The sequence below is a fragment of the Sphaerodactylus townsendi genome, linkage group LG08 (assembly GCF_021028975.2).
Source record: "Sphaerodactylus townsendi isolate TG3544 linkage group LG08, MPM_Stown_v2.3, whole genome shotgun sequence".
In the NCBI taxonomy this organism is placed as follows: Eukaryota; Metazoa; Chordata; class Lepidosauria; order Squamata; family Sphaerodactylidae; genus Sphaerodactylus; species Sphaerodactylus townsendi.
In genome coordinates, this window is record NC_059432.1 from 25,612,971 (window position 1) to 25,673,918 (window position 60,948).

The 60,948-nt window shown below is 42.7% G+C and overlaps 2 protein-coding genes across 2 annotated transcripts in view; both read left to right on the forward strand.

The window, feature by feature from the left end:
• Positions 1-5,693, forward strand: part of COL13A1 (collagen type XIII alpha 1 chain) — a 248,821-nt gene extending 243,128 nt beyond the window's left edge. Inside the window, exon 41 of the mRNA XM_048505280.1 lies at positions 2,129-5,693. Coding sequence (XP_048361237.1) covers positions 2,129-2,131 — 3 coding nt within the window. The 3' untranslated portion in view covers positions 2,132-5,693. The remainder of the gene's footprint in view (positions 1-2,128) is intronic.
• Positions 5,694-36,280: 30,587 nt separating this feature from the next.
• On the forward strand, positions 36,281-58,798 carry LOC125437579 (core histone macro-H2A.2). The gene is made up of 9 exons (XM_048505285.1): positions 36,281-36,440; positions 38,988-39,224; positions 46,036-46,142; positions 47,325-47,525; positions 50,034-50,144; positions 52,149-52,248; positions 55,813-55,902; positions 57,110-57,284; positions 58,087-58,798. The coding sequence occupies exons 2-9, from the start codon at positions 39,053-39,055 to the stop codon at positions 58,250-58,252; spliced, it is 1,122 nt and encodes a 373-aa protein (XP_048361242.1). The 5' UTR covers positions 36,281-36,440; positions 38,988-39,052; the 3' UTR covers positions 58,253-58,798.
• Positions 58,799-60,948: the final 2,150 nt, after the last annotated feature.

The window sequence follows — 60,948 nt, forward strand, 5'->3', positions numbered from 1 at the left end:
GATCTCTCTGGGCCAGATTCCATCTGCTCTTAAGCCAGCTGTTGCCCCTTTCAGTAATGTGTGGCAGGGACCTTCTGAAAACTGAATAACCATGTTCCTTGGAAGTTCTCACCAAAGGCTTTAATGCACATGTTGTCTTTTTTGCCTTGAGTGTACATTCCTTTCGGGTTTGATTCTTGATTACACACATTTCCTCCTCTTCAGCAGTCACACCGCCTTCAGATCAGAGAATCTTCAGGTTTTCCAAAATTTTGAAAGTGCTACTTTTCCTTCCCCTTCTCAGGAAAAATGAAGGAGATCTGCATATGTTTAGCTTTCTCCAGGTTTTCTTGTTCTTCTCCATCTTCCTCCATCCACACCATTTTCTCCCACTCTCTGAGCCACCATTTCAGAAAGATCAGAAGGGATTAAAAAAAATTCAGGCTGAAAGTCTATCCTTGGAAAATAAACAAGAAATTGACATGCACCAGCAAACTAATGCTAGACCAAAGACTGCAAAACAAAACAGGCAGTAAGCAACCTTCCCAAATGGTGATTGCATGGAAACAGTACAGAAGTACTGGGCAGGTAAAATGGTTGATCGACTTGGGTGGATTCTGCACGGACCCCAGGAGCAGCAGGGCACCCGGTACATGACACCAGCACTGGCCTGGGGGCGTTTGCACACTCATGTGCTAGCGGCACCTCCGCATGGAGGCGTGCCGCTTTTTTCCTAACCTACCTACTCCTACCTGCGTAGCTCCGTCGGGACAAGGGGACATGCCCCCATGGCCCTGGCAACGGTTTAGGGGCAGAGGGCGTGTCCCCTCATCCCAACAGAGATATGCTGGGCAGAGGAGGTAAGTTTTTTAAAAGTGGCATGCTGGAAAACGGCACCTTGCACCCAGTGCCGTTTGCTCCGCTCAGGGTGAACGACGCTTTCCAAAAGACTCGCTAAACACCATTTGGAGGGGAAAAGAGCAGCACTGCCTCAATTTGGAGGCAGCAGCCGTGGGAAGACCCCTCCCCCTTCAAACAATGTTTTTACTGGGCTGACACTGGTGATTTTGGCCCGTGAGGAATCCGTCTTGGCTAGGGACTGTTGGCAAGAGGAGAATCACCTGTGCAAACAAAAAACCACCATTAAGCACACAACTGTGGGTTAAGTAACGCAACCATAAATGCCCCAAGATTCTGCTGATAATGTCTAGCCAGCAATAACATAACCCAGTGTTTTGGGAAGAATGCCCCTTTTTGGATCACCAAGAACAGAAACTCATGGAAAGTAATCATATTTTTCTTTCACCCATCATCTGGGTGGGACAGCCTTGAGCAGTTAAGAACTCAGGAGGAATATAGCAGATGCTTATTTGGTCAAAGTTTGTTTTAGAACCTTCCCACCAAATAAGAAAGTAGTGACAGGTACAGAAATGCACAGACTTTCGGGTTGATACCTGGCATGTCACCTCTAGCAATGGGAAGGCTCTATATGCTGCAGGAGATACTGCTTCTCTCAAAGAATGAGGTATAACCCCTGCGGGGGAGGGGATGTCCAAATTCATTACTCTTCTATAACAACTGCAAATGTGTCTGGAATTATGAGTGTCCCATACAGTGATTACTGATAGAAAAAGAACTCTTGGCTATGTCATCAATGTATTGAAGAGTAATGTGAAATTTACACTATAGTGTCTAAAGATGGTTTTGAAAATAAATAAATACTGGATCTTCTGACTTGTGAGCCTTCTGAGGCATTCCAGTAGTTTCATTGGGACCTGGCTTGGCAGTATTCCTTGCCATTTGAATTACTGCAGAACACAGTTCTTCAATGTAACATTAATAGGTGAAGAAACTAGAGTTTAATCACTGATCTTCAATTCCTGCTGACAACACAATAAGCACAGTTCAGCCAAAATCGCTTTTAAGTCACATTGATTTTAAGAGAATTAGACACATGTGTAAATCTCTCCCACAGAAATCAATTGGATTTAAAAGTGTTTCACCTTGGCTGGACTGTATCCAGTTTGAGTAGTACCATAGAATATTCTCACATGACAGTATAACTTCACAGCAATTTCTTGATATAGGAAATCCCATTCTAAAAGCTTTTTGTGTTATACTAACACTGGTTTGTATTTTTCTTTTGCAGTGAAGATTTTAACCATGGACTGTCCTGTGTGTATGTGTGTTTGTACATAGAATATTTATTTTTATACAGTGTCTTTGTCTGAAAGTGCCAAAAGATATGCATTTTACAATTTATGAAAAGCTGTGTATTTTTGTACAGAAAATACTAATTTTTGCCTTTTATCTGATTGTCAGTTGCTTGTATAATTGTATGTATATTGATACTATGCTTCCTGCATTGTGGAATACAGCTGCAATATTTGCATGATATTTGTGCATTCATAGTAAGTATTACAGCATAATAAATTATTGCATTTGAGGGTGCCAGAAGGAACCACCCTATGTAAATACAAAGAGCAAAACCATTTGATAGTGAATGCAAGAACAATTAAAAGTACTATGAAGGTTCATTATTAAAATTAAATACCAATTTTCTGTTTTAAAATTGACAAATTGATTAGGAGAGTTATCACAGGGTCTATAAATGTTTAATTACCAGTAGAGGGCACAAAATTTTAGTACCAAACAAACAGGGACATGCAGAAGACCTGTCTTCTAGAATTGGCTGAACTACTAGATTAGGATCTATTTAAGTACCTGAATGTATATCCTAGTAGGGAAAATAGCAGCCAGATTTTAAAAATGGTGCCAAAGGAGCATACCCCTAGGGTTGCCAACAGGTCTGGAGAAAAATTTATTTCAGTAGCGATTGTGTGATAGTGGACAACTGAAGGTTTTCATGGCTTAGAGGTAAATACCTAACATTCAATTAAGTATGTATTAAAAAGACAGAACACTTTTTCTCCTGGCAGCCCAACCTATCCCCCGCACCACAGGCTCAGCCTCAGGGCCTCCACATCATGACCCTCAACAAAGCATAACTAAAGAGTCCACTGGTGGAAACTGTAGGTTTATGATGCATACCTGGACCAAAATACTTCTAAATAGCAGAAAATGGAATCGTCAAACATTAATGCCTGGCTTTTTATCTCTCTTCTGTTGAGCTATACAGGACAGTTTATTTCGCTGCACGGACAACTTCTTCCAATGCACTGTTGCCCTCTAAATATTTAATTCAAAACGGTATCAAATGGTCTTGCTAGTGAAAAAGTTTGTTTGGCATGTCACTTCTAGCTCTCACAAGTCATACAGCTCTTCAATTACTTGACCTAATTATGTTTTCTTAATTTTAATGCTAATTAGCTCTTGTCCTCGCTGTAATGGACAAAATGAACACTTTCTTTCCTTTCCTCTGATACCTGAAGTGGTTACCATAACCTGAGTTTTATAATGGAAAAAAATTACTAGGATATGTTGATCATCAGTGTGAGAAAAGGGAAAGACAACTGTGTGCCCTGTCCACTGAAGATAGGGAAAAAACAAGACTCAAGAATTATTTGCAGGCAAATTATTAGCTCATAGTTCTGAAATATATCATTCAGATAATAAAACATCTACTATCCCTTACCTAACAATCCATGTTTTCTCAGTAAATCTCTGGTCACAGCTTTCAAAATCAAAATTGGCAATGAATGGGAAGAATTATAGATGCCATGATGTGCTCTAAATGGGTAGCTCTTACAGCAACACCCAAAACTCCCTCAAATTTAGATGCAGCCACATTAAAATGAATGGGTGTTTTGCTGCCATCATATTCAGAACAGGGATGGTGAATTTGCAAAAACAGCTAACTCAGGAGTGCTTCAATTGGCCAATGACGTATAGACAGAAGACAGAGTACTTGCTGCTGCTGTTAATTAAGAATATTAACGACGTTTAGAATAGATAGATGGGGTCATGTGTAAATATATACTACTATCATAAAGGTGAATTTAGATTGTTGAGATTTTGCATAAACTGAAGCAAATATGAGCAGCGCTTTAGTAGTCTTCTGAAAGGGCATTTCTATATGAAATCATTTATCTGTCACTTAAAGGGTCAAACACCTTGGCTGATAGCCAAAAAATGAAGCAAGTAAGAGGGTGGAGATTCTTGTGGAAGGCCTACAGTGGTGACAGAAGAACACCGTGCCTGAAGGTTTGCTGAAGATATTGAGTTATCTCCGAGGGGCACAGAAATATTCTTGAGTCATGAACGCCAGAGTTTTGCTCCTGAATAGTGGACCCGGTGCGGCTGCAGGAGATGGACATGCCAGTGTTTTTTGCTCTCCTCTTCCAGAGGCCAGAGCCACTGCTAATGGTGAAAGGAGACTGGCTTCTGTTTCATTCTTCCATTTTCATTCATTCTGTTATAATGATAGAAGCCTTCACATGAAGATCTTGGCATGTTGTCCATCAGCTAATGTGAAGAGCATTAAGACATAGACAAGAGTTCTATGCTTGGTTTTTGTAAGGTGAGATTTTCTCAGCCTTCTAAGAGAGACTTTTATATTTGTTTTGAAAAACAGCTCCATGAAGAGACATCAGTGTTTTTACCTTCTTTCCTGGTTACCAGATGATGAACATTAACTAATTCACATTTGATGATTCCATCGTTAACCCTTCCATAACTTCAGGAGCTTTTGTTGATTTTTCTGGGGAAAGGTTGTCTTTTTGTGTAACAGAAAATAATTTTCAGTTTGCCAAATGTTTGATTTTATAGGACAGCTTCTTTTGCATAGTTTTAATTTTATTTGTTTCATATTTCCTTTTTTATACTACAAGAACACCCCATGTTATGTGTGTCCTAAAATATTTTGCTGTCTGATAAACTCTTGAATAACTAAGCCGGTCTTTACCCCCCCCCCCCCTTCCCTTCAATGGAACAATCCCAGTGCTTAGCTTACAAATAAGGTGCTGCTTTAATTGCTAGGGAAACATGTGTAAGTTGGTTTCTTCCATTCATCCGTTATTCATTATTTTGATGACAAAACTAATTTTCGTTAATAGTTTTGTGATACCATCTGAATTCTTTAAAACATCTAAAATGAACTAGTGTAGTTCAAGTAACTTGCTATAGTTTGTCAACTAACTCTAAAACTTCTATTAATGCCCCTATTTCCTGTAATTCTTATATATTACCTCTAAAAATTATTTAGGCATAGGCATTCTGCAGTGTCTTTTGCTGGAGAGACAGGTGCCAGAGATTCTTTCCGTTTCGCCGCATGTTCCTTTACCTCTTCGCCATTTTCTGGCCTAAGATCTTCTATAGCAGAGAAACTCCAGTCTAGTAAGTCTGCACATGCAATGAATATATGGTGCTACTACTTAGATAAGGACTTCCCCATTTCCTTCAGTAGAAAAAACAACTCTGTGAGTATCTATTCTTGCACATACAGAGCTGCCTCAGGAAACCATATGCATTGAGATTACAGAAAATTAACATTTAAAATAAATGCATACATTTGTTATGTGGAAAGATTCTTTAAAAGTTCTTTGTGTACAACAAAGCTCTGATGTGAAAGTTTAAACTGGAAATAAAGCCTGCTGAATACAGTGGAATTTATTTCCATATATGGTGGCCTAGATCAGATAACGTAATGTGTAAGAGATTTAACCACTATGTTTTTCAGTCATTGAAAATTATCAAGTGCCTCTGAACATTTTTTAAAAAAATTATTAAAACAGAAAAGTATAATCACTTTAAAATATATTTGTTCTATTTTCTTCTGCACTGACTTGCAACATAAACCACATTTTATTTTTCAATGAGCTTAGATTTGAACTTCTTACTGAGGATTCACAATATAAATAGTAATGAATATTGGTCTGTCAGAATTACTTATGTGCAGCATACATCATTAGATCGGTTCCTAAACACTTTGGGTTGGATCTCACAAATCTCTAGTGCCAGAAGAAAGCTTGCTTTGCTGCTCCTCCTGAACTGCAGGAAAGCTGACAGAAAATCTGACCTAATCCTCCCTCTGCACTGCTGCCCCATCTACCACAGCATTTTGTCTATGAGACTCCCATATCCACAGCCTTGGCTTTTCAGACATCTTAAGGTAGCTGCTGGGAGAAGTCAAGGACAGTCCAATTGTTTGTAAGATCCAATCCACTGGTGACAGTATAGCACAAAGCACAAAGATGTACACATTTTAATGATGCTCAAACGAGGAGCACTCTATTGTGTATAACTGTGCCGGATTGCAAAGGATGTGTTAGTTCCAAAGGCTTTTCACTTAACCATACTGATCCTGGATTCCACAACTATTCTAAGCATACATAGAGCTCCCACTAAGTACACTGCAGTGGAGATGCACAGAGGATTATTCCACACACAGCAATGAAGGGGAAGGCTTTGTGTGCACTGCTGAGCTTCTGCACATGTAAATTTTTGAATTGGGCTAATGTGTGCAGGATTAAAGAGGCTGTGCATTCACAAAAGATGAACAAGAAGAAATGTTTTAATCTCCTTTATTGTTTAATACAAATTTAGATTATTCAGTGTAAGAAACACTGACACTGAATAATCTAAATAACCCGAATAATCTTAATTTGTAACTGGGTTTGAAGTATCAAGTTTGTTGCCAAGGAGGTGACCAGAACTGCCAGACAGCATGCCTGTTTTATTATGAGAAATCTATGCTCACTGATGTTAATTTAACTCAAATTTGTTTCATTCTTAGTTGACTATTACTGTTCCTTTTTTACACTGTTGCATTTTCTTTAGTTGAATTTTTAATGTTTTGGAAAGAAAGGAAATAGTTCCTTACTGCTTTGTTCTTAGTATCTAATTATATGTTACACATTACATGAGTTCATCATAAATGCTAGCAGCCATACTGTGAGAGTTCCCAGTGTCAAGTCCATTTAGAAGCTCTGCAGCGGCCCGATTTGGATCAGGACAATGATGTTGGGGGGAGAGGGGTCCTGCCACCCTTTTTAATGCTTTCCTACACCAAAATGTTCACAGGAGGTATCACTTGCCCTTTTGGTGGGATGCATGAGCAGCTCCCTGACAGGCAAATAATGCCCACAGTGTCAGCTTGTGGAGATCACTGGTGGAGGGACGGCTCCTCTCCTCCTGCACTTCTGTCCCAATCCAAATTGGGTCCCTTCTGTGCTTCAAAACTGAGTTGCCAGCAGAACTTTCAGCTGCAGTATGGTTGCTAGTGCCTGTGGATAACTTGTGTGATTTGTAACGTTTACTTTGGACCTTTGTGACATTTTTTTCTGAACTCCAGAATATCTCTCTCATGCTTTTCCCTCTCTTTTTTTTCTGCTGAGGGAATGATGTTCAGCTCACAACTTTTCTTTTTCCACATACCACCTTGAGGACCAAACAATAGCGAGTGCCCTCCCTAAATGCTGAGGTTCCAATCCAATCTTATTTAGGCGTATTTATGCATCACTACTAACATCACAATATGTATGGTAATAGGAATTTAGATACGTACTGAAAATAATGCAGTACAAATAAACTGCTGTAAGTGCATCAGGATAGACATCTGTATGAAGATGTTTATAGCCACATGGTATTACTTTCAGGAGCATACATATCTATTCCTGTCTTCACAATGCTAGTCCTACATACCTACACACAACCAGTACTGGACTCAGGCATCAAAATGGTTTCTCTAAATATAGTAGTAATTTAAAATAGTACCAATTTTTTAAAAGTTATATTTTAGGGACCAGAAAGGGGAGGGAAATGGTCTCCTTTGAAGACTGGTGGTCTATCTAAAATTAAGTGGGCCTGGACATTTATGTTCGTTTTGTTTTAAAATTGTGACTGTCTAATGGAAGTTGAAACTTTTGAAGCAATTGATGAAAGGAAGCAGATGTCCATGCTGCTAGTTTCTTTCTGATCCATCAAAACAGTTTAAATGATTAACCTTCAATGTGAAAATTACTCAAAGTAACAATTTCTTGTTCAGACACAACAAGAAGCAATAGCCATCATCTTCATGCCTTGCTTGTGGGCTTCCACAGACATCTGGCTGAACACTGTTAAAAAGAGCACGCAGACTTTTGTCTGTTGTAAGAATTCTCATGTTCTTATGAACTTGACAATTGCGTTGAAGTCCTGTCTCAGGTAGGAAGGCAGGATTTAAAATAAATAATTTTTAAAATAAAGGAGCCACCCACAACGTAAATCCATGATTTCCTCAAGGCTTTCAGACATGATTGTTAAAATTTTTCATAAGTTCCTAGTTCAGTGTTGTCGTACACGTGGGTTCTTCTGCGTATGCACAGGTCTACCACAGCAAGCTTTCTGAAGCTCAGCAAGGTCTCCCCCATGCAGCTTTCCCATCTTTCCCGTTGTCTCTCTGCCACTGCTGAGAGAGGTTCACTCTCATGAAGCTCATTTTGTTGAAGACCTTTCCAGTGAAGAACCCCACATTCCACCAAAAAAAATAGAACTTTAAAAAATCAGAATTGGTCAATATTTGAAGAAAAAATATTTTACAAAGCAAGGCCTCAAGAATATGGCCCATGACACTCTTTCCAGGCTTCTATGACCTGCAACTCAGAAACCTCTCACATTGAACTGGTTGATATTTGAAGACAAATTTTAGAAGATTTATATTATCATTAGTCAGCAAAAAAATATAGCCCAAGACACTCATCTCAAGATGTACATGCCCAGCGAGGCACAAATCCCACAAACTGGATTGGTCAGTATTTGAAAGGAAATCTTGAAAAAATTATACTATAAAGATAGGCCTTAGACAATGTGACCCAAATTGCTCTTTTCAAAAACTATGTTCTGTGTTGCAAAAAGTTACTCACATCAGTGATTACTGTGTATGTATACTATGCCCAGATGAAGGATATATTTCCAAATGCCTTCTGGGAAGCCAATTTATACCAAAGGCAAGGCATGATTGAACCTGACACTTCAAGTCTGCTTTATGGGAAAACTCTGGCACAGCTTTGGAAAACTGTCAGAGCACTACACTGTTTCATGTTCCAGAAAAAAAGATTCAAGCACTATTGATTCTGATGGTTCCTATCGCAGCTCTGAATGTGACCCAGCCTCCTACTCCAGCATTTTCCAGATGTACAGCCTCAAAACTGCTATCTGAAAAGGCTTGACACAAGCATAAAGATTCCAAGAAGTTGCCTCATCCAAAGTGCCCTTGGCTCTGACTTCTTCCCATGATAATGACTTGGTTCTGGAGTGCGTCCTCAAAGTGGTGCTGATTCTGAGAATATCTTCACTGGTAGGCCACTTTCCTATGTCAACGTGTTTAATGGTAGAAGGTGAGTTCATCCCTCTGATGCCTAGATCCATTATGTCAGTCAGATCTGACAGTATACTGTCATATATCCTTGTTGTGATGTCTGTATGATAATCTCTGTTATAGCTATTATGATCCAGAAATGGGATCAACAAGCTCTGTTCAGATCCAATCCAGCTGATGTCTTCCACTGTCCTTCATATGGCACAATCTCTAGAGACTAGCATCTCTTCTTCTCCCACCCAGAATCTTCCAATAATGGATGGCTTACTAGAGGCCCCAGTGAGACCCTGACTAAAACTTACCTAAATTCCTTTAGCCTGCAGATTATTTATGCCCCACTCCTATTAAAACATTAAATAAGCAGGTTTCAAACACTAGCACTGATGAGCACAATGCCATCGTATTTGGTGAAAGGTGCACCAGATGGAAAATAGTGCAAAAGTTCTAGTCGAAAACATAGGATGTCAATATACCAAAGCAACAAGTCCAAAAGAGCTAGCATGGCATTCAGAGTTGAGGTTCACGTGGAAAAGACAATCATGGTGGCAGCACAGCAGAGTCAGCAGGTGGCAAATACGATGGGTAGCAACTGCAGTGTAATCAGCAGGTCACAGATGCTTTGCTTCTACACCAGTCTGCCTCTCACCTGTTGCTTATATACCATTGTCAATCCTCAACCCATTCTGAGTCATTCTCAAGAAGGTACAGATAATTAAAGCAAATCAGAGTACATGACAAACAGCAATTTCACTAGCCGCAAATTCCTATGCGTACTCATCCTCACTAGCTGGAGCGGAATGCTGTAGAACTGCCAGCCAGCCGTTGTGAATTCCTTCTAGCGCCGCTTCTCCAGCATTCCACGAGCTGAGGTGACAACAGGGTGATTCTAATTGCTGTGGCTACTCCATTACAGGACCGGGGGCTGCAACAGTGATATGCTGGCCTTGGGGTGAAGATCTAATACCAATGGAGCCACTTCCTCCTGTGGGTCACCCATTGTTGGTTGTAAACTTGGGCCAGCCTCATCTGTCTGCTCTCAGAGGAGGCTTCTGCATGCCCCAGCTTCACAGATCCTGGGTAGCCCACAACAATTTATTTCATTTCATTTATTTGTACCCCATATTTCTCAATGGGGACCCAAATCAGTTTACATTGTTCTCCATTTTATCCTCACAACAGCCTTTTGAAGTTAGGTTGAGAGAGTGACTGACCCAAGATCACTCAGAGAGCTTTGATGGCATGATTCAAACACAGGTCTCCCATGTAGTAGTCTGCCGTTCTTAACCACTACACCACATTTGCTCAGAACAAAACATGAAGGATGCCTCCAAACTCTTTCAGCACCCTATAACAAATTTGACAATGCTGGACAATCTTGGGCAAGAAATAGGTTTCAAAGCTCTCTAAGCATCTGATTTTTACAATGTATATAGCTGATGGTGTGGCACAGGCTCACCACAGCATTTTCCACTACCGCTATTCCTGGCTATGCTCAACGGCACCACCAAATCAGATTTATGCCAAAACTGATGATCTCCCTTTTGAGGGCAGACTAGTTTAGTACTAAAACTTAAAATATAATGCCTATTAAAGGCATTATTATAAAACTGAAAAAGTCCTGAATAACATGAGGAAGGAGAAACTTACATGGGCACACAGCCTGAAAAACCCTCAACACCCAGTAGTGCCAAAGCTTTTGTTCCAGATATTTTCTAGTAAATAAGGGGTTGGGAGAGTAAGACTAATTCTTGATCTGAGATATCTTAATGGATTCCTGTAAAACAAAATGGCTTACAAACACAAAAAGTTTTCAAGCACGCCAACTGCTCTTCGCAAATTTGGGGCATTAGTTTGGCACACGCCTTGCGAGTGGCTGGAATGGAACCTTTGCCTAAGCAAAGCAGGCAATCTGTACAGCCATCATTTTTGACCATCTTACTGCCACATTTGGCACATTTTTTGACTAAAGAGGCTAATTTTTTCTCCATGACAAACTAGGCAGCTTCACAGCAGAGCTAAAACGTATCCAGTCCTTGCGACAGCAAAAAGAGAATTGAGGGAAGAGAGCTCCTCCGCTCCGAGCCATCATGTGAGCATTTGAGAAAGAAAACAGCCCCTCAACGCCATGGGTGGGGGGAGGGGTGCTCTTAGTAGCAAAGCTTACAGAGACTTGACAGAATTCTCAGCAGCTGGCTCTGCGCATGCACAGTCCCATGTATCCCTGCACAGAAGACCATATCAGCAGACTTAAAGCGGAGCTACTTAGAGTAGAGAAGAAGGTCTAGTAATCTTCCTGCACACACTGCAGCCTCCTATCACTTTAGGAAAAAGAAAACTGTCCATGCAAGATGTTCGTTCCAATAGGAAGGTTTTACTTAGCAGTTGCAATAATGGTAACATTAGTTCAGATTTCAGTTTAGGTACAGCTTTAGTGAACATATCAGCTTGATTGTTCACTTTCCACATAGGACAAAATAATAATTTTGTTCTGTACCATTTGTTTCACATTCTGGTGTCTAACACCAATGTATTTGGTTCTGGTTTTCAAGTTTTCTGTCTCTGCAAGACTAATACAAGTTTGTGACTCAACCTGAACAACTGTAGGTTCAATATATTTTACATTCAGATCTTTCAAGAGTTGTTTTATCCATTGTTTTATCCAAGTAGGGGTGGGTAGCGTGGTGGCCAAGTTTGCAGATGATACCAAATTATGTAGCGTGGTGAGAACCACAAAGGATTGCGAAGAGCTCCAAGCGGACCTTGATAAATTAGGTGAGTGGGCCCAGAAATGGCAAATGCAGTTCAATGTAGCAAAAATGTAAAGTGATGCACAAAGGGGCAAAAAATCCAAACTTCACATACACGCTACAGGGGTCAGTGCTATCAGTCACAGACCAGGAAGCGATTTTAGGTGTCTTAGTTGATAGTTCCATGGGAATGTCAACTCAATGCCATGGCAGCTGTAAAAAAAGGCAAACTCTATGCTGGGGATCATTAAAAAAGGAATTGATAATAAAACTGCAAGGATTGTCATGCCCTTATATAAAGCAGTGAGATGCTGACGCGCTGGAGGTACTGTGTCCAGTTCTGGTGCGCGCGCATCTCAAAAAAGGATATTGAGGAGATAGAAAAAAGGTGCAGAGAAGGGCAACAAAGGATGATTGAGGGACTGGAGCACCTTCCTATGAGGGAGAGGGCTGCAGCGTTCGGGACTCTTTAGTTTGGAGAGGAGGCGGCTGAGGGGGGATATGATTGAAGTCTACAAAATTATGCATGGGGTAGAAAATGTTGACAGAGAGAAATTTTTCTCTCTTTCTCACAATACTAGAACCAGAGGGGCATTCATTTGAAAATGCTGGGGGGAAGAATTAGGACTAATAAAAGGAAACACTTCTTCACGCAACGTGTGATTGGTGTTTGGAATATGCTGCCACAGGAGGTGGTGATGGCCACTAACCTGGATAGCTTTAAAAGGGGCTTGGGCAGATTTATGGAGGAGAAGTCAATTTATGGCTACCAATCTTGATCCTCCTTGATCTGAGATTGCAAATGCCTTAACAGACCAGGTGATCGGGAGCAACAGCCGAAGAAGGCCATTGCGTTCACATCCTACATGTGAGCTCCCAAAGGCACCTGGTGGGCCACTGCGAGTAGCAGAGAGCTGGACGAGATGGACTTTGGTCTGATCCAGCTGGCTTGTTCTTATGTTCTTAATTCTGTACAAGTTTCACTCAGAGCACTATATTCTGCTTCTGAAGTTGATAAGGCAATATTTGTCTGCTTTCTTGATCTCCATACAATCAGTGTATTAGCATACTTCACAATATACCCGGTACAGGATTTTCTATCAGCATCATTTGCAAAAGAACTATCTGCTGTTGCTTTCAGCACATTTGTTTTGTCAGGTGCAATCACTAGACAATGTTGCTGTGTACCTTTGAGATATCTTATGATTCTCTTTACACCTTGCCAAGCATGTTGCGTTGGTTTAGACACTTTTCTACTTAGATAACTTACAGCATACATGATATCTGCTCGTGTCCAATTGGCTATGTGTAATAAACTTCCAATGATAGAGCAATATAGGTCTGGCTTTTCAAATAGTTTCTCATCAGAATTGTTGTCATTTTTGGTAAACTCTGTAACCATTGGAGTTTTAGCAATTTTGGCATTCTCTAGACCAGTTCTATGAATCAGGTCTTTTATTTTCTCTTTCTGACTTAACAGGAGGTTTCCTTCTGATGTTCTGGATATCTCTATTCCTAGATATGTTTTAATGTAACCCAAATCTTTCACCTGAAATGTTTTACTTAGTTTCTCAAAAACATCAGTGATTTGTCTATCTCAGGGGTAGGGAACCTTTAACACTCAAAGAGCCATTTGGACCCGTTTTCCACGGGAAAAGAAAACACTTGGAGCCGCAAATAATTTTTGACATTTAAAATAAAGATAACACTGTATATATTGGGGTTTTTTAACCTTTTATTCCACTCATTCTGAGAAGTGCATGGTTGCGCCCGCCCTTTGCCTGCAGTGCGGGCAAGGTTGGGGCCAGTGGCTCGGCCTGGTCTATGCATACTTTACTTCACTCATTTTGAGAAGCGCATGGATGCGCCCGCCCTGCTGCCTGCAGGGCGGGCAAGGATGGGGCCAGCGGCTCGGCCTCGCCGGCCACCGGGAAAGCGCCCGCCCCGCTCCAACGGGGCAGGCGAGAGGGGAAGCCTGCTGCGCGGCCCAGCTGTCCACGGGCAATTGGTGTGCCCGCCCTGCGGCCTGCAGGGCGGGCAAGGATGAAGCTGGCGGTTTGGCCTCGCCGCCCGCCGGGAAAGCGTCTGCCCCGTCCCAACAGGGCGGGCGAGAGGGGAAACCTGCGGCGTGGCCCAGCTGTCCGTGGGCAGTTGGTGCGCCCGCCCTGCTGCCTGCAGGGCAGGCAAGGATGAAGCCGGCAGCTCGGCTCGTGGAGCCGAAGTGCAAGGGCAAAAGAGCCGCATGCGGCTCTTGAGCCGCAGGTTCCCTACCCCTGGTCTATCTGTAAGAGCTGTCACTCACATGTCATCTACACATAGATAATGAAAATCACTACCTCTTTACCTGTTCCTTTTGTGTATACACAAGAATCTGCAATATTTCTTTTGAATCCTAATTTTCACAGGCCATCATGTAAACAATTATTCCAGTTCTGAGCTGCTTATCTAAGACCATAGAAAGACTTGTTCAGCTTATAAACCTTGCCTGTTTTTACAGCATAACCTGGTGCAGGTTTCATATAAACATTTTCAGTTAAAGGGGCATGCAGATAAGCACATTGAAAATCAAAATGTTTCGTTTTCCACCCTTTCTGTACAGCTAGTGTCATGATTAGTCTCATGGACTCAACCTTAGCTGTAGGTGAATATGTTTGATCAAAGTTTTCCAGATATTGTTGTCCAAAGCCTTGTGCTACCAATCTGGCTTTGTATTTGAACTTTCCATCAGGTAGAGTTTTCTTTCTATATACACCAATCACTTTTTGATTGTCTGGCTGATCTACCACCTCAAACACATTTTGCTGCATCAGAGATTCAAACTCTGCATCCATGGCAGCATTCCAATGCTTTTCTTCAACAGGATTTCTCTGTAGCATCTCCTGAAAACTTTGTGGTCCTACCCAGGTCTGACAAACTCTGACCACATGTGTAGACCCATACCTTTCTGGAGGTATACCTTTATTTTCCCTGTTTGAAATTCTGGGAAAATCCACACTATATTGTTTCTCTTCCTCTTCTTTCAGTATCTGAACTGCTCTCTCCCTCTTTTTCAGTATCTGAACTACTCTCTCCCTCCATCTCTTTAGGAATGTTAGAGTGACCTTGATCTGGGGAAGTTGGAGTGTTCTGATCACTAACTTCAGCGCCGGCTGACTGCTCAGTTAAAGAAGGTAGAAATACTTCTGAGTTGTCATGGGCATGTTCCCATCCTGAATGCCGCTCAAAATTGGCACTTCTTGAGATCACCACATTTCCATAACCCAAAGTAAATCTGTAACCTTTACAATTTTCAGCATAGCCAACAAATTTCATTTTTTGCCATTTCTGTTTCCCCTTCAGCCTTTGTGCACTGGGAATTAACACATTTGCAAAGCTCCCAAGCTTTCTCAGATGTTTTAGGGATGGTTTCTTCCCAAACAGCATGAAGTGTGGAGTCTCATTTATGCTTGAGCTCCATAAGCCATTGATTACGTGTGTTGTAGCACAGACAGCTTCCCCCCAGTAATGAAAAGGAAGTTTAGCATCCTGAAGTATACAACACCTCGTCACCTGTAGAATCCCTTTCTCTCAGAGATTCCATTCTCCTGAGGAGTGTATGGATTGGTTTGTCAGTGCACAATCCCCTTGGTTTCCAACCAAGACTGACATTTATTACTCATGAAATCCCCTCCACAGTCAGCCTGTAGACTTGCCACCTTATAGAGAAATTTTCTTTCTATCATGGTAACCCAGTTTTTAAATTTTTCACATGCCTCTAACTTTTATTTAAGCAGTAAACAATATGAGTACCTGCTGTAATCATCAACTATTAAGAATATATTGAGCATTTCCTTGACTAGGTGTGAAAGGACCTGCCAAGTCTGCATGTACCAAGGCAAATAGCCTTTCTGGCTGTCTGTTGCTCACTTTTGGTACAGGGTAGGTCAGACTTCACCTTACATTCACTGCACACAGAGCATTCTAGTTAGTGTTTACAGTGTTTTACATCAATATCACAGACCTTTGCTAGCTGCTTAATTGTGGACCACCCTGCATGTCCAAGTACATGGTGCAGTTCATGAACACAGTTATCATGGCATGGCTTGTTGGTCAAACTAGACAGTTGTTTTACACTCCCACTGCCCTTGGGAATCATATGATGCAACATATTTTCTTTCAGTTGCCCTTTTGCACAATTAACATTTTGCTTATTCACATAGCACATGTCATTTTTAAATTCAACTCTATACCCTCTTGAGTTAAACATCCCACACTCAGTAGGCAAAAGTCAAGTTGTGGAACAAATAGGACATTAGTTACGTTTTTGCCAAGGGAAGGCACATATACAGCCCCTTGCACTTTTACCTCGCTAGTTGAGTCATCTGTAAGACTCATATGGGAAACATTAGTTGCAGTCTCATCACGAACTAGACGTCTTTTGTTGACACCGTGTGCTGTGCAAGCACTGTCCATTAACCAGGAATTCTGTTGCTCTTCAGAAGCCTTGGTCACCAGCAAAGCAGATTCATACCGGTCATTCTTCTTGTAGTTTGTAGATCTCCCCTTCTGCCCCTTCTGGCCTTGTATCGTCTGCTTTCTTCTGGCATCTGGAAAATTCCAGGCTAGGTGATCTATGGATCCACAGGTGAAATACCTTCTCACTGCATAGATCTTGACAGGCATTGTTGCAGGAGGTTTCACATCAGGGTGATGTCTGTTACCAGGATTGGCTTCCATTGGTTTCCTTTCTGTGGCTCGACTTTCCTTTTGATAAATTCTCTTGAGTGCTTCCCAGGACTCCTTTACACTGCCAGAGTCCCAAATATACTGGAGCTGAGAATTCTCCACAGCCAGGACTATTGAGGCTCGGGCTTTCTCATCTGCTCGCTTACCAGCTGCATCATCAGCTGCTGGAGTTGCCTCCGCCACAGTCCATAAGTCTTCTCTGATTAGGTAGTTCTGCATCTTACAAGCCCAGGACATGCAGTTGCTTGCATTGAGTTGCTCAAAGGGCATACATGCTGCTGCAAACACCATCTTCAGCTCTGTTCCAAACTGCTGCACTACAACTCATTATTTGAACTAGGTCTTCTGTCTTACTCCCAAGTAGACCTGGCGTCTGGGCCCAGAATCTATCAGCAAACTTAAAGCAGGGCTACTTAGAGTAGAGAAGGTCTAGTAGTCTTCCTGCACACACTGCAGCCTCCTGTCACTTTAGGAAAAGAAAACTGTCCACGCAAGATGTTCTTTCCGACTGTTTTACTTAGCAGTTGCAAGGTTACACAAGACTATACTAGTTAAGTCTACAATGCTATACAGAACACTTCAGCAATACTATAACACTAAGCTAGAGCAGTCTAGAAGACTAGAATAGAAGAGAATACTGCATATATACAATGCACAGCTTTATATATTCAAGCTAGGTACTTTTCCTGGCAACAGTCTCCCATTGGACCAGAGTCACAGTTGAATGCACCAATCACATTAAAGGTCAACTAGCTGGTTGCCCCCAGACTTCCCAGCTCCTGGCCCTTGTTGCTGGGCAAACCTTTTGCTGCCTAGAAAATGACTTCGTGAACCTTTGTTTTATTTATCATGACAGACCACTCAATGAACAACACTTACAGGTAAGTGCAACGCTGTTCTTCACAATGTTTTCTATCCGATGTCCTACATCTGTTTCTTCCAAACATCTTTATCATGATTCTGGACATACTGGATGATTACTTCCATGTTAAAACCACCTACTTTTCAGGCCAACAACAGCTCCTAGACCTAGAGTATTCACCAAAGTAACGACCATTGTTGTGATCTCCATACGCAGGCTTGGGTGCAAGATTTACCTGTACTTCAACAACTGGTTAATTGTGCCAGACAACAAACCAAAATTGCAATCCGATGTCCACCTTACCTTGAACTTGCAAGTGAAGGTAAAACCATACAAAAGGCAATTTTCATAGGAGCTTTTATATACTCTCCCCCAGACTCCTAGTCATCCAGCTAACAAGACTTGATTGTCAGCTGCTCCTACTCCAGCCAGACATCTTTATTCAGAGGATTCTGGGTGTAATGGTCTTCCTTGTATGACAAGCTATTCATGCACTCACTACAGCTTTGGTTCTTCAGATCTTCCAGTGCCTGTCATAATTACCCATTGAAAAGATTTAATTTTATAGGACAGGCTCTTCAGTCACCACATTGGTGGACAATATGTTGGGGTACCGTTCAACACTCCATTTCTGGAGATCATTCTTGCTACAGAAACACCCCTCTCCCATCAGAGTGCCCATTTAAGTACCATCTCAGCCACTGGTGTCCATCATCTCATATGAATTTTCTTAAATTCAAGGCTCTTTAACTAAGGTTGCTTTCCCTTCACTCTTATGGGACAGGGAAAAATGTCCAAGTGGAAACCAGCATTTTTACAGTCAGGTTTCATATAAACAAACAGGCATAGCCTAACTGACTGTCACTGAGCTACACAAATAGGGAAATCACTGATTAACGAGGCCACTATCCAGACTGCTCACACAATAGGCACCAACAGCAAATTTGTGTTTTTCAACTGCATATATCCATGTGAATGGGAGTTGAATTGGAATTATCTTGCCCCAATGTTCCACATGGAGGGATTAATCTTCAACACGTTTGTTTGCCACCAACACAAACAAAAAATGCACACAATTTGCTCCCAAGTAGTTTGGGATCAGTGCAGGGGGAGGGGTGCCTCCAAGCATCTCAGATGGAAGTTCACTAGCCCTCCATTCACCCAAGTGCTTCCAGCGTCTGTTTGACTGTGGCTCATTCACTCTCAGGTAAACTCCTGTGTAAAATTAGTAAATCAGGTCATACGCAATGCCAGAAAACCATTGGCCTGGCATTCCCATTCTCCCGAATTGAAAGTGCTGCTCAGTCTGGGGTAATAAAACAGACTCCAGGCTCCAGTTCAACAGTGAATCCTATTCCTTGTACTAACAAAATAGATTGACAACCTGTCTGAGCCAATGGGTACCTGCCCCTTCCACTTTCTAACCATGAAGACCATTTTCTTGTTTCAGTGACATCAGCCAAAATGGTCAACAACACTGAGGTCTCAGATGCAAGTCTTCTTTCCTAATCATTTTTTTCTCCAAAGCAGTCCTACACAGTCTCTTGAATTCCTCTCTAAAGCAGTTTCTATGTTCCATCTGAACCAAGACATCACTTTGCCAGTTCGGCTTCTACAACCATGACGTGACGTAGTATGATGTTGAAGGCTTTCATGGCCAGATTCAACGGGTTGTTGTGGGTTTTCCGGGCTGTGTGGCCATGGTCTAGTAGATCTTGTTTCACCTGCATCTGTGGCTGGCATCTTCAGAGGTGAATCACAGAGAGAAGTCTGTTACACATTGGGTACAGCGAGAAGGGAATGTTTAGTGGGGTATATATTGTCCATGTCCCAGGGTGGGGAACCAATCAGTGTTTGGGTGGAACTTGCTATGCAAAGGTGTGGTTGACTGCATTGTATTGCGAGTGGGGGTTTTCAGTCCAGGGAGTGATTCACATTTGAATTCCCTGCAGCAGCAACAGTCTTAGTGAATGCAAACCCTGTGTCTGGGTGGAGTTCATTGTCCGTGAACCTAGCATGCCCTTGGCCTTTGATTCTGGTGTTTTTAATTACTGGCAGCCAAGTTTTATTAATTCTCAGAGTCTCTTCCTTCTTGTTGAAGTTTTCTTGGTGTTTGTGGATTTCAATGGTCTCCCTGTGTAGTCTGACATAGTAACCTTCCGAGTTGTCAGAATTTCAGTGTTTTCAAATAAAATGTTATGTCCAAACATAGAATGAGTTTTCCATACTTCTGAATCTGCCAAGCTCTGCTGTTGTGCCACCCTTCAAGCCACAAACCTGCTCTTTTCCTGTTGTTGATCCAGAGCAGACTATAAGCTTTGTGTTCATTTAATCCCTTGATGAACAGCATGCTGTATTTGCTTATGACATGAACTTGCATGAGCTGACTGTCCTTTACCACACTTGAGCTCAATCAGCTTCTGCTGTAAGCTACCACAGACTCTCCAGAGATGCAAAATACTACCCCGTGGATGTTGATGCCATGAAAGTTGTGGAAGTTGGACAGCAATGTTCCAGTCATTGTTCAACATAGACCTTATGCCCATCATCCACAACTTAGTAAGTCAGCTTGCTATTCTCCCATGTTGGGCTGCACAAGTACCACAATGGTGAAAACTTTGCCTGTAATTGCTGTTCATCCTGCGGTCACCTGTGCAGTCACACATCCTTCCCTCCTGCCCCACCATTAACTCTAATAAATATAAGCAAGACTGGCTCTCTCCAATGGCAGGGGCAGTAGCAACAAGAAACTGAGGGAAGGCTATGCCTCCACCTCTGAATCATGCTGGGAGAAGGAATGCCCTCTGGCATTTTTGTTTCAAAAACCTCCTTGTGATACACCTATGCATATGCAGAACCCATGTAGAACTACAGAGGTGATCATTTGATAAACAACAGCTACAGGCCATTTCACTAAAGTGTAGATAAGAAAAGAATAGGGATGTGCATTATTGGGGGGGGGGTAAAATTTGGATTTGAGTATATTGGACCAGAAATTTTTCAGAATTCCTGAAAAATTCCAAATCTCCATACCAGTATTTCTAGGAATTGAAACATTTTCAGTCCATTATATCTTATGGGAAACATTCTGGGGGGCTGTTTTTCAACACAGAGGTACCATATTTTAAGTGTAGCAGTTGCTGATTCTCCTCAGAAGAATCTGAAGAGATTGGGTCAGGGTCCAAATTTTATGGGCCCCCAGAATGGGAATCCCTATCCATCCTCCACTGTTTCCAATGGAGGAACAATGGAGGTCCATAAAATTGGACCCCCTGACCCAATCTTTACCAAACTTGGGCATTCTTGTAAGGACAGTCACCAGCAGCTATGCTGAAAATTTGGTGCCTCTACCTTAAAAAACACAGAGAGAGAGAGAGAGAGAGAGAGAAAGAGCCCTAGAAAGATTTCCCATAATAGAGCGGGGGGGGGGGGATCTAAAGGCTCCCATTGAGACCTATGGGGAATCTCATAGTGTGGCTTTGAATTCAGCTTTTTCAGCTACTGTTTAAAGGAGCGGTTTGATTCAGCAAAGCCGAATGCACATTCTATTAAAGACCATCTCAGGTTTTAGGACTTTAAAATGGATGAAGAATTATAGCTTTTACCATACACTTTTATGAATCACAGCCAAGTCTTGGTAAGGTTCAACAATTCAAAAGCTGTAAGAATGTTGGATCAGTGCTTGGGGAGTTTAGATCCCCACTCTGCCATGAAACTCACTAGGTGACTTCAGGCTGGCTGCTCAGTGTCAATGTAACCAACACCATTTGGTTAAAACTGAAGAGGGAAGAAATATGTAATCTACCCCAAACTCTTTCAGGGTAGATGAGATAACAAATAAAAGATAAGCAGAAATTAGTTGAAATCATTTGATGGAAACACACCTCTTCAAGTTAATTTTAGTAAAAGTGACCAGTGGGACATTTGTATTGATTTCTGACTCAATATTTCATTTTGTGCTTTTAAAATCAACCCAAACCAAGCTTTTTGATTTGAGTAGCAAAACTGAAATATTCATAAATTGTTTTAAAATATATTCAATATTAATTGAAGGAAAATGATTTTCAGAAGCAATTTGTTGTGTTTCTGATTGTCTTGACTTTTACAAAGTAGAGTTTGCTTTTCATTGTTAGTTTATATGGTGGTATTTGGTGTACAAAGCTTTAATTAAAACTTCACAAAAATGATTTATCAATGGGCATTGTTTTTACATTCATATAATATAATTTGATACTTAAAGTTATGTTTTTTACATATGCTGTTCTGAATTTTATAACATTTTCAATCATTTCTTGATATGATAACATAAAGGCTGTGGGATAATTGTTCATAAGCCTTCTAAGAAAGCAGCGGGTTTTTTCCAGGTTGTTTCACTTAAAGCAGATAATTAGAATTATGTATCCATTTATGTCAGATTTTCCACTTACAAGATAACGTTTACCCTGCTTCTTCAGACAACCCAGCCTTTATCTGAAGATACAAAACCAGAAACCACATATATTTAACTTCACTCATTCTGAAATAAAACTATAAATAAGCACAATAATTTCCAGATTTCCTAGGTAAAGTAAGTTTATGGCAAAATTCAGAATCTGTGGTCAAATAAATATATTTTGGTCTGCTATCCTTTTAGTACTATTAATTATAGTTCCTTTTCAAGAAAATGACAATTGTTCTGAACAATTACTCATCTTCTTAATTACTTCTGTGGTAATATGGCAATTTGAACCGTGATGTATGCATTTTTGTATTATTTGTGTTTGTTGCATATGATATAAATATTTCCCTTTTTAAAATAGTAAATGCTAACTTTTTATCCACCTGACATTTGTAAAGGACTGCTGATTTAAAAATAAAGCATGGGTTCCTTTACAAACATATTTGTCTTTTAAAGTTTATTTTAAAGTATGCTTCTAAATAGTGGATTTATAGACATTTCCACTAAAAATTTAGTATTGGTATAAACATTTAGAAAATAATGTTTTCCAATGTTAAAGGTCTGTACATAATAAAACAACAAGCTATACTGCAAATAACTTGTTGAATATATAAAGCAGAAAATTGGACCCCATAGTCTATCGAAGCAGTGCTCCCCCACACCCCACTGTCCTGAACTACACAGCAAGGAGAGTGCTGCTTTTCGTTTAAAAAATGCATCTTGCATTGCAAAGCAGCCAGCCAGCCAGCCCACCCTTAGAAATATAGATCTTGTTCCCTGCCTTAATTTTTACTCAGCTTTCTTCATACATCATTCCAACCCTGATACAGAAAGTTCCTCTGCTTTAAGTGTGAAAACTATGTTTTTTATGCCCACAGTACTTACCATGAGGCTGTTTGCGCTATAGTGGGGTTCCCCTGAAAGAAGTGTCCCCATGTTCTCCTGATTCCTGCTGAGCTGCCCTTTTGACCCCCCCCCCATTTCCTTGTTGTTGTTGCAACCTTCATTTGGGGAGGTCTAGCACTCCTGTGATAGACTTACAGCATTTAAATAAAAAAGAAGCCCTACTGTTCCCCCTGAAATGGGTGGAACTGCCAGAGTGTGTTGAAATGCTGTTGTTTGGGAATGGGAAGGTGGGGAGGAGCGAGAAAACCTGGAGAAAATTGAGTGCACACTGATCTTCACATTCCCTGTGAAGAGAAATAAAACGTCACACTTTAACGGGATTTGGAAACCATGGGGAGAAGTCTCATCTGAAAGCGTGGTGAGTTCTGAAGAGGGGGGAAACGTGTGTAACTGAGAATCCAACCCAAAGGAAATCTACATGCAGTGTGGAAGGGAGTACAAGTGTGTAAATGGCATGTTATTTGAAGTACCGTGCTTCCATTCAGTTAGGGATCAGGACCTAGATGTGTACAAAATGCATGGAAGTTGGAGTAGCCCATGTGATGGTGTGGTGGCCCCCCCTCTTTATTATTATTATATTATAATAATTATAATTATTATTAGTTTCATATACCACCCTCCCCCTAAGGGTTGAAGTGTTGGTTGTTGATCCTTACCAGGAGGAACTTTTAACCTACTTGGCTTTTGTATTGCATACTATGGACTGGTAGATCTATTAGTTAACTGGGAAAATCTTCCTACTCAACTTGTCCATTTTATTGGTACTATACTGGATTCTCCCAGGTCAAGAGTTTACTTCCTACTGACCCTTTCTGTTCTATTAAAGCTAGATGGGCTTTTTTCTTCTTCACAGTCATTTTCAGTCAACTCTTTTTTACATAGGCCGTTTCCGCATGGCCTCTATGCGCCCCCACACCGGCAAGAATTCTGCTGGCGTGGGGGTGGAGGTCCCAGCAGAGGCCGCCGCAAGAGAGGCGGCTCAAGACGAGTTTCTTCCCCTTCCCTTCCTCAGCGCACTGCCTGGACTGGCCTTCACACGCTGCCCTCCGACCTCCAGGGGTCGGAGGACAGTGAGGGAGGGCTTCGAGGCCAGCAGGCCGACGACAGCCAGAGTGTGGGTGGAAAAGGGAAGGGGAACAGCGTTCCGGCGTGCGGTTCGCACCGCCGCTGAAGACGCCAGCCTTCAAACAAACCCTTTAAAGGGTTGTTTTTTAAGGCGGCCTGACGCCTGAGTGGAGGGAGCAGCACAGGTCGGCTTTCTGCTGGCGCTTCAGCGCCGCTTAAACGGCGCGCCTGGGGGCGGCATTTTTACCGCCCCCAGGCCGCCGTTTTTGGGCCATGCGGAAACGGCCATAGATAGTTGAGCCTTTTGATTCTGGTGTTTTAAAGTACTGGTAGCCAAGTTTTGTTAATTCTCAGAGTCTCTTCCTTCTTGTTGACTTTCTCCCTACACATCCTGGTTATTTGTTTGAATTCCTCTTTGGTGATTTCCCCTTTTCCATGTGTCTCCCAAGTCTCAATTCTAAGACAGGATTCCACAACAAAGGCATTACCTTTTCTCTGTCAGACAAATATCCAAATTGTATCATATCCATTTCCCCCACCGCACCTCCCACAGGGTAATCTGCCAAGATAAACTCATTCATTTCATATCTTTATTGGCATAAACAAATACAGTAAACAAAATACAATATACAATAGCTTAAAAGCCCACAAAGGAACAACCTGAATTAATAAAAGCAATCAATGCAACTGTTGTCTCTTAAGGACAAGCACCAAGAAAGACAACTGAGATCATGATTTCAGGGTTACAATCTACAAAAAGCAAACTAAATGAGCAGGATGGTGGATGTTTCTTGATTATACCCTGTTTTCTTGAATATAAGACATCCCCTGAAAATAAGATGCAGTGGAAACCGGTGAGATTAGGCAGCAGTCAGTGAAGGAGCTCAGAACCAGCCCAAGGGAGGGTAGCCATCATGAAGGAGCTGTGCCTGGCAGCCAAGCTGAGCAGGTTCACAGAGGCAGGAGCTAACTCAAGAGGTGGCTCAGGTGGTCCCCACAACAGGGCAGAGGTTGAAGTCAGTGGAGGCAGGGAAAGAAGACTTGGTCAAGGGGCAAGCCGACAGGAGAAAGGCAGACCAGTCTGAGGAAAGGTCACAGGCCCAATAGCACCTGTGGAGGCATGTAGGAGGGAACCCATGGGAAGGGGGTGGGGTATTTGGGAAATTGGTGGGAGGTGAAGTGGAAAACAGGAATGACATAAAAGGCCATCAGTCTGAAGGATAGAGGGCTGGCTCCAAGGAGGAACTAGGGAAGCCAGAAGCCCATGGCAGAAGGTCCAGTTAGGACCAAGTCCTTGTCTGAGGCCAAAGAAAAGCCCCAACATCCGCAACAGGAAGAGAAAGGGGAGTCACCGTGCCTGGGAGTGTCAGCACAGTGTAATATCAAAAATATGCTATAGAAATATTAAACAATGTGGATGCTAATAGTTTTTGCAGACCCAGTTGTGAAAAGCACTTGCCATTCCATTTCAGATGTTACACTGAAATAGTTTTCTTGGTATCTTACAATACGCCAGGGACGTAGGTATAGATTTTTTATGGGAGGTTGGGGGTGGGGCCACACCCCCACCCGCCCCCAGGGCATGGCCACGCCTCCCCAAGCGCTTATAAAAGCAGCTCGCCGGGGACGGCAGACTCCCCTGCCCTGCCCCCCCACCAGCTGGGCTCCCAGCTGGCAGCTCCTTCTGTCCTCTTCTCTAGCAGCACCAAACTTTCATGGTATCTTTAGGAGTCTCCTAATGATACCACCCAGGTTTGGTAAAGTTTGGTTCAGGGGGTCCAAAGTTATGGACCCTCAAAGGTGTAGCCCCCATCTCCTATTAGCTCCCATTGGAAACAGTGGGGGATGGGGGCACCCCCTTTGGGAGTTCATAGCTTTGGACCCCCAGGACCAAACTTCACAAAACCTGGGTGGTATCAATAAGAGACTCTCCTATATACTTAAAATTAAATACAAGAAATTATTGGGTATTTACCTACTAGGGCCAGCACTAATGGAAAAAAAGATACCTTATAAATGTAAATACTTACTTTTTCATATGCTTACAGCAGCAAGGATAGCGTTAGCGCAGAGGTGGAAGTCCGAGGAAATCCCAACCCTAGAGGACTGGAGAACTAAAGTGCAAAAAATGTTTGTGCTGGACTGTAGTCGCATCTAACGGGTCAGCGAAGAACGGTGACGAAGACGCCGGAGATAACATCTGGTGGAGATCGCTGTTAGCGGAGCGAGCCCTGGTGGTTCAGCGAAGTCTCCCGCGGCTGGTCTCTGCACCTTTTATTGCCATTCTATCGGGGCGTAGGAAGGAGGAACGTAGTTCCGAGCTGGAGGTCGGAGATCATCATGATGCATGATTCACCTTGGCTACGCGGCGGAGAGATGTAGCATCTGGAGCCTAATCCTCACCTGGGCAAGCAAGACTGTCCCTATACCGTGACTGTTTCTCGTGACAGTTCTATGACCCGTGACTCATAGGGGATTATGAGCAAGGCAAAGCGACCAGAAGGTCGAGGTCCGCTGGTGTGCCAACGTTTACCACGTTGCTGGTCAGCAGCGCATTACTACATCTCCTCCTTTTTTACATTTGTGCTGCATTTTAAAATGCTAGGGCTGCATTTAAAGGACGCTTTGTCTCCACCAAGCTTGGTCACTTCGCTAACTTGTTTTGCTTTGTGTAACATCAGAATCCTGCAAGTGGTGTTTAGGGCTTCTTTACAGGCAATATTAGATACACATTGAACGATACAAAACTCACGCATGAGGCATACAACTCAAACCAATGCAGAGCTGTATGACAGCACGACTTTCGTGATGAATCAACTGGGAATTATCAGAGATTAAAGCAACACATATTATGTACACATTCTCACAACTCTGGAGATGTGATATATAAATAGTCAATGGCGGCATTGATTATCCAAAGTCGCCTCTGATCTAAGTTCTTGCTGCTTGGAGGCCACAGGGCATCCAGGGCAATAGAGGTGGAGCTGATGGACTTCCATGGGCCAGCCGCCAATAGTCTTGGTGTTATAGGAAACAAGTCCGGGCCCTACAGGGAAGTTGGCGAGGGAAGCACACCACTTTAGCCAGGGAGGCGCTACGTCTCGCAAATAGGGTCGAGGGAGGGCGGAGCGGCGCCGTGCCTTTGGCTCGGGTGGAAGCCTGAGGCAGAACGATGGTGAGGCAGAGAGATCCCGGCAGACAGATTGGTATGGAAATGCAGCAACAATACATAACATAACTTCTAAAAAATTAAGGCATGCAACAAATTTAAACAATAAAACATGGGCCAATCGATACATAGGCTGAACTGGATGTAATGGAAGAAGGCAAACTGGTTGCATAATTGTCCAATGCATGGCTCTTTGCTGTTTGACTATCAAAACTACAGAGCCGATGGCGCTAGAGTCCATGGATTTCAAGATCGTGAGGGGAGAGCTACTGATAGTCTCTAGCATTGTAGGTTCAGTGATTCCCACGGAGCAAGGTTGCGGGATAGAAGGCGTGTTCCAACAATCGGGCTGAAAACAGCCGAGAGTTCCAAGGGTTAATCCCATCAGGGATGTTCCCCGGCCTGTAATTCAACGGTGCCGGGCCAGCGGGAGGAAGAGAGGATGGCTGGTTGTAGATGAAGATCCTGCAGGTGACTACCATATCGCCGGTGGGGTAGTTGTGTGAGAAGCTGCTGATGGTCGTGAAATCCGCAGCTTTACAGCCGCAGAGGCTGCAGCTTTGGGATTCTTGGGTGTCTTGAGGCGTACCGGCTGCGCATGGAGCTCTTCGGGTTGGGCTGATCAGAAGCTCATGCTTCCGCGATCCTCTGATCTTCGGTCGCTCCATGGCGTTGATTGTAAGTCTGCTGAAGCTATGGGATCGCATCGCAATCTCGCTCCATCTTCGCGGTGTGGCCTGGCTTCGCTCAGCATCGCTCGAGCTGGTCGGATATGTCGGGCTGGAACCATAGAGGACCTGTAGGAAGAAGGATCGAAGCATACCCCCCTTCCCCAGGTTATGGGGCCGGTCCCCGCTTTGCAGGTTCGATCTGGGAGCTGGCGGTAGTAGACCTTTGGCGGGGAGGAGGGTCTGACTGCCTGAAGTGTCTTTCTAATGGAGTGATCTGTTGCCCTGATGGTAGGGCTGCAGCAGATTTAAAATGATTGATGGTGAAGAGTAATTTGATACCGTCTCGTTGTATGCGGCCTAAATGGGGCTAATCTCCCCTTCTTTAGTTTGTTCTATTAGAATTTCCTTTGAAGCTGCGATTTGCTCCTCTCAACGCATTGCTTGCCCGGCGCTATTGTAGGGAATTCCGCGGTGTTAGCAACGATTCCCCCAGTTGGTGCAGAACTGGAGCATGGCTGCAGCAATGAGCGGTTGTCCGCTTTTAGGCGGAGAGGGGCCGCCCATGATCGTTGCGCATGCAAAGAGGTGCTGGATGACGGATTATTGTTTCCCTACCGGAGCGTAACGGACGCATCCCGAGCAGGTATCTATAGTTGCTACGTAGGTGCTTCCAGGGCTAGGGTGAGGGACCAGGGTTACGCCCATTTGCCATTAAGGCCAAGTCATTTGCCAGGGCCCCCCTCGGTTTGCACCGGGTCTGACGAGGGCCCAGGGCGTATATACTGGAGCACAAGATTTTAACAATGGATTGTGCCTGGTTGAGGGGATGCTAGATCGGGCGAAAAGCGGCCCCTGGTGGAAGAAACGCGGACTGGAAGGGCCGGAGAAGAGGGTGGAGATGGCATTGTCTCGCGTCATTGGTTCCCCGCTGAGGGGCCTCTGGGGATGGCGTGGCTGCGCATATGGCCTAAAGCATTGAGAGGTTCTGGATGCTAGTAGGTTCCAGAATGCCGTGAAGAGGACCTGAGATTTTAAATCGATTCGGGGCGACGAGGGGCTCCGGTAGGTGGGCTGGCCACGCGCAATGCATTGGGAATCGACCAAAAGGTTGAAAGGTTGGGGAAGGTTTGAAAGGCCAGAATGGCTGGCGGGCAGTTCGCCCGCTGAGCGGAGGCTTGGGGCTGCAGTTTCTGGTCCGCCATTGACCATTTTGTTGAAATGCAAATGGCGCCGACGCTTCGCCCCTCGGCCGGCCGAAGATGGTAGCTTTGAGTAAAGAGGAGGCCGCTAAAGCCTAACGTGACAGGGTAGCGAGTGGAGGAGAGGGAGCAATGAACCGGGAGGTGGAAGAGATCTCCTCACTCTAAAATCCCTCCAGGGCCAGCTTGAGGGGTAAGCCGCTCGAGATGCTGGAATTCTGCTCTGTTTAGAGGCATGACGATTTTTTTCGGGTCCCATCCCACCATTACCATAGTGCTGACGCTCTTGGTTGATGAGATTCAGCGTGAAGCTGTCCGGGTGGAGAGGTTTCTTTGGCGTGGCACATGAGGTAGGTAGAGCCATTCGACCAAGAAGCTGCTCAGGCGGCCGAAAGTGTACCCTTGTGACTCCGTTGGGAGAGAGGGGTGTCTGGCGAGGAAGAGGGAGAGAGGTTGATTCTGAGGGGACCCATCCACCCATCGCTGGCTAGGACCTCCTACCGCCCGAAGGCGCCCCGTGCTGGTGAGTTGATCCTGTCCCCTGGTTTTACAGCCGAGCAGTTTTTTGGTGAACAGGGGCTGGAGCAGGGCTGGCGTGAGGGCAGAAGGGCGGACTCCAATTGAGGTTCCGGCGCTGCAGCTGGAGGAGTGTGGGCTTGTCTGGGATTTTGTATCTCTGGTATGATATGGGCGAGTAGGAGGGAGGAGTTTATGCCCCAGATACAGGAATGGCCTCGTTTCTTGCACCTTTCGGGAGCCGGCGCTAGGCCTGACTGTTTTAGTGTGCCGCCAGCAGCTTATCCACTCATGGGGATGGTCGGTGTTATTTCAGGATATCATCCATGTAGTGGATGATTATGGCTCCGGCCACGCTGGCTAAACGGGCTAGGGCGATGGACAAAAAAAACTGACACAAGGTGGGGCTGTTGAGCATTCCCTTTGGGGCAATACTTTCCATTGCATTCAAGCCGGGCCAGTTGATGATTAAGCACCGCAATCGCGGAAAGCAAATGTACTCGGGTCCTCGGAGAGAGGAATATAGAAGAAACAATCCTTCAGGTCAACAACCAGGACCTGGTAGTCCGAGGATAAGGTTGGGGTTGGGTAAAAACCGCATTGAAGAGGGGCCCACATGGGTTGATGCAGGCATTTACTGCTCTGAGATCCTGTAGCACCGCCATCGCCACTCTTCTTTATCAGCTCAAAGACAGGCTGTTCCATGGTGATGTTGAGGCGTCTCAATGTGGCCCGCAGCCAGCTGTTCCTCCACGAAGCTGGTGCATGGCAGTCAATTTCTTTCTTCCGGGCAGTGGCCACTGTTCCTACCCATACCGGGGGGTCTTCGGGTCCAGCGTGAGGGGGAGGGCAGTGGGGGCGGGCTTACTTCGCCGAGCTCTCCCATGGCAATGGGGAGGGCTGGCGAGCGCCTGAACAGTTCGGGGCCGCGGGTCAGCTCCCTCTTCCCAGGTGCGCAAATGTGCCCCCAGCCGCCACTGATCAGGCCGCCCGGTCAATGCCGCTGGCGGCCGAGCTCTCTTGCACCCTGGGGTTTACCTGGGCCTCGAACCTGTGTGAAGTGGGCGGCGGATGCTCTTGGGGCAGGGAGCCCGCTGGCGCGGCGGCTGCCCCCCCGAGGCCGCCTCGGGAGGGATACCCGCCCCACATTGGGGTAAAAGGGTCTGGCAAGCTGCAGGCCGTGGCCCCCTGCAATAAGGGGATAGTTCTTGTTTAAAGGTGGAGAAGGCCCGGGACGGCCTCCCCTGGGGGGTCCTCTCCCTGGGGAGACCCCTCAGGTGGTTGCAGGCTCCCTACCGGGTAGCCTTGCACCCTACGGAAGCGTCCGGACTGGTGGCAATTGAAACATCTGCCTCGGCCGTTTCCTGGCAATGGGAGAGGGCTGCGCCAGGAGGTCCGCAGAGTGGGCTTAAGGACCCGGATATCCCGGTAAGCCTTAAGCATGTCGGGCTAGTTCGGGTTCTTACTCTAGACTCCTGTGATTGCTTTGGCGGTGACTCAAATGGAGGCGCTCCTTGGCAAGACGCTTAAGGAGTTCGCTTCTGGGCCTCCTCGTTGTCAACCTGCTTCTTTGAGAGCTCGAGCCTCGCTCACAAACTCGCATAGGGTTCTGGGTTTTGTCGGATGGTGGAGAAGCTCTGCGGGCTTGGCCGGCATTGGGAATCCTTTGACAAAACGCCTTTGTAGGCTTAATTCGGAGGCTGCATCGCGGGGCGGGGTGGGCCCCTTTGTGGTAGGACAATCTGATTGTTGGGGTTGGTTAGCTGCGCATCGGGCCGCAAAAGCTGCTGCTGCATGAGGGCGCCAGAGGCGCTGGCCTTTGCTGAAGCACTGCTGGCGAACTCGCTTCCCAGATTACAAATTGTGCAGGGCTTCCAGGAGCATGGAAGGTGGTCTTCCCAGTCAGTCCGAACCATTAGGTGATTCCTCAGCTACCGCCTCTAGCATGCCTCTCACATAGCTGGTGACTCATCGTCTCCAAGCACCGCCATGGAGCCCAGCGCAGGATGTTATAGCTTAAGGGCTGGGTACTCGACAACTACCGTAACAACGCCATCCTCAGTATTCGTGAAATGGACGGGCAATACCGACGCATCGCTCTTCCGCCAGGGTTTCTCTTTGCAGATCGCGGGCTAATACGCCTGGCGAAGTTTAAAACTCGCCATTACGCGGGCTTGACGGAGGCGGTGGCTTTGGAAAACGAAGGCGGAGCAGGGAGGAGGCGGCTGAGCCGCTGGAGAATTTGAAATGGGCTTAAGGAGCAAGGGGCAGAAGGAGGACAGGCCCAATTTAGCCGGATATGAGAAAATCTTCGGGGTTGAAATTGAAGGTGAAAGATCGAAAGGAGGGCGCCTACAGCAAGGGAGCCATAGGTCTGCAGGCTGACATGGCCATAACATTGTCTCCACGCCAGTAGCAGTGACATCGCCGAGGCTCTGCGCTAAGAGGCCTCGATGTTTTCCCCAGTCCTTAAGATTCAATGTCCCCCCTCTGCACCATGGACACTCGAGCTCAATCTCAACCAATTTGCGCAGCTCCCTTCTCTTTACCGGGACTCCTGCCGATTTCTCGCTTAACGCCCAGCTCGCCAACGCAGCTTGTCATAAGCCCTGCTTTGCAAGCTCCCATACTCACCGCGTTCCGGCCGACGAGAATGTCCTAGACGCCAGGTTCTGGATGCGCTCGACCAGGAGGACAGGCGAGCCGAACGGTGGTCCCTGGATGCGCATCCAGCGTGGACTTCGGGTATCGCTGCCCTTTCCCAGCAGGCTTGCACGTGCGTGAGCAGGGTGGAGGTTCGAGGATCTCCCGGCTCGCACCAGCTTGTAGTCGCAATCTAACGGGTCAGCGTGAAGAACGACGGTGACGCTGAGATAACATCTGGTGGAGATCGCCAGCAGCGGAGCTGGAGCCCTGTTCCTAGCGAAGCCCCCCCGCGGCTGGTTCCTGCACCTTTTATTGTTATTCTATCGTATGCAGGGAAGGAGGAACGGGGAAGTTCCGGAGAGCCGGAGGTCGGGAGATCATCATGTGATGCATGATCTCACCTACACAAGGCGAGAGAGGAGCGTACATCTGGAGCCTAATCTCCTCACCTGGGGCAAGACCATTGTCCCTGCTCGTGACTGGTTTCAGACAGTTCGTGACCTCAAGTGGACTCATAGGGATGAGGAGTGGGGCGCGGTGCGACCAGAAGGTCAGAGGTCCGCTTTGAAAAGCCAAGCAACGTTCTACCACGGTGCTGCTGGGTCAGCAGTGCATTACTACACTGGACAAAATATCATTTACACTTAGAGGGAAACCAACGGAAGACTACTATTCTACATGGCAGCCGTGGACTAACTATACTAATAAAGTTTAATGGACGTCATTCACTTTGTATGAGTATAGAATAGAGTAACATTAATTGTTACTATTTTAATTGATTTACAGATAAAGTATTAATGATAAAAATTTAGTTACCAGGGAATGTTATGAATGCAACGTAGAGGGGAAGTCTTGGGGAGGGAAGTGGGGGGTGGGAGGTAAGGGAGGATAAAAGGAAGGATTTAGAAAGACGAGTCGCAAATTTTTCTGTATTAGTTTAGATAGTTCAGTTTGACAACTGTTCTTCTTTCTTTTTAATTATTGTATGAATTAATTTGCGTTCATGTTAACTTATGAGGTAATGAACATCTATTCCCTTTCTGTAATAATTGTTAATATGCAATAAAAAATATTACAAAAAAAAAATAAGAGACTCTCCTGATAATACATCCCATGTTTGGTGAAGTTTGGCTCAGGGGGTCGAAAGTTATGGACCCTCAAAGATGTAGCCCCCATCTTCTATTAGGTCCCATTGGAAACAATGGAGGATGGGGGCACCCCCTTTGGGACTCCATAACTTTGGACCCCCTGAACCAAACCTCACCAAACCCGGGTAGTATCATCAGGAGAGTCCCCCAAACAATCCCTGAAAGTTTGGTGCTGCTAGCTCAAACAGTGCGCCACCTGCAGGCCAGGTGCTCAGCCTTTTTAGCACTCATGAAATGTCTCAATTGAATAATATTTAATTAATGTAATATCATTTTTTCCTTAATTCATAGACATACTTTGTGCCATAGAAACTACATCTATAAATTTTCAAGTTATTGGAAATTCAGATTGTTGATGGTATAGTGTACTCAGAATTGTATATCTGTTACTGAACTATACATATTTCATTATAATTCTTCGCCAACCTTTGAGAATCTGAATTAGAACTGAAATGCTTTCAAGTACCAGCAAGATCATCATTTTAAGGCTTGTGATTCTGGCGGTGAAAGACAAATGTAACACATTCCACCTTTTTAAATCTAGTGGACTTTTTAGAAACAAAATGAGTCACTTCATCCCCTGCATAAGCCTCCCCTTGGCACAGACGGCAGCATGACTGCTTGTGCAGTTCATCTTCAGCTTCCATAGACTTCCTGAGCATCTGATCCCAGATTGCAGGTCCCAGTTCTGGCAGACCTTGCATGCCCACTAGCTAGTCCTCCAGCCAAAGAATTTCGCAGGAATTTATCAGGGCCCCTTCATGTGACTCATTTTTTTACCCTCAAGATTTGGATATGATTATCGTTTTCCCATTTTAACCAGTGGCATGTGCCTTTCAGTCTTTCTGAAATGAATGTAACCAGACCTCCACTTGCTCTGCCATATAGATTCAGCTTAACCACAGGGGTGCCAAAGCACTTATAGCCTGAGAGTATTATATGGTCTTGCACCACACACCAGGTCTCCTGTAATGAAACGTCAACGTTGTTTAAAAGGTCTCTAAAACTAGGGTCCGCCAATTTTGAATGCCAGCCTGAAATATTCCATGAGATGACTCTCCAAGATCCATAAAGTGATGTTAGTCATTTATTTATTTGACGGTTTTTGCCAGTTGCTCCATTGTCCATGAAGCCAGTCACTTCATTCTTCACTGATAAAGTCTCATCATCAATCTCTAAAGGTGTCTCCTTCCTATTTAATGGGCTCATCATACATTGTACAAGAGAGGTTCCAGTTTGCTCCAATCTTTCTGTAAGTTTCCTTTGTTCTGCAGCTGGCAAATCTCTAAAAGTTCTTATTATTTCTTCTTCCAGCACCACCATTGAAGTATTAAAATTTATTCTCTCCCAGTTGGTCAGAGAGAATCTCTGCACCAGTTCTATAGAATTTCCTTCATCCCCTTCATTCAGGGAAAATGCTGGAGAACTATAAGGGTTTCCAGAAATATTCAAGGAAGCAATAGTTTCTCACATCTCGTGCCAACAACTTTCCTAAATCATGGCAACATCTCTCGCTTTCCAGAACTTTAGATATCCTATCATGTTCATAGAGTATTTCTTTAGGGTTTTCAAGGTAGGAGGCAAACAAAGATGGTTCACCAGTGCCTGCTTCTGTGTAACAACCCTATATTTCTTTGGTGGTCTCCCACACCAGAACTTACCAGGGCTGACCCTACCTAGCTTCTGAGATTTGACAAGATCAGTGCAACCTGGGCCACCCAGGCCAGGGCAGGAAGAATTACATCCCTCTGAATCCAAAGGTTTAGAAGTCAATGGGTTTAGAAGGGTATAATTCTGCTTAGAAGAGTGTGATTTTATACCACTATCTTTCAAATATTTGATTGTTGGTATAGAACTGTAAACTGTAGTTAAAACAAACAGAACGAAGCTTTACTGGAAGCCTAATGGAACTAAGTAAGGCTTATTTTTGAGTAAACATGCAGGCTGCATGTATGGTCACTGGTGTGTATTGTCACTCATCCTCCTCGGCACAGTATAAGCTCACATTCTATTGTTGCCAGAGTTAATGTTTGAAATTTGTTTTTGTGGGTTTGATTGTATTATCTCACTTAGTTGTATTATTTTAGTTGAGCTACACAGACACCATGCATGTTTTCTAATTTTAAAAAATAATAATAAAAGGGCAATAATTTGTAGAAATCATTATCAACCCACCCCCTCCAAAAAAAGTTCTATTTGACAAATCCTCCAATACTGCACTGCAAGAGTTCTAGACTTTCTAATTTCCTCTGGGAGACTATCCCAAAACATGGGAGCAGCCAAGGAAAAAGTATTTTTGAGCTGGCTGTAGCAGAAGGTGGGAGGTGTCTTAAATGACCAAAGGTCATGGTTGTGATAGGAAAAGCTGCTAAAATAATACCAATCAGTACAGATATTTCTACAATTTCAATTCTAGATTATGAATGAACCAATTATTCTAAATTGCATTGGCGGACTGAATAAATAATCCAGCATAAGCACCACCCCTATTTAGAACGAAACAATAACATAAGAAGTGGGAAGGGGATCTCCCTATAATGCATTAATGTGTAAATATCGCTCTAGCCGCAGATACTCCAAGCAGCCTATAAATGGGATTTGCCAGTCAATCTAAAAAACAGCATGAGCTGCGACAGATCTACCCTCTTCTTTTGAAGAAAAATAGGCAACCGCGTAGCAGCAGTTTTCAGTGTACAACGTGCAGACATAGGGCGCTGAGATCAAACCCTACGAGTAATTTTGGCGAGCAGCATGGCGAAATGCCTTGCAGCAATAACGGACGAAGGGCGAAACAGCTTCTTTTGCTCTCCCTACCCTTGCTCTTGTCCGCAGTCTTCTCCCTCCTCCTGGGCTCTACCAAAGCGCGCCCATGTCAGGCCGGGCGGGCGGGCGGCGGGGGCGCTCGGTGGACCACGCTGCCGTGACTCCTCCTAGAGGTGGTATGTGGAGAAGGAGCAGCCCCTCCCTCCCGCCCTCCCCATTTCCTACCACCGGCCTCCGGAGCTGCTGCCGCCGCCGCCATTGAAACCATACAATACCAGCGGCGAAAGGGAAGGCGGGAGCGCGGCACCGGCACTGCGGCACCCAGGCGGAGACGGCGGTTAGCCGGACAGGTGACCTGGAGGGGGACAGCCGACTCGGCTCAAGCAGCCCACCGTTGGGGGCGTCCGGTGGAGGAGGCCTTTCGTTTCCCGCCCCCTCCACACAGCGGCGGAGGCGGCCCGCAATAGGGGGAGCGCCGCCCCCGCCCGCCAGCCTCGCCCGTTCCTCGGAGGGGGGGGGACCGCGCGCAGCCCTCAGGCAGAGGGGGTGGGGGGATTGGAAAGGGGGGGTCAAGGCGGGAGGCTGCCCAGACGAAAGGGGGATGCGGCGGCGCCTCAGCGTGCAAGAAAAGGCGCCGAACCCGCCGAGGCTTCCTCTGCGTCCTCCCCGCACCCCCGGGAAGGTCAAGATGGTGCGACTGAGGGGACCGCCGCTCGCCACTCCTCCGTCTCTTCAGCCTCCCGAGGGGGCGTGATCGCTGGGCGCTTCTCCCCGGGGGAATGAAGTGAAGAGAGCGCTCCCCAGCGTTTCCCTTTCCGGGGTGCCCTTTCAGTTAGAGGCGGTTAACGGCACACGGGGGTGGGGGGGAGGGCGGGGGGCGCGTCGAGGCAACCAACAGGACGGCACTTTTTTAAAAAGATGAAGCAGCAGGGGAAGAAAATGGGAATTGCGCGGGAAATGAGCGGCGTTGGGTTTCCCATAGTCCTATGCGCGTACGTCGTTTGGGTCCCCGTGCCCAGCCACCCACCACCCGCTTCGAATAGCGAGCTCATGAGGCGGCTGCTCGGCTCCTTCTGGCTTGGAGGTTCTATATCGCCTCACGCACGCGCCCCCTTATGCAAATAGGCCTACCGTTTTGGCGGTTTGAATTTGAAAAAAAAAGAGCGAGAAGGAATGCTCCCCGCTGGAATGAACAACCAATCCCGTTAAAGGGATAGGTTTTCATAAAGGAGAGCTGACGATGTCGCCTGTCGGTCAGCCTGGAAAAGTCCACCGGCACAAAGCACGCAGTTAACATAGGAAGCAGTTGGCTTGCGTGTTTAATAGCGAGCCTGGTTCTAAATTTAGACAAAACTTTTTGGAGTCACAGGCCCAAACAGATCATTCAGGTACTATCTACCTCACGTGGGAGAGGCTGTGCTTCAGGTAGAGCATCTGGTTGGCATGCCCCTCTGGGTTTGATATCCAGTTAGAAATAGAATCAGGTAGTAGTAGGTGATTTGAAAGGCCTGCCTGAGAGCCTAGAAAGGTGCTGCCAGTCAGTGTGGACGAGCCTGACGTTCATAGATCAGTGGTCTGACTTGGTGTAAGACAGCTTTAGGTGTTCCAGTGACCTGTGGTGCAGTAACCACCAGGCCTGGGCAAGTTTGTGTGGGTATTTTAGGGCTGTGAATTAGGCTAATTCTTGTTCAGGTGGTCAGTGTGAATTAAACGGCAAATGGGAGTGTATGCATGCATGTTTTAATATTCTTCCCTATTCCATTGTAATGGGGAGAAAGCTAGAGGTTACTTCTTCTCCCAAACATAGGTCTATATGAGTGGCTTTTAATTGTATGAAGGGGCGTTCACCTGTGTGAACTCACCTACAGGCTGACATGGTAGAATCCAGACACACATCCCTCTGCAAGCGTTAAAGCTGGACCTCAGTGAAGCAGTTTGTAACCTGCACACAAATACTAGCAGCACACAATTCCCAGTATATCCTTTCCTCTAGTGTTACTGTCTCCCCCTGCCCCTTCTTTCCTGACAAGTCCTGCATTTTAAAGTCTGAGTAAATTAAACACTGTTTTCTGCATTCTGGGGAAGCCGTATCTCTGAATTTTAGAGACAGCCTCACTAACAAAAGATGCCTACTCTATTTACTTTTTATATATGCAGAGAAAACTGGATATACACAAACCAATACATGTGCAATCACATGTGCAATCACTTCTATAGAATTCTAGGTACAGTGCATATATATTGCATTAATTCCACGCAAGATTTAGATATCATTTTTCCACAAACTGCTTAACTAAACTTTCTGGAAAATGCCTAATAAAGTGGATCTAGACTTGTCAGATGGAGCTGCTGCTGGCCTATCAACCTTACAGTCCTTTGATAGCCAAGGAGAAACATATAAATTTACAAGAGTAAAAATAGGTCTTAAAACATGTCTGCACCTTCAGACATCATGTCACAGAAAGAATTAAGGCACTTGCTAAAATTCTGTATTCTGCATAACTTTTAAAGGCGAAGAAGCACTGTCCTATATTGCATCTCTCCCCACCCCCAACACCAGGAAAATTCTGTTAAGAAGTTAGAATTGGTTGTAAGGACAATCTTTTGTTTCTCTTGAGTTAAACCGATACCTTGCAGAAGGGGAGGGGAGTACACACCAAAAAACTACTACCAATACTAGATAGAAAATTGGGTTTTTGTAATTTCTCTTAAATATGTAGTTAATGTTCTGTCATACATCACGAACTTCTTCACGTTGTAATTCAAGTGGTACTATGAACTTTATTTTATTGCAGTGTTGCCCAGGAACATTTATATTTTAATGATACTTACATTCTATTGAACAAAGTGCCTGTTACATTTCCCCAATTACAAATCCCTGCTTTCGCTTTTTGTAGATTTTGTGGTAGGGCAAGCAAATAAGAATAATCTACTAGAAGACTGAAAAACACAAAAGATCAACATGTCGGCCAGAGGTGGAAAGAAAAAAATGACCAAAATGTCACGCTCCAGCAGAGCAGGTGTTATTTTTCCAGTGGGGAGAATGATGCGATACTTGAAGAAAGGAACATACAAGTATCGGATAGGAATGGGAGCTCCTGTCTACATGGCAGCTGTTATAGAATACTTAGCAGGTAATGACATTTTTAAAAATTGAAATACTAAAGTCGAAAGGCAAAGTGCTTACAGAGTACCTTTAAAGTGTAGAGATGATAATGGTCAAGCATTCATAAAAATCACCTACTTGTCAAATTTTTTGAGGTCTAGCACTTACAAACGCAGAGGCAAGTATGAATAGTGGAAATCCATTCCAGTCTGCTTTTTCACAAGCAAAAACAAATATTTTGGCTTAAAAAGTAAAAATAACCTTAAATGGAGATCCCATCCAGCTTTTTCTGCCCAAATAAAGGGCTCAGAAGTTTTGGACCGGTGTCCACAAAAGGATATGAACCAGTTTATGTCCAACGGCAGTGTGTAGATTATATGTGTTGAGTAATGGGTTCAGGGATTTGGGTTTTCCCAAACCATTAAAACAGAAAAAAAATCCTAGAACATAATATGATGTCCTACATAGGCTGTGACTGGATATATTTGGATTTATATTTAGTATACAAAATAAAGAGTACCTCCCTCAGATTAATTTCATGTCTCAATTTCATGTCACAATTGCAACAAATGCTCAAACTGGAATACTTGTCTAGGAAAGAAATTAAGTGTGATTTCAATGTTACTTTAAAATGAAGTCAAAATTATGTAGAAATTACTGTCACTCTTCATAGACTCACTTGCATTAGAGATGTGAAGGTCTGGAAACATTCAAGAAAAAGGCTGTTTCCTCCAGCAGATTATTGTTTTCTAGTTTTTGTATTGGAAAAGTCAAAATTTTTGAGTAGCATTAGGGAGGAAAATCCTATGAATATTTTCTCTTTTGAAATGAGTAAAATACTTTTTGAGACAAGGTTTTAGTTACTCTGAATGGCTAGTCTGAAGAGTTGCATGTAAAACAATTTATGGTATTAAATAAATTCCTGTGTGTACTGTAGACAAATGCAACATATTTTCAAACATATGTTTTTTGTTTAACTGTTGTTAATGTTGGCATTAGTACTCTATGAATTGATAGGCTATCAATTGATGAATTGATAATACATTATTGAAATATTCAATGTGTTCATTGTTATGAAGTTTAGCTTGATATTCATATATACTGCTGACCCTATTATAACCACATCAGACAGTTTATGTACAGATAACACACTTTCTTTTTTTTGTTACAAAATATGTGTGTTTTGTTTTCAACATGACTTTTTCCTACCTCTCAGATGACAGCTGATAAGGCAGCATAGAGGAAAGCAGTTTGTAGCTGTCTTCCTGTTTAGTATAAGCTTTACTTAGTTTTCTTCTAGTAGAAAACAGACAGCCCAATCCGGGGTGGGGGGGGGGGTCCCTCTGGAGATGGCATACCTACACACCAGCTAAATTGCCATTTCATCAAGCACAAGTGACAAATGTACTGGCAGAGGGGCAACTTACCCGGGCAGCAAACGGCTCCACAGCACCCAATCCAGAAGCTGACTCTGTTGCCCAGACCCACCAGCACAAAAATGCTGTGGAGTTAAGGCTAACCTTAGTTGGCCTGCAGAGCTCCATTGGCCCCCTTACACTGGCAGAGATATGTCACAGTTTCGTGGCATATCTCTATTTCCCACTATGGGTTTTTTCATTTTTGAAAAACTTTTTAGGGCTTCCCACACCACGGGAAAGCCCTCTAGAAGGAGCAGGACAGTGCCGCTCCACCCACCCAGCAGCTCTGGATTGGGCTATAAGGTATTTATATTTTTAATTTTTTATAAATATATCAAATAGTACCATTTTTATGGTAATTATAATATAGGATTTTATGATTTTAACACAGTGAAATGTGTTTAGGCTTGATAAGAAAGTATTGCATATGTTTCTGTTTCCCTCCAAATTTCTGCTTCTGGGACAGAGTCCCTTTAGCTTCAAAATTTCTAGAAATGTTTTCATGTCTGTTGCATTACTTGTTAGCTCCATATCAGACTGGAGACTACAATATCCCTTCCACAATGTGAAATGAAACATACAAGTAAGAATTTAGTTTTGATTTGACCTGCACAACAATCAGGTGAATTAATAACTTCATTTTTATTTGGATTATAATTTGTGTATAGTTTTATTTCCCCACACCACCCTGTTTACAAATCATAAAACATATATGTACTCTCTCAGCCAATTCCAAGGAGGAATCACCTGAAAAAGTTTCACTAAAGTTTTGAAACTGCCAATTTTGTCTCATATTGTATTGGCACTGTTATCCATCCATTATTATTAACTGAATGAAACTGAGTCTTTTAAAATGGACCCCCTCCCTGAAAAAATAAAGCACTGTAAAATATGTTGGCCCACATCTATACATTGGTGCAGCTATGGACCTCAAATCATTATTATTATTATTATATATTTTTAGAATTTTTATGTCGTTGCCTTCGGGAACCTACCTAAGCCAACTTACAAAATAAAAATAATAAAAATAAAACATTTAAAGGTATTAATTAAAATTTGGCATAAAATACCCAGCCCTACACAGACAAAAACAGGCCACTGACAGCTTAAAATAGTAGTTTCCAGACTAAAACAGTATTTAAAAAACATCTGGCAGCTAGACAATGTGGGAGGACGCAGTCCTTCTAGTATCCTGGCCTTAAGCCATTTAGAGCTTTAAAGGTAAGAACCAGCACTTTGAATTTTGTCCAGGAACAAGTGGGCACCCACTGCAGATCTTTCAGCCTTCCAGAGATAGTCCCTGTATTTGTCTTGGCAGTAACTTAACTGCTACATTTTTGGATGTGCTGAAATTTCTGGATGTAATCAGAGCATGGATCACAATCATGACCAGTTCACGCTTTTGGAAGAAGGGTTGTAGTTGAAGCTGATAAAAGGCATTATGTACTACAAAGGTGATCTGGGCTTCCAACTGTAGGCCAGAATCCAGCAGCATTCCCAAACTAGAAACCTGTTCCTGGTATAACTTAATCATTAACCAGCAGCATTTCAGTCTTCTCTGAACTGAGCATCAATTTATGGGTCTTCATCCATACTATTACCGTCTTCAGGACTTCCACAGATCCACTTGACTGAGCTGTTAAGGAATGGTGGAGCTGGGTGTTATCTGTGTATTGGTAACACCTTACTCTAACCTCCTGATGATCTCTCCCAGGGGTTTCAAGCAGCATGGGGGATAAAGCAGAACCCACCAGGATCCTGTAAAATAAATGCTAAGGGGCTGAACAGCAGTCCCCCAACACCACCTTTGGAATTGGCCAGTCATGTAAGAGTGGAAACATCAAGGCACAGTACCTTCCATTCCCAACTCAACCAGCCACTCCAGAAGAATACCATGTTGATAGTATTAGACGCGGCAGGAGTTCAGGAGAATCAACAGGAATGGCCTCCCTCAACAGGAATGGCCTCCCTCTCCCAGCAAAGATGATCCATCAGAGCAACCAAGGCTGCTTCTGATCCAAACCCAGGCCCAAATGTGGATTGAAATGGGTCTAAATAATCAATTTATTCTACCTGAAGCCACCACCTGCTTGAGCACCTTGGCTAGCAATGGAATGTTGGCCATCGGGCAGCAGTTGTTGGGTTCAGGGATGCCTTCTTTAGGAGGAGCCGAATTACTGTCTCTTTCAAGGAAGCCAGAACTATACCCTCCTGCATAAAAAATATTTATTACCTCCAGGAGCCATTCAACCATCCCAGTCTTGTTCAATACCAGCAGCTACAAAGGGCATGATGTGGGCAAGTCCAGCAGCTACAAAGGGCAAGTCTAGATGTGGTATGGCACACCTGTCTGATTGCTGGCCCACTTCATCAGATCTCACCTGAAAGTCATCCATACAACTAGAACCAGACTTCAATCCAATAGCATCTGGATACTGAACTGCACCAGCTGTGGGATCTGAGTCATGGCAGATGCAATCAATTTTATCTCCAAAATGCATTTGCAAAAGCATCATAACAGACCTGTATGTTTTCTGTGTGTACATTTTGAGGAGCATAAGATAAGAGCCCCTTTACAACCCAGAAAAGCTCAGTTGGACAGCACTGCACGGGCCAAGTGGTGGCAGAGAAGAGAACTTGCTTTGCTATCATTACCACCAGAGTAGACATGATTACATGATCTCACATGTGCTCAGTCACATTCACGTTGAGTTTTCCTTCACTTTCACTTCAACCATCTATTCAATTGCTTTATTGCTCTATGCTTCTCAGTATACCAAGGAGCCTTCCAAGTTCTTAAGGAGGGTAGGGGGAGCTACAGAACAATTGTGTTCATAGCTGGGGTAGTCTCTGTGTTCCACATATTAGCCAACCCCACTGACTGGAAAATCCCCAAGAGATCTCAGAAAATCATCTGAATCCATTGGCCTCCTGGAATGGACCATCCTCACTGGCCTCCTACCCTTGCAGAGGTTCTGGGTGTCTGTGATTAAATCTTACCAGGTAATGGTCCATGACAAGGGCAGTGTGGAAAATTCCTTCTTTACCGAGTCATTCATTTTGTCTTCAGAGAATACTAGGTCAAATGTCTGTCCTGCTATATGCATAAGGACTAGATTGTTCCAGGACAACCTCATGGTTGTCATGGTGGCTGCAAAGTCCTGAGCTACAGCTGTCAGGGCAGCCTCAAAATAATCACTGATGTTTCCAAACATGCCTGTCCTTAGGGTCATCAATCTCAAATCCAAGATTGCCTCAATTTAGGCAGGGAGATAGTGGGCTCGGTGGTACACCAACTATTCTGTCCCAGGTTCCCAGAATCAGGTACATGCAAGGAAACGGGTTCTGAATAACAAAACATCTGGTGAGTGCCAGAGACCCCCAACAGACCACAGACACTCACCTTCCCCATCCACCTAGCCTAGGCTTATGCTGCAACAGTAATTTAGGGGGGCAGAGTTGGAAGATATCCGATGCATACCAGCATGTCCTCCTCATCCAGTATTGAATTCTGGGTATGAAATATTTTATTTTGAACCAATGCGCCCTTCAGCAGTTGTATTTTCAGGCCTGTTGAGTGGTTAGCAAGATTACCAGCATCCTCTAAGTCGGCATAGGGACCAGAAAGAGGAATGGTCATAAACTGACAATCTCCCCTGGCCCATTCTTCTTCTGCCACTATATCTGCCTCTGCTCACTAGTATCTCAGCAGTGGTACCACCTCTTCCCCCTCAATGCACATTCACCTAGATACATGACAAAAAATCTCTTGGGAATTATACAGCACGAAGAGATACAGCAGTTACTGTTGCTAGCCTCTGGCCTCCCTTCTGTTTCAGAATGATATAATCTGGAGTTCTCCTGTCATGGTTCCCCAAGAGTCACCAAGCATGAGCTGTGGACCTTTGGTTCTTACGCCGAAATTTGCACTACTGGCAAGAGTTGAACTTTAAGCTCATCCTCTGTTGCCAAGTACCTGCAATATGAGTGAAGCATCAGAATTAGCTGCAGAGCCATAGTCAGCTGCCTAGCTGGTCCCAGTTCCCACATTCTTTCCCCTACAGTACATATCATCTTTAAAGAGAACCAAGGCATCCAGTAAGTTCCTTTGCAAGTAAATCTCACCTGTGCAAGTTGTCCATTCTTTTTCATATCACCCCTCATAAACTCATATGTCTTGAGCTAGAGACAGCCCACAGTGTGTGACCTCATAAAATCAATATTATATTCAAGCTGCAGAAAAGTCCTTTGATGTAAGTTTCCTTTAATGTTCTTGTAAAAAGTAAAAAAAAATCAAGTGCCTATATCATTAAAGAAAACAAAATGTAAAGAAGTAGATAACATTCTTTTAATTTTGGTAAAAGCCACACCCTTGTAGGAATGAAAAAATTCTGCATATGCCAGCAATCAATCATTACAGGGGTTGTTGGTTTTTTTGCCATCAAATCATAGCGGGATTACGGCAGCCTCATTTTCAGGGCAAGAGATGTTCAGGGGTGTCTGGCCTTTGCCTGCCTGTGCTGCATAGCAACCCTGCACTTCCTTGGTGATTTCCCATCCAAATACTGATCAGGGCCACCCCCGATCAACTTTTGAAATCTCACAAGATTAGGGTAGTTTGGGATCTCTAAGTCAGGGCATTACCTTTTAGCTGTTCTGAAAAACTGTTCAGATGAACACAAGACTTCACCAGAGAAGGCATTCAGGCATTTATTTACATTTTTCAAGGATGTGATAGTTTAATGCTTACTGATGTCCTCAAATTTTATTCCATTGTGTAGGATCTTTTTAGTAGAATGTTGTCCTGTGCGCAGATTAAGATAAGAATTAAAAAGAGATAATGAAATTATTTTAAAGGGATATTAATATATAATGAATATATTACTGTGCTGCAATATAACTTTTGAATAATATGAAAGACAGGCTTAATCTTAGTTGACCAATCACTTTACTGCATTCAATATATAGTGGGAGGGGGTCTTTTTGCCAGGGCCTTCAGAAGTAAGGCTGGAGAGTATGAGAAGCAGGACCTTTTCAGTGGTGGCATCACTGCAGTAGTTTTGTTATCTAGGAAGGCTCACCTGCTTCTTGTGACTGTCACGGAGATCACTAAACTTTTTTTTTAACTTGAGGCAATCTACCAGTCTGCCTGTTTTTAATCTGTATTTCGTGGGGGTTTTTTGCTGCTTTTTGCTTTACTTTTTGCTGCTTTTCAGACATTTTATTATTTTAACCTAGGAATGCAAAACCATCTCAGAGCTATATATGTTACTAACCTGAATCAGTTTATGATACTGTGGATCTAATTTGAATATAGGACAATGTATACTCTTGAACTTGGTTACTCACAAAGGAAATCTTGGCCTGAAATCATACTTAATACATTTCTTGTTACTGAATTGTATTTCATTGTATTTGTAGCAGAAATATTGGAATTGGCTGGTAATGCAGCAAGGGATAACAAAAAGGGAAGAATTGCCCCAAGACACATTCTTCTGGCAGTTGCAAACGATGAGGAGCTGAACCAGGTATGGTTTCCAAATGCGGCAGTAATCATGCATTATTTGTTTCCTTCTGCAGGCCAGTAGGCTGATTTTTATGGTTATGAAGGAGGTGATGCTGTTCATTGCCACAGGGGGGAAATATTGAATATCTGAAACCCCAAAAGCAGTATTAGAACATTTGCAGTTCATGGTTTGTTTTCATTTGTTAAAACCTTGCTAACAAGGTGTTGATAGCTTGCAATCATCCAATTTGCTATCCGTGTAGTATTCAAAACCATTTCAGTTGTCAGCTGTCAACAGAGAGAGAAATATAATAATTAAGCATGATTGTGCTCAGACTAAATTTGTAATAGCACAGAATATGATATAATAAATAATATGATGCTGCTGTAGGCAAGAATATTGGGACTATGTATCTGAACTTGAGCCATAATTTGTGCCTTTCCTTTGATATTTGACAGGAGAAGTATTACTGTGAGTTTTTTAAATTTAATTTGGGTTTTTTAAAAAGATTTTTCTTTGAATAATTTGTTCAAGTGTATAGAAATTATTCTATAAGAATTAAGTATAAAGACAAGTAAGAATAAAACATTGAATCATTTATGTTTGTATTCCATTGTTCCCTCAAGTACCTCCTTTTTGTACAGTGAATTGCTTATAAAGGCCGTGAACACATCAAGTCTCTTCGCCTATGACCCACCCCACCACAACTTCACTCATCTGAGCAGGGCCTTGTGCAGTGGACACCCTTGCAAATGGGCAAGATCAACAACTGTCCATTCATCTGCTTGCTATGTTGTGGCCCCCACCTTGTGAGATAGCCTTCCTGAGGACATCCGGAAGGTTCCCACGCTCCTGGCATATCACAAACTATTTTAAACATAATGGTTCAGGAGCGTGTTTTTATAAAGGAAAAAAAGTACATCATAATATACTGATACAGGAAAATGCGTTGTTCTGCATTTGCATGCTATATAATTTGTTTAGAAGATAGCCTTGTTTTAAATTTCTGCAATTCCAATCTTGTTCATTGCTTATTAGATATATCACCCTATTGATTGCATTGATTTACATTGTGTAATTTGCCATGATTCTCAGTGAGAAAAGCACAGTGTAAATAATGTAACTAGCCAAATAAAAATAAGTCATTCATTTAGTTTGAGTCTGTGTTCATATATGTCCTTCATATATTGCCTTTTTCTGCAGTTATTAAAAGGAGTGACCATTGCAAGTGGAGGTGTTCTGCCTAGAATTCACCCTGAGCTACTTGCCAAAAAACGAGGCATCAAAAGTAAATCTGATACTATCCTTTCGCCTTCCCCAGAGAAGAGAGGGAGGAAATCTTTGGGAGGGATCAAGAAGAGTGGAAAGAAAGCAAAGGCTTCTAAAGCTCGGGCACCCAAAAAGGTAAATAGAGCTCAAATTTACTTTGCCTATTTGAAAAGTAAGCTATCCCTCTTAAAATCAGTGTAGTTTGTTCACTTTTGAGTTTTCTCATAACAGTTTTGTTTATTTATTTGTTAGTCAGTGGTCAGTTTCACTTTGGGATGTTATATTCATTTCATTACAAAGGAATCCTGTGTTATATTAATAGCAGGCAAGATACTCTATGCAAAAACAAACCAGAACTTCTTGTAAGAGGTTAGTACCTCTTCAGAGCAATTCAGAGGAGTCATCCAAGGTTTTCTTTAGCTGCTGTAATATTCAACACCAGAAAAAGACTTAAATTCCATATCATGCTACTTGGCATATAAAGAATGGTATACACTTCAGCTGTTTTTAAAAATTAATTTAAAAACTAGTCCTGCTGATTTCAACACAGCTTTTTTCCAAGTGGTTGTGCCTAGAACTACAGCCTTAATTTTTGGTCTTTTAAACAAAGATTTGAAGAACTGAACTCATTGTTTCCACTGTGAATATGTATATGTATAAACTGCCATGAAGTTGCGGCCAATTTATGATGACCCCACAAAGTTCTCAAGGCAGGAGATGAACAGAGGTGGTTTGCCATTGTCTGCCTCTGTACCCAGGAATGTCTTGGTCGTCACCCATCCAAGTACTAACTATGGCTGACTCAGCTTAGCTTCCAAGATGAGGCCAGCCTGGGCCATCCAGGGCCTTCAATATATGCATTGCATTACTGACAGGAAAATTACATATAATTTTGATAAAAATTGTTAGACTGGGCAAAATTATACTGTTGAGCTATACATAGGTCTGTCAGTTCAATTTGAATGTTTTCAGAACACCCTTGCAAATACCATATATACTCGTGTATAAGTCGACCCGCATATAAGTCGAGGCACCTAATTTTACCACAAAAAACTGGGAAAACTTATTGACTCAGGTATACCCTGTTTCCCCTAATATAAGACATCCCCGAAAAATAAGACATGGTAGAGGTTTTGCTGAAGTGCGAAATATAAGGCATCCCCCGAAAGTAAGACATAGCAAAGTTTTTGTTTGGAAGCATGCCTGACGAACAGAACACAGGAAAAATAAGACATCCCCTGAAAATAAGACATAGCACATCTTTGGGAGCAAAAATTAATATAAGACACTGTCTTATATTCGGGGAAACACGGTAAGTCGAGGGTGGGAAATGCAGCAGCTACTGGTAAATTTCAAAAATAAAAATAGATACCAATAAAATTACATTAATTGAGGCATCAGTAGGTTAAATGTTTTTGAATATTTATTTCAAAGAAAAACAGTAAACTAGCTCTGTAAGTGGAAAAGAGGGTCAACAAGAACATTATGGTATCAACAATAACTTTAAAAGTACAAAAACCTTAGCTTTTTTGTAAGGAAGGGTTTTAAACAATGGATCTTACAATAAAAACTGGAATGAACATGCCTGTTCACGGTGACATGTGTGGGGATGATCTATCACTGAAATGTATCTAGATCAGGGGTTCCCTTCCTGCCAACACCTTTCCTAGTGCCTGTCAAGTGTTTTTAGTTTGTGTGAGGAGGCAGATAGAGCTTTTGCCCAGAAAGGCTTCTGATTGGCCACTGGAGATCTTATTGGCTGTGTATATTTAAACAATAAGTTAATTGAAAAAGATATCCTGTTAAACAGAACTTCCTGAAAAGTTGAAGAGTTGCTGTTAGAGTTACCCCTCAACATTTTCTGGACACCATCCTGTGTCAGAATTTCAGAGGTGCCCATAGGTCCAGGAAGGTTAGGGACCCCTGCTTTAGACAGATGCATGTCTCAGACTATATGCGGCTATTTCTGTATTATAAAGGTGTGCATCTTTATATGTAGCCATTTTCACATTTTTAAAGCGCAATTTGAAAAAAACAGAATATTACTATTTTTATACTTCAGATTTGACTTCAGGTGCACCTGGGGAATATTAGTATGCACAGTCCCCACCAAGCCCTTCTAGCAGGAATGCCCAGGCAAATCTTGATTTTTGTGGTGCAGAAGATTGGTCTTTGTAGTGACCATTTGAGAACTGAATCACACAGTTATCATGGGTGGTAAAGTGTTCAGATAGTGACTTCGATGCTTTATTTTTACCTGTTCATACCATTATATCAAATGTTCCAATGTGGCAAACCAAGATGTTACCCCATCAAGGGAAATACTAGCTGAGAAGAGGTTTTTGTTTCCTGTTCAGTTTCCACAGAGGACTTAATTTAGATAAAATTGCTTCCCAACATGAAAACAAAGTGAAGTAAAGTCACTAAATGAGGATCTCCCTTCTTAAAAAATGAATGAATTGACCTTGACTGTGATCCAAATGGCATTCTTAAAAAAACATTCCTCAGCTACAGAATATAAGTTCAGAGATAGCCATATTAAGATTGGACAGTGTTTGTGTACATAGTTTAAAGAATTTATAAACAATATGTTTGATTTTGTGAATATAATTAGTTTTCTGAATGTTTTTGTCTTCCCAATAGAACAAACAGAAGGATAGTGAAAAAGAAGGAGCATCAAATTCAGCAACTGACGATGGACCTGGAGATGGGTTTACCATACTTTCCTCCAAGAGTCTTGTTCCAGGACAGAAGGTAATAAGTCAGAGAAGAGAAGAGGGTACAATAGAATTTTACTGTCTTCACTAGTCAGCTAAAATGCCCACCTCAGTGTAGAATGTTTTGTATGCTAATCAGTGTTTTATAATGATTCAGTAAGCATTTTTATCTTCATAACAGCTAAGGTAATGTAAATTGTTTATTATCCAAGTTGGTAACTAAGAGCCCAATCTGGAAGGGGGGGGAGATCTGATGGAATGGTACACCACCGTGCTGGCATTTACCCCAGCCAAGGGACAATTTCACTGGCATTTGGCCACAGCACCACCCCCCAGGGCTGGAACACTGCAGGATACTGCGCCAACGTCCCAGGACCCCCGCCAGCATAGCAGGGGAGGAGCTAGCTCTATGTTAACGTCTCATATTGTAGACTTAAGCCACCCTTTGGGAAGGCCTAAGTCCATTGTGGGTCATAAAGGCTTCCCAGCAGTGGGGAGGCTTTTTGAGTTTTCATGCCTCCCCAAAACATCAGAAAGACTCTTTGGGGGCAGTGGCCAGGAACAGCCACGGTTGGGTTCCTACGTCTTGGGTGGAGCTGTTACTTAACAAGTATTTTAAAATGATTCTTTACTTACTATATATTCAAAAACAAAGGTCTGTGTGAGGGAAAGTATTTCATGAATTTGGCATGGGTTCCAAAAGTGTTGGAGTACAATAGCATTGACAAATGTAATTTTGAAATCTCTGGGCATCATTGTGTTATGATTGTATTATAATAGAAAGATGAAGACTTGGTGCTTGTTCTGAAGAAGGAAATGTGTCCTTAAGCACACTCATAGATATTAGTGTACAAGAAATACGAAACTCAAGCATATATGTGCAAAAGCTGTCTTCTTCACGTATACTCATACGTGCACATGCAGTTCCTCCTTCATCCGGTGTCATGGGCTGCTTGTTCATAATCCCAATGAGAAAATTGGTAGTAGTGTCTGACTGTTGATTGGGAGAGAGTGAAGGGGTCTGGATCTGATTAGTACTACCACCAGTTATCTGGCTGTGCACACAGAAGTCCAGCTACTGCTTTATGTATGTGAAGCTGTTGGGGGGTTGGGGGTGTACGTTAGTAGGTTATTTGATAACAACGTTAGTAGATTATTTGGTAACAAAGACAGGCACTCACCTTATTCATTTCATGGAATGAATGAGATGGAGTTTCTGAGAGGAAAAGGCAGAGCAAGTTGTCATAATTTAAACTTTGGGTGAAATTTTAAAAGTGAACTCCTAGTGTGAAAAAAGATCCTGATAGCGATTTAAGGATGATTCTGAAGAAATACTGAATAACTAAGTATATTGAGGTTAAAAAATCATATAAGGCTAGGGTCTTATATGAACTGATGGTTCTGAATTGCTTAGGACTACCCAGGGTGTGGTTGTCAGATTATTAAAAATATCAATTTAGTGTTTATCGACTAGAAAAAAACACGTGTGAGATTAAGAATTGTTAAGAAAGGGCTAAGAATTGTTAAGAAATGACTAAAAATGAAATTGACCTTACCATAATGTCTTTTTTCATCCCATATCAAAAAGGGTATCATATTAGCTGAAAAGGTACAACAAAGAACTAAAATTATTGGGGGTTGGAGCACCTTCTCTATGAGAATAATATTCTCCCTACCATAATACTAAACGTTAGGGGATCATAAAATAAAATGGACTAGCAGGACTATTTCATGTAGCACAAAATTAACATGGAATACACAGTTATAAGATGATGTGAAGACTACAGATTTAAGATGGCATTTTAAATAGGTAAGAGGAATTCATGGAGAATGGTCTATCAATGGCTGCTATTCATAAAAACTAAATAGTTCCAGATGTCGGGGATGTACTATCACAGAGTACTGTTGCCTTTGTGCCCTGCTTTTAGGCTTCCTGTGGACATTGGGTGAACATTTCTTAAAGCAAGATTCTGAGCTAGATGGATCATCAGTCTGATTCAGCAGTATTCATGCTTTCTCTTTCCACATTGGTATTTTGTAGCTATCTCTGACGCAGAGTGACATCAGCCATATTGGTTCTATGAAAGTAGAAGGCATTGTGCACCCAACTACTGGAGAAATAGATCTCAAGGAGGAAGTCGGTAAGACTTTATTGAAGTAGGTAGGGTGAGATTAAGTTGTATGTAATAAAAGTCTTTCACTGGGCAGCATTTTTATATTGTTAACAATGGTTTTATTTATTTACAAACATTTACATGGTGCTTTTAACAATGTTCCAAAGCAGCAAACAACAATAATACAATAAAAACAAAACCATGGGGGGAAAAAACAGCAGGAAGAGAAGAATTACAATTAGTCATTAAGTAAAGCCTTTTGAAAGAAGAATGATTTTAGCTGGCTTCAGGGGAGATATAAAGAAGGTTCTGTTGTGAGGCATTTTAATTGGATAGCAGCGTTTGAAATTTATGTTTGAAATTTAAATACAGAAGTGTTTGTTTTATTTTAAATTACTCTTACATTGTCATTTTAAGTTTGGTCATGCTGTTTCAAAGCCTCATTTTAACGTTAGCCCCCTCCAAAGCATTTTCTGTCTTCCTCGTATGCTGTCCCCTAATATTTGAATTTTCTCATGCCTAACACACACAGCAGTGGTCTGGTGTTCCTTTAATTAATGGCTTACTGAGTACAGTAATAGTAAATTTTGCAGTAACAGAAGTGGTGCGTTAATTTCCACCAATTCCGCCTTCTCGCTGCAAATTACCTGTCATGTTGTATCCATGGCTCCCCAGGCGCAGCGTTTTTGGGGCAAATCTGTGGGCTGCAGTGGGAGGAGGGGGGCAATAACATTCTTGTCTTCTGACAAAAGTGCCTTCCATGACTGGAAAACTTAGTCTGGATTAACGGAAAATGGCCACTGCAGGAGGTGAAGCCAATTACAAAGTGGCCATCATGAGAGGTAGAGTTGCACGTAGAAAGCCCCAGTACAGGAGACAAGAGGATTAATTTTATAAAATATACTGAAAAGCAGCAGTAAGGCCTCTTCTGCCCGAGTCAATAAACCCAGGCTGGGGATGGGAAAATACCTGTGTTGGGGGGAACTTTGCACGCCTCCTGCTCCACGTTTTTCTCCCCCAACTCGGGTTTTTCAAGAATTACACTTTCAGCTATTCTTTGTTTTTATGTGAGTAGCAGCCGCAAGCGAGCGAACAGCTGCCCCAGGAAGCACTTGCGTCTTGGTTTTTAAAGGTCCTCCCTGCGCAGCTACACAGCATGGGAGGTGGGTTTTTTAAAAAAGACTCACCTCAGTGCTATGGCAACCCGCATTGCTTCTGAAGACATGTGAACAGGATAGCAGGAGAGTGGGTAACTTTATCCTGCCTTCAACCCACTCTCCCGGTGCTGTGCGGAAGGGGCCTGAGAGAAAGAATAAAACCATCACTGTAGCAATAGTTTCATGGCCAATCAAAAACCCTGCTGGGCAGGAGTGCCACCTGACTCTACACACTTTCGAAAAACATTTGGGTGCTCTATTGGGGATGCTGCTGTAGCCCATCAATAATAAAACCAACACCATAATAGTAGCCGTGTGGCCAACCAAAAGCCCTACTGGGCAGAAGACTCACCTGGCTCCATCCACTTTCGAAAAATACTTGGGTACCCCATTGGGGACCCTACTTTGGCCCATTAAATTGATGTTTCCAGTATTCACAGATGCTTTGTTTGACTTATTCTTTGTGATCAGCTTCTTATTGCTTCTTCATTATTTGAACTTATTCTTTCGTTATTAGCCTCCCAAAATTTAGTTCAGTCTTCCTGAAATATAAATGTGGCTCTTGATGGCAAAAATTAGGGTGATGATAGAACTGTGAGTCAGTTGTTTGCCAGGGATGCCAATCATCTTAACTGAACTTATGAGCCAAGCTGGAAAACACATGGCTTAGAATTCAGGGGTCTGCAACTTGTGGCTCTCCAGATGTTCGTGGACTACAAATCCCATCAACCTGGCAGGGGCTGATGGGATTTGTAGTCCATGAACATCTGGAGAGCCACAGGTTGCAGACCCCTGGCTTAGATCATGATCCAAAAAGTGTCTGAATGTGGAACTCTTTATAAATTACTCTGAACTTTACTTGAGAATGTATCTGGCATCACACAAGTGTAGAAATATCTGTATTATTCATATCTATCTTCTCTTCCAGTTTCAGAAGTTTTCTGCTTTCTACATTTTTAATATGTAAATTTCTGATTTGCTTTTATAATTATTTATATCATCTTGTGCTTTCATTCTTTGTTTACCTGTGCTACACTTTAGCTGGGCTGACTAGATAGTTTTTGGAGGGGGGAGTGGAGAGATCTTTATAAATGTATTTAACAGACTTTAGTAGCCCTTAATAGCCAAAAGGCTAAGAGCCCTGTTCAAGGGGGAAGGGGAAATCCCCGGGGCATTTACCCCAGCAGAGGGGCGATCCCACCAGTACTGCCCCCTCCAAAATTTTAACGGTCAATTATGCTGTGATTGAGCCGCCCTTTTGTTTGTCAGTATGCAGTAACAATGCAGTAGCATGAATGTGGTAATTTAGACTTCGTGTATACACTTCGTGTTTTCCCATTTTTATAAATTAAATTAAACAGTAAGAATAGCCTTCCATTGTTCAACTGGGACACTTCACAGGCAGGAAGATTAGCACCTCTGTAGGGACACCAAAATAATTTCCTTTCTGTCAGAATCATTTTTAATAGACTGTGACCAGAGGCTTGTAAAGTTTAAATAAAGTTTTTATTTACAAGAAATGAATCAGGAAGTTTTTCTGGCAAAGGATAAATCTGAAATTATATACAAGCTAGTTTCTGAGATTTTATTAGTTAATTTGTTTCAGTATCTTTTTATAGTTTATACAAGGTTCGCCCAGGTCAATATCTGTAGTGCCTTCAGGTTGTTAATAGTCACTTAAATTTTCCACAAATTAAGGACCCACCAGGATAGGTGTTCAATTTTCTGTTTGGTGCTCTAGTTAATGTTCTAATAAAACCTTAATTTCTACCCTCAATTAAGGGTACAGTTCCTCAAACACTTAAGACTATCTCTCCTGTAGAGTATCTTTCTCACGTGGCGCTTATCAGAGAAGGGCTTGCAGCTTTCCTCCAGGAAACCCAGTCCTTTCTCTCTTTAAACTCAACCACCCTCAGGAGCTTCACTGCCTCATATCTGGGTGGGTTCTCCTCAGAGAAAATCAACCAAGCCACCAGACAGCCCTCCCTGCTTGCAAAACCAGCATGGCACCTTCCTCCCAATGTCTTTCATTGCACTGTTCAAAAATAGATTGCATGTAAAACATACCCTGGCTTGTGTCTTTTTACCACTGTTTAGACCAGGGGTAGGGAACCTGCGGCTCTCCAGATGTTCAGGAACTACAATTCCCATCAGCCCCTACCAGCATGGCCAATTGGCCATGCTGGTGAGGAGCTGATAAATAGTTCCCTGATATCTGGAAGCAAGATTCCTAGTTTAGACCATAATAATATCATTATTATCCATGTACTAACTGGAAAACTAAGGAACTAGGAGATTAGTTCCACTTCTATCAGTGGTAAAGGAATATCAGGCCACAGAAAAGTTGTTGAAATGACTTTGTCTTAAAAGGCTGAATTTTTATTTGAAAGCGCAACTCAGCATTTTAGTTAGAGACCTTGTGTCACTTTTTCAGGTAAAGCGCTGGAAAAGGCTGGAGGTAAAGAGTTCTTAGAAACAGTAAAGGAACTACGCAAAACACAAGGACCTCTGGAAGTCTCAGAAGGTAACATATTTAATTTCTGTGGTGCTTTTATTAATCACAAGACATTTCTTCCTCCCAATATTCAGACCTTCTGATCCTCTAACTTATACTTGAATTAATTTTATTTGCATTTTTAAGATTAAAAATAGCTTAAGGAAATAGAAATAACTATTCTATGTGTTGTGTGTTTAGCGTGTTGTGTGTTGTGTGTTTAGAGCAATTCAAGAACTATTTTGTGTCTTTTGACTACAGGTACAAGCTAAAACTTAATTTTTATTACCTTTTCTACAGATTCCTGCTTATGGATAATTTTGGCATGTTTTGCACATGTAGCAGAAAGAAGTATAATTTTTGTGGTTGCCCAGGCCAATTGGAGAAGTAATATTCTTAATGTGTCCCTGTGTAAAAACTTTCTGCAAATGAATATATTGAATATATCAGGGAGTAAGGTTTTAGTTCAGGTCTTCACAAGCTGTACTAGTCCTCCACTGATATGGGAATTGTTAATGTAGAGGAATGTTGGACAAAATAACCCCTTTCATGCAGCAGTAGAGAGCAGTAGAGATTTAGCACGTTTATGCTCTGCTACATAATTATCACTTTATTCTGCTGCATATCTAGACCAGTTCTCTGACAAATCCTATTTAAGATCAACCAGTTTGAAGGAAGATCCTACCAAGAGATAGTACCATCCTCCATCAAGTCATTTTCAAAGATAGCAGGCAGCTCCATGAATGAACACTTCCATAATTTCGTATAAATATAAAATATGAACGACTTTAAATAAATTTCAGATCTTCTGTGGTATTCCATCTCACAAGTGACTGCATTGTGACAGAATTAAATGAAGCCCTTAAGATTGTAGGTGAAATTAATAGAGGCATGCAAGTGTAGGTTGGCTGGCTGGAGCTGGATTTCTCTAATAAACTGGGATTCTAAGCTTTGATTAAACTGGTTTAAAATCCAGATTAGTGGAAGGAGAACTGGCTCCAGTTGACCTGTACCTGCATTTATCTGCCAAGAGTAACCAGGCCAAGTTTCAAACTGTATTTCTCAGCACAAGAAGGGAGTGATCTTTGTGCACATGTTTCTTTAAATGTGATGTCTGATTGTAGTTGTGTTTTGTTTTCCTTTTCAGTAATAAAGTATTTTTAAAACTTCTTTTTAAAGCTCACCTTTAGTCTCTCTCTCTCCCCCTTCTTCCTTTTCTGTTGTTTGTTTACCATAGCTGCTCTCAGCCAGTCTACTGGTCTAGCAGCAAAGTTTGTCATTCACTGTCACATCCCACAGTGGGGTTCAGATAAATGTGAAGAACAATTGGAGGAGTCGATAAAGAACTGTTTAACTGCAGCTGAAGACAAGAAGCTGAAGTCAGTGGCATTTCCACCTCTCCCCAGTGGCAGGTATGTGTTTCCTTTGTTAATTAAGTACTCCCATTTAATTCATTTGTAGAAAATTTCACAAATTAATATTTCCACATTCTGCATATAAATAAGTAGTAGGGCAGTTTCACTGTGGGACTAATTTAACAAGGGTTGCTTCTCTGACAGGAATTGTGCCATTAACTATCTGTATGGCATGTACAGCTCAGTCAGTATGAAATTATCAGGATTGCCTTCAAGGACTGTAGCATTCCTGGTGAAATATTAAATACTTTGATCACCAGTGTGGAGTATGGTGGTCCTTTCTCATTTGTATGCCTGGCCCTGATTGATTTGACCTTCATTCCACTTTCACAACAGTGCCAGCTAGCTGTCCCTTATCTTGGGCCTTGGTCTTCCCTCTCATTTCCAAGACCTTTAATAAAATCTAATATCTCTGTTTTGGAATTGGATGCAGTTTGTGATCCAGCCATTCTTATTTAGCTGAGACCAGCTGTATCTATCTACTTCACCTCTCTGGCCTAGGCTCCTTGCCTATAAGTTATCGGTCTTTGCCCAGAACCCACTGTAGATTGTCTGTCTACCATGGATTGATGTTCCTGGGCAGCAGGGAAAACGCCTTTCATCTGTGCTTCAGAAAAGTATAGGTCTAGCAAAGTGTTTCTGCAAATTGGGGTTGCCCCGAGGTGAGGCACAGAAGCCTGCAAATATAAACTCTGCAGTTAATATATGATTTTGGTACTGGATGGCATAGTATTACATCATTTCAGGTTGAGGATGCTTTATTTACAAGCTTTAACATTCATCTTTTTCTTATATCCAGAAATTGCTTTCCAAAACAGACTGCTGCCCAGGTGACCCTCAAAGCCATTTCTTCCCATTTTGATGACTCCAGCCCTTCATCCTTGAAGAACATTTACTTCCTGCTCTTTGACAGTGAGAGCATTGGCATCTATGTGCAAGAGATGGCAAAACTAGATGCCAAGTAGCAGCAGAAGCCAAATGAAATTTTATTTTTCAACATAAATTTGAGTAGGATGCGGAATTAGAAGTGGGTTTTATTTTTAAAATATTGTGAGGAAGGAGTATGTGAGTAGCTTCAAATTCTGTGAATGGTGGAGGGCTTTTGTTATGTGAAAGAGAGAGGAAAAATGTCTGATCTGCAATTTTACCATGCTTTGGACAACCTAACATTTTGTTTCATCCCTAAGAGACTAAATTGCCAGCTCTCTCTTTACTGTTTATTACGTCTCAAATTATTATAGTTTAGACCTTTTGAAAATAAATCTCATTTTAGAGTAGCAAACAATTCAGTGCATACAAATATTGAAAAAGATGAATTGTTTGTCCCCTTTTCTTTTCCCAGTGGTAGGTAGAAATCATGTTGTGTCTGCATTCCGTATTGGACAACGTAATTTCAGACAGTTCACTTGGTGCTTTACTGTTTTATCCCAGAATGACCTGTAATTGCTCAGAATATTTCATCTTATTTGTTTTTATTAAAAAATGGCATTGTGCTTTTTTAAACCTTTAAACTTTACCTTTTGCTCCACTTGGTGGTGTCATATTCAACCAATGTTCTCATTTGGAAGATATTCAGATTTACAGAATTAAACTGAGAATGAAGCAAGGATATTCTGCCCTCTGGGGCACACTTTGAGAAAAAGGTGAGGTAATTGTGATGAAGCAGAGCACTGGGATGGACATTCTTCTGCTGTTTTGAAAGTATAATCCTCTCTCTTGTAAATTGCTGTGTTTTCACAGCAGTCGGTTAGGAATGAAGTAAAACATCACTGATTTTTCACCTCTGCTTTCCTGCTCTCCTGTGCTATCTTCATTAGAATAAGGGCACGAAATGAATTTTTTCCTCCCGAGTTGCCAGAGCAGTACAGTTGACAAGTATTCAGGATTGTGGTGTTGTAATTCACTGTTGTATATCTTTCCATTCCTTTCCATTATGTATATATTTAAAAAACCAGCAAGTCCTAAGTACATTTACTTTAACTTAAGTCCCACTGAGTTCTGTAGGATTTGCTTCCTAACAAGGGTACTTAGAATTTTGGCCAGTGATACAGTTGGTCATATGTTTTGCTGTGAATATTGTCTCTGCCCTGTTCTTTGCAGATTGCTAATGTACAGTATTTCCTGCTGTATTTTCATAATTTCTTCCACATAGTACATTTCCCCAGTTTCCCTGTCACAGTCCCCCAGCAACGGTTATCCCACACCCAGACCACTGCTGCTATTTCAAGATGTGGAAGGAAGAGGCCCGTTGTATACTCATCCCCATGTTGGTCCAGGTTCACCACATTGATTCTGTTAATTCCCAGACGCAGAAGGTTTGCTGAGATAGGCCAGCAGGTTGCCACAGTGTCAAAGCATTTGGCAATAAGGCACATTCAGAAGCAAAGGAATCTTTTTGAATCTATCCAAAAGACAACAGAAGCTAGCAAGTATTTAATGACAAAATTGTATTTAAGCAAGTGGAAGAAAATGGGTTTCTACTTTTACCAAGGAGCACCTAGCAGTTGCTGCTGCTGCCTTGTAGAAACCCTTCAAAGGAAAGTCAGTTTTCACTCAGAAGAAATCCAAATCCTTTTTTGAGAGAATTAACTAATATGTCCCCCCTCCCTTCCTCTGTCTTCTTTCAGTGGAGTTCAGCTCTTGCGTTATCAAGTGATGTTGAAACTTTAGCTACCCGTTCACTGCTAGTTCTACTGTTTATGATAGTATTTTGATAGCTGTTACTTCCACATAAAGTTAGTGAATAAAGAGCATTTAAATGGGACCCTTTCCTGAAATTTCATCAAAGTTGTTTTGAGGGCTAACAGATTTTTTTTTACCTAAGGTAAATTTTTACCTCAGTTCCATTTCAACCAAAGTGCTATGTTGCCAGCTTTCTTTGGTGAGTAAAGAAAAGGAAAGTGTTGAGACCTTTATTGCTAGATTTACAAAGGACTAGTAAGTATATAAAAGACCCATACCAGTTTATTCGTTTGTTTGTTAGGGAGTAGGGAGACAATTAAAATACAGTGATCTTCTGCACAGTTCATCAGTTACTAGGCTGTTTTCCTTATGAGAGAGCAGGTTGCCAAACTGACCAGGGCATCAGCACCTTCCACCAGTTTGTTATGCAGTAGATGCATGTAAAGTGATCATGAAGCATTACTCAGCAATTGTCAGCACAACAAAAGAAGAAGTGGGCAAGCTGAGCTATGCATCCTGTTCAACTGACAACCTCACACCGCCATTGTATTTTATTACATTAGTCTGCTAATCTCCTATGTGGGACTGCACAGAGACCACAATGTTAAATATAGGGTTGCTGTTACTGGTTGCTGATCACTGGTCACCGCACAGTCGTACATCCAATCTTCCAAGACTGCTGTAGGCTCTTTTTCACAAGGTGAAACGGCTCGAAGGAACAAAGGGGTGAGATTCCATTTTCTATCCTATATTAAATCCAACATATAGAACATATATTCCATTTTCTGTTCGATATTGGCACCAACATGTAGGAGGCTCAACAGCTAATTGACTCCACCTTATTTATTTTATAGAAAGGTCCATAAATCGGGACGCATGTACAGTCACTTGCAATGGCAGCAGGAGGGGTTTCTTAACCTTCCCATCCCACTCCCTGTCATGCCCCTTCCCCTGCTCACTCCCCTGCATTAAGCTGCTT

What these genes read in the sequence shown, in the direction of transcription:
- LOC125437579 (XM_048505285.1), top strand. Translation starts at nt 39,053, where the DNA reads ATGTCGGCCAGAGGTGGAAAGAAAAAAATGACCAAAATGTCACGCTCC. An exon ending in AAGCTCGGGCACCCAAAAAG is followed by an intron (nt 47,526 to 50,033) that starts GTAAATAGAGCT and finishes TCTTCCCAATAG; the next exon opens with AACAAACAGAAGGATAGTGA. An exon ending in AGATCTCAAGGAGGAAGTCG is followed by an intron (nt 52,249 to 55,812) that starts GTAAGACTTTAT and finishes TCACTTTTTCAG; the next exon opens with GTAAAGCGCTGGAAAAGGCT.